Genomic DNA, 72,089 nt, shown 5'->3' with positions numbered 1-72,089 from the left:
CAAGGGGCGAAGTGCAAAAGCTTGAGCAAGAGCTCTGGAATCTGAAGATGACCGGGTCTGATCTAGTCGCCTACACAGCTAGGTTCAACGACCTCGCTGCATTGTGCCCTACCATGGTCAACCCAGAATCAAAGAAAGTTGAAAGGTACATTTGGGGGTTGTCACCCCAGATTCAAGGGCATGTCCTAGCTTCCAACCCTATTACCTACAACAGCACTAAACGCCTGGCTCAGTGACTCATCGACCACGGGGTAAAACAGGGTACTATTGCAGCTACCGCCAATCCATCTAAGGAGGCACATGGCCAGAATAGGCCTTGGAACAAGAGAAGGGGACAAACCCTACAGGAGAACCCCAAGAAACAACAAGTAGTAGCGATCCACGCTATTACTGTACCTACCAACACTGTCCCCATAAGCTCATACAATGGGAAACTTCCGAAATGCAACCAATGCAACTTCCACCACCACGGTCTCTACCGTGACCTCCAATGCACTAGGTGCAATAAGAAGGGGCATACAGCACGCTACTGCAAGGAACCGACACAATAATCCGCCCCCGCTGCTAATACCAGAGTAAGTCGCGCTTGTTTTGAGTGCGGAGACACGGGGCACTACCGCAGGGACTGCCCGAAGGCAAACAATAGGAATACCGGCAGAAGGGGTCGAGTATTCGCAATGGGACAAGACGAAGCCATTGTGGACCCCACTGTTATTACGGGTACATTTCTTCTCGATAAATCGTATGCATGCATTTTTTTTATAGTGGAGCGGAGAGAAGTTTTGTGAGTCATGATTTTAAAGGCCTGCTAAAGCCATTACCACAATCATTAAGTGAACCGTTTATAGTAGAAATGGCCAATGGTAAAACCGAAGGCACTAAGGAGATATACTTAAACTGTACGCTAACTCTAAACGATAATCCCTTTCCAATCAACCTCATGCCAGTCTCGATTAAGAGTTTCGATGTCATCATTGGCATGGATTGGCTGAGTTCTCATCATGCTGACATTTTATGTTACGATAAGGTCGTTCGCCTTAATCTGCCAACCGGCGAAACTTTCTTTGTCTTGGGCGACAAACCTAGTACCACTCTTCGTATCATCTCAAACATCCAAGCTCAGAAGTGCCTACGCAAGGAGTATCACGCGTTTCTGGCACATGTCGTGGATGTGAAACGTGAAGTCCAGGACGTCAAGAATGTGCCTGACGTATGCGATTTTCCCGACGTTTTTCCCGAGGACCTTCCAGGAATACCACCCGCGAGACAAGTCGAGTTCAGAATCGATCTGGTTCCCAGAGCTACCCCAGTAGCCAAAGCGCCCTATCGGTTAGCCCCGGCGGAGATGCAAGAGCTATCCAGCCAACTGAATGAGCTACTCGGAAAAGGATTCATCAGGCCGAGCTTCTCGCCTTGGGGAGCACCCGTATTATTCGTGAAAAAGAAGGATGGATCATTCCGGATGTGCATCGACTATCGAGGACTCAACAAACTTACCATCAAGAACCGTTATCCCTTACCCCGAATCGACGACTTATTCGACCAACTCCAAGGAGCCAACTACTTCTCCAAGATCGATCTGAGGTCAGGATATCACCAGCTGCGAGTCCTAGAGAGTGATGTTCCCAAGACGGCCTTCCGAACGAGATACGGACATTATGAGTTCATAGTGATGCCGTTCGGACTAACCAATTCCCCAGCCGTATTCATGGACCTAATGAATCGGGTATGTCGTCCATTCTTGGATAAATTTGTGATAGTATTCATAGACGACATACTCATTTATTCAAAGAATAAAGAAGAGCATAGTCAACATCTGAGACAAGTCTTAGAGACGTTACGAACTGAGAGACTCTATGCAAAGTTCTCGAAATGCGAGTTTTGGATTAGAAGGGTGGACTTCCTCGGTCACGTGGTCAGCAAGGAAGGAATCCACGTGGACCCATCAAAAATCAAGGCTATCAAAAATTGGTCTGCACCAACTACACCAACAGAGATTCGCCAATTTCTAGGTCTTACTGGTTATTATCGAAGGTTCATTCAGAACTTCTCCAGCATCGCAAAGCCTCTTACCGCCTTAACTCAGAAAGGGGTGACCTACAACTGGGGAGAAAAACAAGATGCTGCATTTCAAACTTTGAAACATGCCCTTTGCAGTGCGCCCATTCTTTCTCTTCCAGAGGGGACCGAAGATTTTGTGGTGTATTGCGATGCTTCGAAGCAAGGGATGGGCTGTGTACTAATGCAGAGAGGAAAGGTTATTGCATATGCCTCGCGACAACTGAAAACGCATGAAGTCAACTACACCACTCATGACCTAGAACTTGGAGCAGTGGTCTTCGCTCTGAAAATCTGGAGGCACTACCTATACGGGACCAACTGCACCATCTTTACAGACCACAAGAGCCTTCAACACATCTTCGACCAGAAGGAGTTAAACATGAGACAGCGACGTTGGGTTGAATTGCTCAATGACTACGAATGTGAGATTCTCTGTCATCCCAGAAAGGCAAACGTCGTGGCTGATGCCCTTAGTCGTAAGGAGTACTCTGGTCGAAGAGTGAAGTCATTAACCATGTCGATCCATTCGCACCTATGAGCACAAGTCAAGGCGGCTCAAATAGAGGCCTTGAAACCCGAAAACGTGACAGGTGAGACCCTTAGGGGGATGGACAAGAACCTAGAAATCAAGAGTGACGGAGTACGCTACCTCATGAACCGAATCTGGACACCCAAGTTTGGTGGGTTCAGAGAGGTAGTTATGAGCGAAGCACACAAGACTCCATACTCCGTGCACCCAGGGTCAGATAAGATGTATCTAGATCTCAAGCAACTCTACTGGTGGCCAAACATGAAAGCAGAGATTGCTACCTATGTGAGCAAGTGTTTGACTTGCGCCAAGATAAAAATAGAACACCAAAAACCCTCAGGTCTACTCCATCAACCTGAAATACCTGAGTGGAAATGGGAACAGATTTCCATGGACTTCATAACGAAACTGCCCAAAACTCAGGGTGGCCAAGATACTATTTGGGTGATCGTCGACAGACTAACCAAGTCCGCTCATTTCTTACCGATCAAGGAAACTAATAAGATGGAAAAACTATCGAGAACCTACATCCGGGAGATCGTACGACTTCATGGAGTGCCGATGTCTATCATCTCAGATAGAGACAGCAAATTCACTTCCAGATTCTGGCAATCATTACAAAAATCCATGGGAACAAGGTTGGATATGAGTACAACATACCACCCACAAACTGATGGACAGAGTGAGAGAACGATCCAAACCTTGGAAGACATGTTGCAAGCATGTGTAATCGACTTTGGTAAAGCGTGGGATGCTCACTTACCTTTAGTCGAGTTCTCTTATAACAATAGCTATCATACTAGCATCAAGACTGCTCCATTTGAAGCCCTTTACGTCCGTAAGTGCAGGTCACCTCTGTGCTGGACGGAAGTAGGCGACACGCAGTTGGCAAAAGGTCTAGTCCCTGATAGCACCCTCACTGGCCCGGAGATCATCAGAGAAATGACTGAAAAGATCGTTCAAATACGAGAACGACTGAAATCCTCAAGGGATAGGAAAAAGAGTTATGCCGACAAAAGACGAAAACCCTTGGAATTTCAGATTGGAGACCGTGTACTGCTAAAGGTCTCGCCCTGGAAGGGCATGATACGCTTTGGAAAGCGTGGGAAACTAAATCCTCGGTACATTGGACCCTTCAAAATCATTTCAAGAATTGGTCCAGTGGCTTACAAACTCCAACTTCCAATTGAGCTTAACAAAGTACATCCAGTATTCCACGTATCGAACCTGAAAAAGTGTTTGTCCGACGAAACACTAGTAATTCCACTCGATGAAATCGAACTTAACGAAAATCTTAACTTTGTGGAAGAACCCGTCGAGATCATGGATAGGGAAATTAAACGAACTAAACAGAGTCGGATACCAATAGTAAAGGTTCGCTGGAACGCTAAACGAGGACCTGAATTCACATGGGAACGAGAAGATCAGATGCAACAGAATTATCCGCATCTTTTCCTCAGCCCCTAAAACTTTTCTTTTGTATTTAATTTCGGGACGAAATTCCCTCTAACGGGGGGATGATGTGACAACCCGATATTTCAACTCTATGTAATGACCTCAAAAAGTCAATTATTGTAACCACTTTTGTGATAATGAAATTAACTTCGAAAATAAAATGTAAAAAAATTTCTATTTAATTACCTACTGTGATAGATGTCTTTAAACCGTGATCGTACGTAAAAAGAACGCCCAAATCCGACTTCGTATATTGAAGTTATGATTTTTCCAAGTTCGGCTTAGTAGCAGGCAGCTAAAAACTCGAATCGGAGATCGAGTGACTTTTGGCCGGAATGACCTAAACGAGAATCGAAGGTCTCGACAATCGTAATTCAGCGGTAAAAAGTTTGGCAAAAACCGACATCAGATAAAGAAGTTATGAATTTCTAAAGAAATTCCTTAATCACGACATTTTAAAAATAAATTAAAAAAATCGAAATTTGCCAATGGAGTCTAAACGAAAGTTGTAGAGTGTACTGTCACCTACGCGTGGATATAAAGACCATCAAAAACGGAATTCGTATGAAGAAGATATGAATTTTAGAAGTTTATTAATTAAATTAAGTATAAATTTAATTATAATTGTTTGGTATTATCCGAAGGGAGTCAGCAGATAGGGCCGAAGTACGCCCTGCGTACCCTCGTACGCCCCGCGTACTCAAGGCCTAGGCCTCGGATCGTCCACGTCCCGACCTATGCGAAGCTACCCCTTGTCCCATCCGAAATCCGAGGTAGTCGATGAATCGGTCATGGATGACGTACGCGTACGCCCCGCGTACCCTCGTACGCCCCGCGGCGGTTCCAGCCCTTATAAAAGGGATGCGAGGGTTCCGAAGAAAGGGCTCCATTTCTATCCTCTCTTGTGCGTTCTTGCCTCGTTTTCTGTGCCCGTTCTAACCCGAAGCCCCGGTCATTTTGCTCAAGTCCCGAAGGTCGTTTTTACTCCCGAGATTCCCGAGAATCCCGAGGAAATCCGTTTCCCGAGAAGAAATTCTGCCCGGTTTCCATCTCGCTTTCTTCAAACCTTCAGGTGTGTTCATACCCCTACAAAAACACTTTAAATGCTTTTTAAATGCTTTTTTAAACACTTTTAGGGGGGGGGGGAATACAAGTAAACACACGACTAAAATCGTGTGAAACATCGATCTTTTGCTATACTTTTCATACTATTGTTTTAACTATCTTATGAAGTCATCATCATGCAAAACACCTCACAACACAGCTTTACCCTCTTGGGATACAATATGTTTTGATAAATAGAAATAATGTTTTATTTATACGTTTACATACAAATACATCATATCAAGGGTAACATTCTTTAATAAATCATTTTATGCATTCAAAGAACTTATGATTTATGCTTTGTCAAACATTGTGAAAAAGGATAAACTTTGCATACAAAACTACTACTTTAATACAGACTTAGTTGAGAATCCGTGAGACGTGTATATCTTCAAATAATACCTTTTTGCTAAAAGGTACCGCTACAAGTCCTGTCTATAACCAGAGTCTCCCGTTCGGAGAACGTGTCAAATGTGTATAGATCTATACGGGAAGTCATGATCCCGCACCCTAACTGTTAGCTACAGTCCGTCCTTTGGGGTGACAGTTTGTCATAACGCTACGACGCCTGAAGAACGTCACTACAGGCATATTATGTTTAGTATGGTTATAAAACTCATCGGATATACAATTATTATAGTACTTCTGATTGATGAATGAGTAGCTATTAAAACTATTCTTCATCTAACAAACTGAAATCTTCTAATAGGTTTTATTATATAAATCTATGCTTCAACCTTCTAAAGCATGTCATTTGCTTTCGGTTTTTAGTCTGGGACATTAGGCTAACTATTACTTTAGGAAAATATGGGATTTTCCTGTACACAAAACAAACAACTAATAGGAAAATAAGGGATTTTCTTGATTCAACTATCTACGTTATTCAATGCAAATATTCTCATGCATTTCACACTTTTATAAGAAAATAAGGGATTTTCTTGGAAAACATACACTCAATTTGGAATGGCATACAAATTTTCTAAACCACTTATGAACTCACCAACTTAATTGTTGACAGTTTCTCTTTGAAATAACTTGTATTCTCAGGGAACCGCTAAGCAGGTTTGGAAATCAACTTTTGGGGATTAACGCGCTGGCGTTAATTACTTCTTTTGAAAGATGTTTATGTATTTATCTTTTGAACATGTAATGAATACAATTATGTAAACATTTTTAAAACCTTTATATATGTATGGTGGTTTGTACTTTCCTTTCTATGAACTGTTATGATACTGAATATGACGTCCTCCGCCCCCGAACGTTTCCGCCGTTCTGGTTTGGGGTGTGACAAAATTTTAGTCTTGAAAATTGGGACGTTACAAGTTGGTATCAGAGTCTTGGTTTGAGGGATTCAGACATACTCTCGGGTGTGTCTGAACTCAAACTAAGGGATTGATATAAAAGTTTTCAAAATACAGTTTTGTAAAAAGGGTTTTGAGAAAGGAAACAGTTTTAGAAAAGCAAAAAGAATTCAGAAAGAAAAGAATTTCGATAAGAGAAAAGGGTGTAGTGCATGCAATCAGCCGAGCTCAAATAAGTACCCCAAAATGCCCTTACACGTTTATGTTATGTTTATCAGCTAGTAGAACAGCATGCTAGATTAGGACTAAGGATCTAGGGAGGATGCCTTATGTGCCTATTATATGTGCTTTTATGTTGCATGCTAGTACAGATTATTGCTATACGGATATGATTGCTTGAGTATGTTATGGTTAGATTTTCCCTTGTCTGAATGCTGCTTGCTTTGTGCATTGTGGGATTCTAAGTGATGGGAGTTAGCCATTAGATGAATACATCACGTCACATGTGATTAGGGTTGAATAATCTTAGAGTGCTAGATTTGGCCCTATTGCGCAGCTCTTGTCTGAGTCCAACCGTTGTATGACGAGTCTTCTACTCGAAGGATTATCTGAGCCTCGTCACATGTGTTGGTATTCAGGTGATGGCTAATTAGCATCACAAGGAGTCCTTCAGCAGCTGAGGACTAGTTTGAGTTGAGTCAGAGGATCCCTAGGGTAAGCCTAGGATGAGATAGTGCTGGGAGCAGTAGTAGTAGAAAAAGGGACCTGGTGGAGTCGAAGCAGTTCTTGAGGAAAGTACGGATAGATGTGGAAGGTAGTATGGGCTCGTACTACTGAAAGCAGAGGATCCGTACTCGATTCAAGAAAGGCCGAAATGAGACCAGAAAACTTGTAGTATATGCGTATGATCCCTCAGTAGTGATGAGTATTCTGATAGTTATCGTGATATGTTTTCAGCATGGTGACATTGCGAGAGAGGCCAGTGGGCAGATCAGGCGCCGGAGAGGGATCAGGCTCGGGTTCAGGGGCCGAGCAGCACGAGGAGCGGATGAGGGAGTTGATATCAGCGGAGGTTACGCGCAGTATCCTAGATCAGACTCCTGTGATCTTCGGCACGGTCAAGGAAGGTATACTGGAGATTTTGGATGAGAGGCTGGGAGCCTTCCGTACAGAGATGATGGCTTTGATGGGAGCTCGTACTTTGACATTCCGAGAGTTTAGAGCTTGCGGAGCGCCAGATTATCATGGGGCTAGGGACCCCATTGCTAGCCGCAGGTGGTTGGCCGATGTCGCCAATGCATTTCGTACCAGTCGGTGTCCCGAGGGGGACAAGGTCAGACTCGCCTCCTGTCTCCTGAAGGACAGAGCGAGGGATTGGTGGGAAGAGATTGGTCATGCTTTGGGGGATGATGTCGCGTTGGACTTGATGACATGGAGTGATTTTTCAGCCAGGTTCAAGACTGAGTTCTCACCGACTATTGAGGTGCAGCAATTGACACAGGAGTTTCAGGATTTGATACAGACCACTGAGACTGTGGCGGAGATCACTGCCAAGTTCAGGGAGAGGGCTCTTCTTGTACCGCAGTATGTCACGGATGAGGAGATGAAGAAGGCCCTATACCACGAGATGCTGAGGAGTGACATTAGGGAGTTTGTGAGCAGGTCCGGCTGCAAGACGCTGGAGGACATGATCTCACGAGCCAGGGAGGGGGAGATCAATTTGGAGCAGATCCAAAAGAGGAAGTCGGATGAGGTTCAGACAGCCACAGGATCGGGCAAAAGACCCAAGGGGTCAGATTCAAGATCGAAGGATTATCAGGACCACAGTCGATGCGGGAAGTGTGGCAGGACGCACGGGGGTGCGTGCAGGAGTGGGAGTGGTGGTGAGTCTGGCTGCTTCAAGTGCGGTCGGACTGTTCATTTTAGCCAAGATTGTACTGCGATCACCACTCAGGGATCCGACCTGATATGTTTTCACTGCAGTCAGCGGGGCCACAAGAAGGCCCAGTGCCCCAGTTTGTTTTCGGCAGGACAGGTGATAACACCTGCCCCTGCAACTTTGAGGATCACAGACGGCCATTAGGGCTGAGTAGAGTCGCCTGCGGTAGGAGGCAGGGCTTTTCAGATGACTACCATGGAGACACGAGCAGCACCGGACGTTGTAGGTGCATATCTTTTATTTCCTTGTTGACTTTTATTCATGATTATATTGTTATGGTTCTACATCGTTATTGGTACGAGTATTTTAGAATAAGGTGGCCTGCTTGTGAGTAAGATATATGCCATCTGCATACCGAGGAGTTGAGAATGATAGTTAAAGGATGTTCCTTCCTAGATCAGGTTGCTTAGGGTGCAGTAACTATAGCATGCTTATATGGGACTCAGTAATGTTCCGCTAGATTCGAAAAGGTGTTATTGAGTGATGGATCGGTTAGATCCCTAGCTATGGCAAGCTTGGTTCTTCAGCAGATTATTTGCGGTATTGTGGAGAAGATTGGGAATTCTTCTCAAGCATTGAGCAGTGAGGTATAAGCATGATCAAAGTGGGGGAGAACCCTCTGAGTATGCAAGGGTAAGAGCGCGCAGATCCAGAGTGAGTGCACGACCTCTGAGAAGGAAAAGAAGTAGCACAACGATTGATGTATTGAGGGTTCAGTGTTGGGAGTTTGAGAAACTTCCCAGCAGATAGTTCATGTAATCAGGATGGTTAGTAGCTGGTTCGGAATTTGGGTTGGAGGATTGCCTGTAGGACTCGGGTAAGTCGAAATGAGGAATTTGAGAATGATTAGCATGGGATGCTTACGCGTTATTAGTTAGTGCCAGAGACAGCATGAAGATGCATGGTAGAGCGGCGGGAGAGCCACAGCTTTCTCCAACAGTAGTCGGAGGTGGAAAGTGTCGTAAGACTACGGGGTAGCTGTAGCATTCGCTAGCAGTCAGTGAGTATGGAAGGTGTCGTAAGACTACGGGTAAGCCGTAGCATTCCCTAGCAGCTTAGTTAGCGGAGTTGGGGCGAGGCCCTTACCTCCTAGTGATCTAGGTAGGAATCAGGAATGGGTAGAGGATGAGAATAGTATAGTTGGGTGAGACCCGTGGGCGAGGCCCGTATGTGAGTAGCAGTATAGGTGAGACCTGAGAGCATGGTTGCTCAATAGTACAGTTGGGTGAGACCCGTGGGCGAGGCCCGTGAGTTTTAGTAGCACGGGTGGGACCTGGTAAGGACCTTAAGGTCGAGTTAGGGGGATCGAGGATCCCAGGACTTGTAGCACCAGAGTAGCAGAGTAGAGGAGGGTAGTATTAGGTATCCTAAGTTTCTGCGGAAGTTTCGGGGAGCGATTAGGAGTTGTGTCGGGGCTAACGACCTGAGGGAGCCGGTAATCTAGATGTTGATAGGATAGTAGGGACCAGGGTGGTCTCGGTTCATCCGAAAGGCGAATAAGGGATAGTAGGATTTTCAGCCAGTGGCAGTAATGGTAGGCAGACTATGGTGGAATTCAGTTAGTTGATCGAGGGGTGCTCAGCACCAAGTTATAGTAGTGAGAAGTGTCCAGTGGATACTGGCGGTAATGACCCGTGCTGGAAGTAGCAGGGGTAATGGAGTTGGTGAAGGATAGGACCTTCACAGTGGCAGAGGAAGTAGTTAGTTGTGGAACGTTGCCTTGGGGAGGCCAGAAAATGCACAAGGAAAGAAGTGGGGTGAACCCCTAGAATGTCCAGCATAAGTACTCGGGGAGTACCAGAAGGATTGTCAGTTGAGTAAGTTGTGTTTCCAGGATGGTCAGGGTTAGGGTAAACTTGAGAATATTATTTGCAAGGAATAATGATAGCCAGAATAACCGGGCAGAAAGCCGGCAGAGGTAGTCAGCTGGTGTTAGGTTTCTCAGACAGAGTGTTGGAGATAGATCATAGGTCAGTCGGCCATAGCGAACTTCGAGGATGAAGTTTAGTTTAAGTGGGGAAGAGTTGTAACACTCAAAATCAGAAAGGCCAAGAAAGGAAAGAAAACCCTAAGTCAAAGGGTCAACTCGTCGAGTCTAGGGAGGAACTCGATGAGTCGGAGCGGGAATCGGGGGATCGATTAAGTAACCGACTCGGCGAGTCGGCAAAGGCGACTCGGCGAGTCCGGTCTGAAGAGAGAAACCCTAAATCTGGGACTTTGTGCACTATTTAAGCATCTCATTCTCTCCCATAGGATTCCTTATAGCCTCTCTTATCCAGAATACAAAACCCTAAGCCTCCATTGTTGCACATTCAAGCTTCTTGCCATTTTTGGGTGGTTTGAAGGAAGAAGGAAGGAAGGAATCATTGGGGGTTCAAGGATTGGATTTAGATCCAGAGTTTGGGTCACCTTTCAGAGTTATTGAAGGTATTAAGTCATTATTTCACCCTTCTTCATCTATATCTACCTTGGTTATGAGTTTTGGGGCTTTTATGCCATGTTTAAGAACCATTTCGAGTTAGAAGCCCAGATCTGAAGTTGCTACTTCAGATATTGGCCTAGAAAATCATAAAGCATCAGTCTATGGGTTGGTTGTTAAGTCTCTTTGCCTTAAACCCTAGTTCGTAGTGTTTTGAGCCTTGATCTCCTTAGTTATACGTAAAGTTTGCAACTTTACGTGGGGAATGAACTTTGGAAGTATGGATCTATGATTTGGAGCCCCTACATGGCTCGAAAAGCCACTGAATGGATTAAGAACTGGAGCGACTCGACGAGTCACATGGGTGGACTCGGCGAGTTGGAAGAACAACTCGACAAGTCTGTTGAAGATTGCTTGGGACTCGGTGAGTCTGTTTTTGGACTCGGCGAGTCAAGTCGTGAAACCCCAAACGCTTCAAGTTAAGACTCGGAACAGTGATTTGAGTAGGGACTCAGTGAGTTGGACAGGTCAGGACTCGGAAATCGGTAGACTCAGCGAGTCAAGGGCTGACTCGGCGAGTCGAGTCGCGAATGAAAGGATCTGAGCTAATGAACTCGGCGAGTCAGTAGGCAGACTCGGCGAGTAGGGTTGACCTGGAAGGTTGACTTTGACCAGAGTTGACATAGTTGAATTTTGGAGATCAAGTAAGCTAAGTGATATATGTTTTAATATTGGTAGCTTGAGGAGCTAGTGGAGCAGCGGTTCAGGGAATTTTCGGTCATCATCCAGAGGGGTTACCAACAAGTTCAGCAGTACGAGGTGAGTTTCCCTTTCTGTCAATGGGTCTACGGCCACAATGCCGGCCCATGTAGTTATGAGTAGGAAGACCCGGGGGTTAGCCCTAGGCGCAGTATGCTAGAATAATATCCAGGACCAAGGTCCAATGATAGCGGGCGGGTGCCTAAGGAATGGTTTATATAATAGTTTATACTTGTTGTCTGTGTGATACATGTATGTGCCTGGTAGGGAGGTGAGTGTGGGCGAGGTCCCGTATCTCACCAATAGTAGAGTGTGGACGGTGTTCCATATCTCATTAGCAGGAGAACAGGGGCGAGGCCCAAGATAGGGAAAGAGTGAGTGTCGGTTGGGCCCGTATCTCACTATCAGTAGGAGCGTAGACGGGGTTCCATGACTCATCAGTAGCAGGACAAGGGCAAGCCCCAAGATAAGCGAGGCCTCAAAACAGGATTTATTAGTATATGTTAGATTATGTGTTGTGATATGCTTATGTGTTAGTATATGTTAGCGGGCGAGGCCTAGTGACAGGCGAGGCCCAAGTGAAACAAATATGTATCCGAGCGAGGCTCGAAGCCAGGTGGGGCTTGGAGCAGGCGGGGCCTGTTGTAGCGGGCGAGGCCCGAGGTAGAGGGAGTGGCCCAGTGCTTGCGGTTTGTGATTATGTGTTTGGTATGTGGTAGGTTGGGGAACTCACTATGCTTCATGCTTACGGTTTTCAGTTTTGGTTTCAGGTACTTCCGGTAGCGGAGGGAAGAGCTCGGGGTGATCGCATGACACACACCATAGACTAGACAGCCTGGGAATGTTTTACTCTGATAATGAAAATATGTTTAGGAATTAATACTCTAATTATGTTATGGATTGATAAATGTGTTTTAAGTAATGTTTTATAAAAGAAATTTAGTCTTGAAAATTGGGATGTTAAATTTTCCTTCCCTTTTGAGTACTTCAAACCAAAGTTTAGAGTGCCCTTTATGTACCTCAGAATGCCCTTCACTGCTTGTAAGTGCTTCATAGTTGGCTTCTCCATGAACCGACTTACAATTCCCACTGCAAAAGATATGTATGGCCTGGTATGTGTTAGGTACCTCAGTCCACCCACTATACTTCGGTATTCTGTGGGATTTATCAATTCATATTCATCTTCTTTCCGGAGCTTAATCTTGTGTTCCATAGGGGTCTTTGTGGAATTACATTCTTGCATACCATTTTTGATAAGTAAGATTTTTGCATATGACTCCTGTTTCAAGGTTATCCCATCTTCCTTTTGATTCACTTCAATCCCTAAGTAGTGAGTCAAAAATCCCAGGTCACTCATTTCAAACTTAGTGTTCATCTCCTTCTTAAACATCTGAAAACTTTTAGGGCAACTCCTTGTGACAATTAAGTCATCTATATATACCCCTATAATCAGGACATGTTCATCATACCTCTTGGTATAGACAGAGTACTCATGGGCACATCTTGTGAAACCTATGTTCTTCAGATGTCGATCCAGACAAGCATTCCAAGCCCTAGGAGCTTGTTTGAGCCCGTAAAGGGCTTTGGATAGCTTGTATACCTTGTGAACTTGGCCTTTCTTCTAATACCCATCAGGTTGACTTACATAGACTTCCTCTTCTAGGTTTCCATTCAGGAATGCCGATTTGACATCCAGATGGTGAACCTTCCATGCGTTTGATCCTGCTAGGGTTAAGATGAGGCGTATTGTATCAATTCTAGCTACAGGGGCAAAAACCTCATTGTAATCGATCATGTGCCTTTGGACGTATCCCTTTGCTACAATCCTGGCTTTATGCTTGACAATTCTTCCACTTGGATCCTTTTTCAATTTGAAGACCCACTTCAATCCAATAGCCTTATGATTCTTTGGAAGATCGACCGGCCTCCATGTGTTATTTCTTTTAATCAATGCTAATTCTGCATCTATTGCATCTCGCCATTCCTTTTTCTTACTAGCCTCCAGGTACGATGTGGGTTCTTCATTGTTTCGAATCAGCATCAATTCTTCAGGAGGTATATGTATTTCTTGGGTGCATTCGTACAGGTCTGTAAGTAACCTGAATCGCTTGGGAGCACCACCGCCCGTCGAGCTAGAATCGGTGCTCAGAGTCATTGATTGAGTCGTCAATTCAATCGTAATGGGAGTATTCTGTGCGACTGGGGTATTTGATGGTATCGGACTACCCAGTGGGCTTATTTGTGATTGACCCGAAAACATTGGACTGCACAATGTCAGCCCAATTAGACGATGATGACCCAATTTGCTGATTTGGAGTATCCGGGACCCATTCTCCTTCACCATCCCACTCGCCTTCATCCTCATAGAAGCCATCATCAAGGTCGAAGCCTTCAACTGTAAAGGATACTCCTGGTGTCGCATTGATCTTTTGACTTTTCTCCCATAGCCAATTTCGATTTTCTTCGAATATGAAATCTCGACTTACGTAAACTTTCCTTGAAACTGGGTCCGAAAGGCTGTATGCTTTCGAGCCTTTTTCAATTCCAAGATGCACCAGGGGAATACTTCTATCTTCTAGTTTCTTGATGTGCCCTTTGACAACTTTCATGTGGGCTATACAACCGAACACCCTGAGATGTGCTATATGTGGCTTTCTCCCAGACAATTCTTCATAGGGAGTCATATCCTTCAAGGCTTTCGTGTGAGTTCTGTTCAAGACATAAACAGAGTATGATACAGCTTCTCCCCATAATGCATTGGGCACAGTCATTGTCTTTAAGTTGCACCTCACCATCTCTAATACAGTTCGATTACGTCTCTCTACTACTCCGTTTTGCTGTGGAGAGTAAGGACACATGTACTGTCTATTCAGCCCAGTTTCGTCACAGTACTTTGTGAATTCTTTTGATACGAACTCTCCTCCACGATCAGTTCTAAACACTTTCACTTTCTCCCCTGCTTCAGTCTCTACCTTGCTTCTAAAGTTCTTAAACACTCATAGAGCTTCATCTTTAGACTTCAACAAGTACACCCACAATCACTCTGCTAAAATCATCAACCATCAACATGAAATATCTATTACCAGAGGGTGTTGGAGGAGTAACTGGCCCACATAAATCACCATAGATTAACTCAAGCTTCTTGTTTGCCCTGAATTTTGTTTGAGCTGGAAATGGGTCTCTTGCTTGTTTTCCCACCAAACAGCCTTCACACGGTTGTGAGGGAATCTTTATTTATGGCACACCTTCAATCATCTTCTTATCAATCATCAGCTGCATTGATTTGAAGTTTACATACCCCATTCGCTTGTGCTAGAGCCAGGTAGGATCATTACACTCTGCAGCAAAGCACACTACAGTAGCTTCTTCTAGCTCTATTTTGTAAAGTCTGTTTGTTGGTCTTCTCACCTTCATTAGCAGCTTTCCCTTTGAATCTTTGACCCATAAAAATGGATCTTTGATCCTTATTTCATCTCCACCCTCGGCTAGTTTGCCCAAGCTGGTTATATTACTACATAGATCATGGATGTAGTAAACTTCATTCATCTTTCGTTGACCACCATCTTTGCATCTGAATACAACTGAGCCTTTGCCTTCAATTCTTACTTTAGACTCGTTCCCAAATTTCACAAAACCATGAATTGATTCATTCAAGTTTTTGAACTTGGTTTTGTCTCCAGTCATATGATTACTGGCACCTGTGTCCAGGTACCATGTGCAAGATAACTTCTTTGGGTTGCCATGGGTTCTCAATTGTGGGCTAAGGTTTTCTTCATTCAAGAATACTAAACTTTCATATTCGTATGTTGCAAGCAGCAGGGCAGGTTCATCTTCATGATGCTCATGGATCAGATTGCTTTCGTGGCTTCGTTCCTTTCGAGGATTCTTACATTCAGATGCATAATGCCCATACTCTTGGCAATTATAGCGTTGAATGTTACTCTTGTCATGACTACTCGACGCACCGAAATTGTTCTCCTTTTGGTGATGTGTTCCGGCTCTGCCACCACGGCCTCCTCCGTTTCTTCCTCTACCTCTGCCACGACCAACACGAGAACCACTAAATCCACCTCGACTTGCTCTTCGCTTTGAGTCACCTTCTGATTTCTTTTTGTTTCTATCAGACCATTTGTAACGCCTGTTGTCACACCCCCAAACCAGAACGGCGGGAACGTTCGGGGGCGGAGGACGTCATGTTCAGTATCATAACAGTTTATAGAAAGGAAAGTACACACCACCATATATAAAGGTTTTAAAAATGTTTACATCATTGTATTCATTACATGTCCAAAAGATAAATGCATAAACATCTTTCAAAAGAAGTAATAATGCCAGCGCGTTATTCACCAAAAGTTGATTTCCAAACCTGCTTAACGATTCCCTGAGAATACAAGTTATTTCAAAGAAAAAGTGTCAACAATTAAGTTGGTGAGTTCATAAGTGATTTAGAAACATTGAATTCCATTCCAAAATGAGTGTATATATTTTCCAAGAAAACCCCATATTTCCTTATAAAAGTGTGAAATGCATGAGAATGTTGGTATTGAAAAACGTAGATAGTTGAACCAAGAAAATCCCTTATTTTCCTAATAGTTGTTTGTTTAATGTCCAAGACTGACATTTTGAAGCAATCCACATGCTTTAGAAAAGTTTTAAACATAGATTTATATAATAAACCTATTAGAAGATTTCCGTTTGTTAGATAATGAATAACCGTAGTAACTACTTATTCATTATTCAAAAGTACTATAATAGTTGTATATCCGATGAGTTTTATAACCATACAGAACATAATATGCTTGTAGCGACGTTCTTCAGGCGTCGTAGCGTTATGACAAACTGTCACCCCAAAAGACGGACTGTAGCTAACAGTCAGGGCGCGGGATCATGACTTCCCGTATAGATCTATACACATTTGACACGTTCTCCGAACGGGAGACTCTGGTTATAGACAGGACTTGTAGCGATACCTTTTATCTAAAAGGCAGCGTTTGAAGATATACATGTCTCCTGGATTCTCAACTAAGTCTGTATTAAAGTGATAGTTTTGTATGCAAAGTTTATCCCTTTTCACAATGTTTGACCAACATAAATTATAAGTTTTTAGAATATATGAAACGGTTTTAACAACGAAAGATGCTTTGGTGTTACTAAAAACTTTGTATAAAACTATTGCATGTAAAGTATAACAAGAGTTTCCGCATAATAGAACTGAATCACAAGTGATTCATTTGATAGAAATGAGTAAATGAGATTTTACACGATAATAACGGTATGTTTACTTGTATTCCTCCCCTAAAACAGTATAAAAGCCTTTAAAATGTATTTAAAGAGTGTTCGAAGGGGGATATGAACTCACTTGATAGTTTGAAGATAGCGAGATGGAAAACCGGACAGAGTTTCGCCTCGGGAAACGGACTTTTCTCAGGATTCTCGGGAATCTCGGGAGTAAAATCGACCCTCGGGACTTGAGCAAAAATGACCAGGGCTTCGGGTTTGAACGGGCACGGAAATCGAGGCAAGATCGTGAGAGAAAGGAGAGAATTGAGCATTTTTTTCGGAAAGCCTCGCATTCTATTTATAGGGGGTCTAAGAAGCCTCGTACGCGGGGCGTACGCTCGTACGCAGCGCGTACGCGTACGTCATGCATTACCGAAGCCTCGACTGCCTCGGCTTCGGATGGGACGGCGGGTCGGATGGGATGGCGGGTCGGACGGGCGGGTCGGACGGGTCGGTAGCCTCGTATAGGGCGACGTGGACGATCCGAGGCCAATACCCTCGGGTACGCAGGGCGTATAGGGGCACGCGGCGCGTACCTCGGATGAGGACGCTGACTCCTCTTCGGATAATACTTGATTTTTGAATTAAATAAATATATAATTTATTTAATAAACTTCAAAAATTCATATCTTCTTCATACGAACTCCGTTTTCAATGGTCTTTATATCCACGCGTAGGTGAGATTACGCTCTACAACTTTCGTTTAGACTCCGTTGGCAAATTCCGAAATTATTTTTATTATTTATTTTATAACTCATCGTGTTTAAGGAATTTTCTTCAAAAATTCATAACTTCTTTATCTGACGTCGGTTTTTGCCAGACTTTTTACCGCTGAAATACCATTGTCGAGACCTTCGATTCTCGTTTAGGTCATTCCGGCCAAAAGTCGATCGATCTCCGATTCGAGTTTTTAGCTGTCTGCTGCTAAGCCGAACTTGGAAAAATCTAAATTTCAATATACGAAGCCGGATTTGAGCATTCTCGTTAAGTATGATCCCGGTTTAATGATATTACACATAATAGGAAATTAAATAGATACTTTTTGGGTTATTACAAAGAGTTGAAATATCGGGTTGTTACATCATCCCCCCGTTAGAGGGAATTTCGTCCCGAAATTTTAATACAAAATAGAAGTCTTAGGGACTGAGGAAGAGGTGCGGATACTTCTGTTGCATTTGGTCTTCCCGTTCCCATGTGAATTCGGGTCCTCTCTTAGCATTCCATCGAACTTTTACTATTGGAATGCGACTCTGCTTCGTTCGTTTAACTTCCCTATCCATGATCTCGACGGGTTCTTCCACAAAGTTAAGATTTTCGTTTAGCTCGATTTCATCGAGTGGAATCACAAGTGTTTCGTCGGACAGACACTTTTTCAGGTTCGATACGAGGAATACTGGATGTACTTTGCTAAGCTCGACTGGAAGTTGGAGTTTGTAGGCCACTGGACCAACTCTCGAAATGATTTCGAAGGGTCCAATGTACCTAGGATCTAGCTTTCCACGCTTCCCAAAGCGTATCATGCCCTTCCAGGGTGAGACCTTCAGTAGAACACAATCGCCAATCTGGAATTTCAAGGGTTTACGTCTCCTGTCGGCATAGCTCTTTTGCCTATCCCTTGAGGACTTCAGTCGTTCTCGTATTTGCATGATCTTTTCAGTCGTTTCTCTGATGATCTCCGGACCGATGAGGGTGCTATTAGGGATTAGACCTTTTGCCAATTGTGTGTGGCCCACTTTCGTCCAGTACAGGGGTGATCTGCACTTACGGCTGTAAAGGGCTTCGAATGGAGTGCTCTTGATACTAGTATGGTAACTATTGTTATAAGAGAACTCGACCAAAGGCAAGTGAACATCCCATGCTTTGCCAAAGTCGATTACACATGCTCGCAACATGTCTTCCAATGTTTGGATCATCCTCTCACTCTGTCCGTCAGTTTGTGGGTGGTATGCCGTACTCATATCCAACCTTGTTCCCATGGATTTTTGCAGTGATTGCCAGAATCTGGAAGTGAATCTACTGTCTCTATCTGAGATGATGGACATCGGTACGCCATGAATTCGTACGATCTCCCGGATGTAGGTTCTTGATAGTTTTTCCATCCTATTAGTTTCCTTGATCGGTAAGAAATGGGCTGACTTGGTTAATCTGTCGACGATTACCCAAATAGTATCTTGGCCACTCTGAGTTTTGGGCAGTTTGGTTATGAAGTCCATGGAAATCTGCTCCCATTTCCACTCAGGTATTTCAGGTTGCTGAAGTAGACCTGAGGGTTTCTGCTGTTCTATTTTTATCTTGGCGCAAGTTAAACACTTGCTCACATAAGTAGCAATCTCCGCTTTCATGTTTGGCCACCAGTAGAGTTGTTTGAGATCTAGATACATCTTGTCTGACCCTGGGTGTACGGAGTATGGGGTCCTGTGTGCCTCGCTCATAACTACCTCTTTGAATCCACCAAACTTGGGTGTCCAGATCCGGTTCATGAGGTAGCGTGCTCCGTCACTCTTGATTTCTAAGTTCTTGTCCATTCCCCTAAAGGCCTCGCCTGCCACGTTTTCGGGTTTCAAGGCCTCTAATTGAGCCTCCTTGACTTGTGCTGACAGGTGCGAATGGATCGACATGGCTAATGACTTCCCTCTTCGGCCAGAGTACTCCTTTTGACTAAGGGCATCGACTACGACGTTTGCCTTTCCCGGATGATAGCGAATCTCACATTCGTAGTCGTTGAGCAATTCGACCCAACGACGTTGTCTCATGTTTAACTCCTTCTGGTCGAAGATGTGTTGGAGGCTCTTGTGGTCTGTAAAGACAGTGCACTTGGTACCGTAAAGGTAGTGCCTCCAGATTTTAAGGGCGAAGACCACTGCTCCAAGTTCTAAGTCATGAGTGGTGTAATTGACCTCATGTGTTTTTCAGTTGTCGTGAGGCATATGCAATAACCTTTCCCCTCTGCATTAGCACACAGCCCAACCCTTGCTTCGAAGCGTCGCAATACACCACAAAGTCTTCGGTCCCTTCCGGAAGAGAAAGGATAGGTGCACTGCAAAGGGCTTGTTTCAAAGTCTGAAATGCAGCATCTTGCTTTTCTCCCCAGTTGTAGGTCACACCTTTCTGGGTTAAAGCGGTAAGTGGCTTTGCGATGCTAGAGAAATTCTGGATGAACCTTCGATAATAACCAGCAAGACCTAGAAACTGGCGTATTTCGGTTGGTGTGGTTGGTGCAAACCAGTTTTCGATAGCCTTGATCTTTGAGGGGTCCACGTGGATTCCTTCCTTGCTGACCACGTGACCGAGGAAGTCCACTTTTCTAATCCAAAACTCACATTTTGAGAATTTTGCATAAAGTTTCTCAGTTCGCAACGTCTCTAAGACTTGCCTCAGGTGTTGACTATGTTCCTCTTTATTCTTTGAATAAATGAGTATATCGTCTATGAATACTATCACAAATTTGTCTAAGAATGGACGACATACCGTATTCATTAGATCCATAAATACTGTCGGGGCATTGGTTAGTCCGAACGGCATCACTACGAACTCATAATGTCCGTATCTCGTTCGGAAGGCCGTCTTGGGAACATCACTCTCTAGGACACGCAGCTGGTGATATCCCGACCTTAGATCGATCTTGGAGAAGTAGTTGGCTCCTTGGAGTTGATCGAATAAGTCGTCGATTCGGGGCAGGGGGTATCGGTTCTTGATGGTAAGTTTGTTGAGTTCTCGGTAGTCGATGCACATCCTGAACGATCCATCTTTCTTTTTCACGAACAACACGGGTGCTCCCCATGGCGAGAAGCTCGGCCTGATGAATCCTTTTCCAAGTAGTTTATTCAGTTGGCTGGATAGCTCCTGCATCTCTGCCGGGGCTAATCGATAGGGTGCTTTGGCTACTGGGGTAGCTCCGGGGATTAGATCGATTCTGAATTCGACTTGTCTTGCGGGTGGTATTTCTGGAAGGTCCTCGGGAAACACGTCGGGAAAATCGCATACGTCGGGTACATCCTTGATGTCTTGGACTTCTCGTTTCACATCTACAACATGTGCTAAAATTGCGTGACACTCCTTGCGTAGGTACTTCTGAGCTTGGATACTTGATATAATACTAAGAGTGGTACTAGGTTTGTCGCCTAAGACAAGGAAGGTTTCGCCGGTTGGCAGGTTAAGGCGAACGGCCTTTTCGTAACATAAAATGTCCGCACGATGTGAACTCAGCCAATCCATGCCAATGATGACATCGAAACTCTTAATCGAGACTGGCATGAGGTTGATTTGAAAGGGATTATCGTTTAGAGTTAGGGTGCAGTTTAAATATATCTCCTTAGTGCCTTCGGTTTTCCCATTGGTCATTTCTACTATGAACGGTTCACTTAATGATTGTGGTATTGGTTTTAGCATGCTTTTAAAGTCGTGACTCACAAAACTCCTTTCCGCTCCACTATCAAACAAAATGCATGCATACGAGTTATCGAGAAGAAACGTACCCGTAGCAACAGTGGGGTCCGCAATGGCTTCATCTTGTCCCATTGCGAAAACTCGGCCTCTTCCGCCGGTATTCCTGTTGTTTGTCTTCGGGCAGTCCTTGCGGTAGTGCCCTGTGTCTCCGCACTCAAAGCAAGCGCGGCTTACTCCGGTATTAGCAGTGGGGGCGGATTGTTGGGTTGGCTCCTTGCAATAGCGGGCTGTATGACCCTTCTTATTGCACCTGGTGCATTGAAGGTCACGGCAGAGACCGTGGTGGTGGAAGTTGAACTGGTTACATTTCGGTAGTTTTCCATTGTATGAACTTGTGGGGGCAGAGTTGGTAGGTACAGTAATAGCGTGGGTCGCTATCACTTGTTGTTTCTTGGGGTTCTCCTGGAGGGTTTGTCCCCTCCTCTTGTTCCAAGGCTTACTCTGGCCCTGAGCCTCCCTAGGTGGATTTGCGGCTGCTGTGATGGTACTCTGTTTCACTCCGTGGTCGATGAGTCGTTGCGCCAGGCGTTTAGCGCTGTTGTAGGTGATAGGGTTGGAAGCTAAGACATGCCCTTGAATCTGGGGTGACAACCCCCAAATGTACCTTTCGACCTTCTTCGATTCTGGGTTGACCATGGTAGGGCACAAAGCAGCGAGATCGTTGAACCTAGCTGTGTAGGTGACTAGATCAGACCCAACCATTTTTAAATTCCAGAGCTCCTGCTCAAGCTTTTGCACTTCGCCCCTTGGGCAGTATTCTTCCAGTAGTAGAACCTTCAGTTCTTCCCAACTCATGGCGTTAGCGATAGTGAGCGTCACTGAATTCACATGGCTTTTCCACCAAGTGAGGGCTCGATCTATGAAGGTGCAAGCAGCGAACTTAACCTTGCTTGTTTCTTGGCACGAGCAGATCTCGAAGACCGTTTTGGTCTTTTCAAACCATTGCATTAGTGCAATGACTCCTCCACTGCCATTAAAGGTCTTTGGTTTTGAGTTGGAGAACTCCTTGTAAGTACACTCCCTTACATGGCCCTGGCCGGTGCCACGATTTGGATGATTCGTGCTGCTTCCTGTACCTCCATTTGCATTGGAGTTTATTTGAGACAGGGCTGTTGCTACTGCTGCTGTGATAGCAGCCTGGACCATTGCCGGATCATAAGTTAGTGGTGGAGGTGGTGGTGGGGTTGCGTTGGTACGTGCTGATCTATGAGGAGGCATTGCGTTGCCAAAAGAAACATGAGATATTATAAGTTTTGGTGGTTGCGAGTTGAATGGTATTGAGTTAACTATCTTAAATAGATTAAGAATTTGGTTTGGCCAACACAGGGTTTTGAGCTTAATTCATTAACAATGTTTGAATGGATGTACTTATGAATTGCATGGACTACACATAATTAAAACGAGAAAGAGATATGCCCTATATATATATTAAACATATAGTTGTGTTACATCAGGGTTTAGACAAAACTTTTTGACCTTTCTAAAGGTCTCCGATTACAGAAAGTTTTAAGAAAAAAAAATAATATTCTTATCTGAAGTCCTAATTTATAACAAAATTTGAAATCCTGGCAAGCACTATTTGCGACGTAGGTTGCGCTTGGAGCTTGACTCTGTGTCTGATTGCTTCGATTCCATTAGACGCCGATCAAAAGCGGCTTGTTGCTCCCTTAACTCGGCTAGGGCTGCAATCATCTGTGCCTGAAATGCCTCAGACTGGAGTTGAGCATTGTCTTGTATCTTGTCCAGCCTACGGATGTCAGAAGTGTGAACCTGCACTTCCACGTTGACATCCCGAAGTCGGCTTGCTTGAACCCCGGACTGATAGGACTGATTGGCTAACTTACCCACCATTACCGGGAGTGCTCGATCAGCCGAACCTCCACCGCGAACATCATAGAAGTCCCGACACATGTCGTAGGGAGGGCGTATGCCTTGTTGTTGGCTCCAATGATGGAGGTGACTTCCCCAGACGGGAGTGGGTCCTTGGAAGTTCCTCACATGGATAGGAGGTTGAATGGGTGGCGGATCGATCTCTTCCGGCTCTGAGTCAGTACCGGATTCATCACCCAATTCTATGGGTTCCTCGTCCTCTTCGGGATCATCTTCGATCCATCCTCTGTTGCCTTGGTTGGGAAAGTAGGGGTCATTGGGGTGGTGAAATCCAGCCATTTGACTGTACGAGAAATAGGATTATAAGAATTGAATAAAGTCGAAACATGCAAAACATGTAAGTTAAACTAGTTTAGATGGCAAATACTCCTATAGTATTTAAATTCTTGTGTTTGATTCTAGTAACGATTTGGTAAGTTTTAAAATTTGTTGTCCACTGCAGACACTCCTCGGCACACGTTAGTCGGCTCTCGGACAAATATAGTTTATCAGGCTATATCCTTCCCAGTTCCGATTATGTGTCCCAAGGCGTACCTGTACTGCACAACTTATTTATAATACTTCTAAAATGGTACGATGTGAAACTGTTATTAGTACGAAATGAATGCATGCTTACTTTTCAAAAACTAAATAAATTTAATTTCAAAAGTATGACTCTTCTCAGAGTGTTTTTGCCCAGATGAGTTTATAGTTGTATACCAGAAATGGTTTTGATATACTTAATTCACTATAAATGGTGCTCTGATACCAATCTGTCACACCCCCAAACCAGAACGGCGGAAATGTTCGGGGGCGGAGGACGTCATGTTCAGTATCATAACAGTTTATAGAAAGGAAAGTACACACCACCATATATAAAGGTTTTAAAAATGTTTACATCATTGTATTCATTACATGTCCAAAAGATAAATGCATAAACATCTTTCAAAAGAAGTAATAATGCCAGTGCGTTATTCACCAAAAGTTGATTTCCAAACCTGCTTAACGATTCCCTGAGAATACAAGTTATTTCAAAGAAAAAGTGTCAACAATTAAGTTGGTGAGTTCATAAGTGATTTAGAAACATTGAATTCCATTCCAAAATGAGTGTATATATTTTCCAAGAAAACCCCATATTTCCTTATAAAAGTGTGAAATGCATGAGAATGTTGGTATTGAAAAACGTAGATAGTTGAACCAAGAAAATCCCTTATTTTCCTAATAGTTGTTTGTTTAATGTCCAAGACTGACATTTTGAAGCAATCCACATGCTTTAGAAAAGTTTTAAACATAGATTTATATAATAAACCTATTAGAAGATTTCCGTTTGTTAGATAATGAATAACCGTAGTAACTACTTATTCATTATTCAAAAGTACTATAATAGTTGTATATCCGATGAGTTTTATAACCATACAGAACATAATATGCTTGTAGCGACGTTCTTCAGGCGTCGTAGCGTTATGACAAACTGTCACCCCAAAAGACGGACTGTAGCTAACAGTCAGGGCGCGGGATCATGACTTCCCGTATAGATCTATACACATTTGACACGTTCTCCGAACGGGAGACTCTGGTTATAGACAGGACTTGTAGCGATACCTTTTATCTAAAAGGCAGCGTTTGAAGATATACATGTCTCCTGGATTCTCAACTAAGTCTGTATTAAAGTGATAGTTTTGTATGCAAAGTTTATCCCTTTTCACAATGTTTGACCAACATAAATTATAAGTTTTTAGAATATATGAAACGGTTTTAACAACGAAAGATGCTTTGGTGTTACTAAAAACTTTGTATAAAACTATTGCATGTAAAGTATAACAAGAGTTTCCGCATAATAGAACTGAATCACAAGTGATTCATTTGATAGAAATGAGTAAATGAGATTTTACACGATAATAACGGTATGTTTACTTGTATTCCTCCCCTAAAACAATATAAAAGCCTTTAAAATGTATTTAAAGAGTGTTCGAAGGGGGATATGAACTCACTTGATAGTTTGAAGATAGCAAGATGGAAAACCGGACAGAGTTTCGCCTCGGGAAACGGACTTTTCTCAGGATTCTCGGGAATCTCGGGAGTAAAATCGACCCTCGGGACTTGAGCAAAAATGACCAGGGCTTCAGGTTTGAACGGGCACGGAAATCGAGGCAAGATCGTGAGAGAAAGGAGAGAATTGAGCATTTTTTTCGGAAAGCCTCGCATTCTATTTATAGGGGGTCTAAGAAGCCTCGTACGCGGGGCGTACGCTCGTACGCAGCGCGTACGCGTACGTCATGCATTACCGAAGCCTCGACTGCCTCGGCTTCGGATGGGACGGCGGGTCGGATGGGATGGCGGGTCGGACGGGCGGGTCGGACGGGTCGGTAGCCTCGTATAGGGCGACGTGGACGATCCGAGGCCAATACCCTCGGGTACGCAGGGCGTATAGGGGCACGCGGCGCGTACCTCGGATGAGGACGCTGACTCCTCTTCGGATAATACTTGATTTTTGAATTAAATAAATATATAATTTATTTAATAAACTTCAAAAATTCATATCTTCTTCATACGAACTCCGTTTTCCATGGTCTTTATATCCACGCGTAGGTGAGATTACGCTCTACAACTTTCGTTTAGACTCCGTTGGCAAATTCCGAAATTATTTTTATTATTTATTTTATAACTCATCGTGTTTAAGGAATTTTCTTCAAAAATTCATAACTTCTTTATCTGACGTCGGTTTTTGCCAGACTTTTTACCGCTGAAATACCATTGTCGAGACCTTCGATTCTCGTTTAGGTCATTCCGGCCAAAAGTCGATCGATCTCCGATTCGAGTTTTTAGCTGGCTGCTGCTAAGCCGAACTTGGAAAAATCTAAATTTCAATATACGAAGCCAGATTTGAGCATTCTCGTTAAGTATGATCCCGGTTTAATGATATTACACATAATAGGAAATTAAATAGATACTTTTTGGGTTATTACAAAGAGTTGAAATATCGGGTTGTTACACCCGTAGATTAGGGCTAGTCAATTTAGAGACGATAAACATCAAAAATGACTTTTTGATGGAATATTATTTAGAAGGATTAATCTTAACCAAGTTGTAGTATATGTCACAAGGTTTCCGTGCATATAAAGAACGCCGAAATCCGAGTTATAACGAAGAAGTTATGACCTGTCGAAGTTTCGCGACAGAACCGACACGACCTAGCGCGACCCAGCGCGACGTAAATAGTGAATTTAAGGTAGATATATATCTATCCTTAGTGATCTAAACGAGAGTCGAATATTTCTTCGATAGTAATCCAACGATAAAAATACAGACGAAAACGGAGTTCAGATGAAGGAGTTATGAGTTTATAACGGAGTTTTCCTGTCCCGGCCTACTAAAGATAATATATACGTAATATACTTATAATATATTAAAAATAAAGTCAAAATTAGCCAATGGAGTCTAAACAAGAGTTGTAGAGCATAATCTCACCTTCGCGTCGATATAAAGAACGTCGAAAACGGAGTTCGTATGCGAAAGTTATGAATTTCTGAAGTTCGGGGCGCGAAACCCCAAAACTATCAGAGAGCACGACGTGGCAAACAGGGCCACGATGTGGCAAGTCTCCTGACACCTCCAAGAAGCCCCAGATGCAACTTGGGATGACGCATGCAGTGACGACCAAGCCCACGACGTGGAAAAAGGTTGCCACGACGTGGCAAGGGCCAAATTTGCCCTATAAATATATTTGAAGGGCCAGACGTTTAGGGTTGCTATTTTCTCTCTTTTCTCTCCCGTTTTACCTCGATTTGCATGCTAGAAGTACCCTGAAGCCCCGGTATCATTCCCGAGTCCCGAAGCAAGATCTGAAGCCCCGAGAATCCCGAAGAGCGTGATTCCCGAGCAGAAGCTCTGCCCGCGAGAAGTTCGATTTTTGTGAAGATCTTCCAGATCTGCGGAGAGATACTACTTCTACAAGCCGTAGTGCTGTCCGATCATCTTCTGATCAAGTGAGTGTATAGCCACTTTCGTCTTACACATAGATATGAAGTATTTTATAAAATACATGCTATGTGTATATATATATATATATATATATATATATATATATATATATATATAGTTGTTTATATGTGTGAGTGTGTAGTTACTTTCTTCTAACACATAAATATTAAGTATTTTCTATAAAATACGTGCTATGTGTATAATATAAAGTTGTTTATACGTGTGGGTGTATAGTCCCTTTCATAAACACGGGTATAATACAAGTATTGTTTGAATGTATTAAGTATATGTGTCACACCCCAAAACCAAGAACGGCGGAAACGTTCTGGGGCGGAGGACGTCATGTACAGTATCACAACACAGTAAATGTAAATAAGCAAACAACATCATCCATTGCATTAAATATATAATTTTAATACAAGCGTGTTCCATACAGTTTTAGACACCAAAAGTATAATGTAAATCAAAATAATATGATGAGTCTTGAATGCGCTCCATCTTCTCAAAAGCTGGCATCGGTACCTGTCTACTGATGACCTGAGAATACAAGTTATTTTGAAAGAGTTTATTAGCATTAAGCTGGTGAGTTCATAAGTATTTTAGTGTCGATGTTTGTTATCAAAACGTTTGAACGTGTCTCAAGTATAAGTTTGTAAAATGTATGTAAGTGTTTGTAAAAGTTTGAATCTCTCAGAAAAACCTATATTTTCTATTAAAGTAGCCTTCTACCCAGGCTTAACTGTTTTGTATGCTCGTTTGTTGTAAAAGTGTGTAATTTCCCAAGTGTAACTATCATTTAACAATTATAGTTTGTACATTAATGTTTAAGTGAAATAATCACTAAAAATATGTAATGGGTAAATCATTGTAGTACTGTAGTTTTGTATTATAGGAACTACTGCTGTACTAACTACCTTAAACCGGATTTATATTAAGGTATAATGTGATAAATTGCACCATACTATCGACTGGTAACAACGACATACGAATGGTCGTAATAACGGAATGACGTTTGGCACCCGCAGACCTGCAGGTCCGGCTGTAGCTAGCAGCAAGGTGTAGGATAGTCAATCCAGTATAGATCTATACGCAAACTCACGCTCTCCCTCCAAGAGAATTCTGGCTACAACTCGGGCCATGACATTTAAGACATGCTCCGATACAGTGGATCACATTTGTTAACGTATTCTTGTATATGTAGTGTAATGTCTCTCGTCTAGTATAGTTGTATATGTTCTCTTTCTAGTGTAGTTGTATATGTTCTCGTAGTAATGTAATGTATATGTTCTCATAGTAATGTAGAGTATAGACTTATGAATGAACTGACTCATTGATCTAGAAGTTGTAGTAGTATGATTCTGTGTTACCCCGATGGCAACATACTAATGATGTGTATAGTACGCATGAATTTGGAAGTACTTTTATGTCTATATATGTATATTTGATATATAACTAATATTGAAATGACCTTCGGACGGTTACCCGAAATCCCACCAGACCACATCCAAATCGAGAAAACGGAAATAGGGCGGATGGCCTTCCTAAGCCCTTTAAACATTACTTATATATCTATACATATATGGGAATGCAATTTATAAGAAGTATAATAAAGTTTAAATAAAAGTATTTGATAAGTAAAAGAGTTTGTAAAACATTTTGAAGTAAAACAGTTTGAACAGTGATAAAATCATTGGTTTTCTAGTTATTAATCACATGTGATTAATGTAATCACATGTGATTGAAGCAATAACTATAAGCATTTAACTTGTATCCCCCATAAAGTATTTAAAACATTTAAAAGCATTTAAAAGGTTAATTAAAGGGGCATGAACTCACTTGTGGTGAGTGGTTTGGATTGTAGTGTCGGATACCGTGCTAGGTGGCAAACGGAGACGTGTTCACACGCACGAGCCTAGTTATCATATAATGAGCATATATATAACTAATTAGCCAAATAATAACTTAATGAAATAAGTTGGGACACTTAGGAACATGTAAACACTTTGTATAAGTGTTATAGGTCCTAATGGTTGCATCTAAGTTGTTATGGGACAAGGCTAAAGGGGTTTAAAGCTTCCAAGGACCTTGTATAAGAGTTTACTACCCAATAAACCCCACTCAAGGAGTTTACGGTCGTAAACCCTTGAGTTTACGGCCGTGAACTCCAATCTTGGTGGTTTTGGGTGTTTTAAGGTGCTAAATGATTTCTAGAATAAGCCTAGCTTGGTGGTTTAATACGTTGGGTAGTTTAGGGCATAGATTATACTCCTTTGAGGAGTTTACGGCCAAAAGACCATATCCCTAAGAGTTTATGGCCGTAAACTCTCATGGGATGGATGTTTTAATTCTTTCAAGTCTCTTACACAAGTAGGATAATTTCTAGGCTTTTGATTTAGGCGGACCCTAGGCACACTTTGGTGCCCTTACTTGGAGTTTACGGCCCAAGAGCATTTCTTGGCCGTAAACTCCCTTTTAGGGGTGATTTTGATGTGTTAAAGTTCCCATTTTAGCTATAAGTAATTGAGGGTTAAAGTCTAAAGCCTTAGGGGGTGATTAGGGCACATTAAGCCCTTGAAAATGGTGTTTACGGTCCAAGAAACTCTTGGGCCGTAAACTCCTAAAACTATGTGTTCTTGATTGATTTCTAGTCTCAAATGATCCTACATATTATCCTAAACTAGTTGCCTAACAAGGAATTGGGACTAGATAGCCTTAAAGCTTCATTTTGGAGTTTACTCCCCAAGAACGTTCTTGGGCGGTAAACTCCCGGATCTCACATATTAGACATGTAATCTATGTTATTAAGCATAAAACAAACATTATAACACAACTAGAGAAGTGTACTCACGATTTGGGATGAAAACCCGAAGATCCGTGAGAGAGAATATGACTTTTCTCTAGTTGGAAATGTGAATAATGAATGAATTTAGTTCAGAAATCTATTTATAGTCCTGAAATATTTTTGGCAGAAAATATTTTTATTCTGGAATTGGACTCTAACATTATGAAGTTTTAAAATGCTCAAGTTTCACAAACCCATGAGCATCCACTCTCCTGATATCTCCTTAAATGTAAACCCTAATGTACACAAACTTATTCGGAAAAGTCTGAAATTCATTGAAACTGGACTAGCTTCTATTGAATAGTTAATGTTTGTACAAAATGGAAATTTTGGGTTGTCACAATATGTTTGGGAGAGTGTGTGGTTACTTTCTTCTAACACATAAATATGAAGTATTTGTTATAAAATACGTGCTATGTGTTTATATATTGTTGTTTATTTGAGATGAGTATGGAATGAATGTTTTATATAGTTTTTAAATGAGTTAAACTGTATATGTATTTTATATCTACAAATATGTTGGGTAGAACATGGGTAGATGAGATAGTTGGTATGTGATAAAATGATGAGGTATGAAAGATGATTAAGGATGATATTGGTAGATGCACCAATTAAGGAATGTCATAAAACTAGCAGATGCGCTTGAGAATAATATCGGTAGATGCACCAAGTAGTAAATGTCGTGATCTTGGCAGACGCGCCAAATAGAGATTGTCGTAACAATAGTAGGTGCGCTTATAGGATAATCTTGGCAGATGCGCTTATAAGATAATGTCGGCAGATGCGCCTAAAAGAGAATGTCATAAACCTGGCAGTCGCGCCTCATAGTGTATGACGTAATCCTGGCAGAGGCGCTTAAAGGATAATGTTGGCATATGCGCCTTATGTAGAAATGGAAGTTTGTGCTAATTCCTTAGGTCAATCCTTAGGAATGAATGAAGGAAGGATAGTTGATTAATAGGGTAAAACCTTAAGAAATAAAGAAGATAATGGTGATGAGTAATTGAGTTGATTGTTTAATGGTTGAATATAATAATTATATTATTGTGGGTCGAAAACCCTATATGCTCACCAGGCTCCCAAGCCTGACCCACTCAGTTTAATTGTATCACAGGTATCGATACGAAGCTGCTTTGCACTGAGAGATTAAAGGAGATGTAAATCTTTAGTGTAAATAATGTAAGTTCTGTTTATGCTTATGTGTCTGTATCGGAACATGACATCCCGTGATTTTGTTATATAATAAAAATACATTTCTTTAAAGAAATGCTTTGATAAATCTTTATCATATTTTGGGAACAAATTCCGCAACTGTTTTCTTTAAAAGATTACTCTGATTTTAAAAACAAGCATAAACAAATCGGTCTTTTCTGGCCCTGAAATTGGGGATGTCACACCATTCCTTGTGAGTCAACAAGAGTTTCCGATCATCATTATCACTTGAGCTCTTCATCCGTTCTTCATACGCCTTGAGTCTCCCGATCACCTCTTCAACGGACATTGATTCCAAGTCTCCAAATTGCTTGAGTGTCGAGGCAATCTGAAGAAATTTCAACGATACTGCCTTCAGTAATTTCTTCACAACTTGAGATTCTTCTACTTTATCTCCCAAGGTTCGTAATGTGCTAACTGTGTTGCTGACTTTGCTGGTGAAGTCATCAACACTCTCCGTTTCTTTCATGCTCATGGCTTCAAGTTCAACCTTGAGTGTTTGAATCCTTGCAACCTTCACTCTATCTGCCCCTACAAACATAACTTTGTGAGCTTCCCAAGCTTCTTTGGCAGTCTTCTTCTCAGCCAATGTCATAAGCAAATCGTCAGGTATCCCCTGATAAATGGCAGCCAAGGCCATATTATCCTTCTTTGCTTCAATAAGGGTGTTGGCTGTTCTGGGTTCTACTTCATCCCAAACACCCTGGGCCAACATAAACACCCTCATCTTAATTGCCCATGCACTGTAATTGCTTCTTGTCAACATCGGGTAGTGCAAGGTGATTTGCCTGTCTTTGTCTCCATTCCCATTGTTGCCACTGCCTGTCATATCTTCTTTTCTAGGTTGATACTTGGGCATGTACCAGGTGTGCTCTGAGACCAATTATTGGCTCTTCACAAGCCTGCAACCTCTGTTTAACAGTGGAACAGTAACAAGAAAAGAAAACAGGGAACAATACTTTAAAGTTGGAAGCTTTTTCTTCACTGAATTGAAAGAGAAGGTGATACACTCAATGTACATATTGCAAAGGTATTTAAACTAAAAAAATGCTAAAAAGGACTCCAACTACCCTTAGTTGCATGAGACCCGGACTCTACAGCCAACAAGGCTTTGATTTAATCAAAAAAACACTCAAACACGTGACATAACTAAATTAATGACAGTTTATGAATTACTCCAATAGGTTAGAATTTCGGGGGAAGTCGAAAAGATGGAAATAAGTGGAAAAACTACGTCAAGAAGGAGAGATAATCGATCACTTTGAATCGGAGTGCAACATGTGATTGGGTAGAGAGGCGGTGTAGCAACATGAAAAGGCCATGTACTAAGAAAATGCCACGCACCACCTCAAGGGTCATATTGGGTAAGTGGAAGAAATAAAGAGATTAAACATGTCAGTCCCATAAAATATTGTGGCCAAAATCTGAATATCACAAAGTATACTATTCATAAGGATGCTCTCTCTCTCTTTATATATATATATATATATATATATATATATATATATATATATATATATATATATATATATATATAACATTCAAAAGGACCCACAGACCAAAAATGTTAATATCACAAACAGTTGTGGCTAAAGTATGAATGGAAAAAAGTTTACTATTTATTTGGCTTTGCGGAATTAATATGTATATATAATTAAAATACCTACCCACGTATTCCTTTTCTTTCTTACCTGACCTAATCGCGACCAAGATATCCCTTATACCCCACCGCCACCACCAACACATCCTTCACCATCGTTTCTCTAATTGTTGGAACACAACCACTAAAATTGCTACCCTTTAACATCACAAACCACAACATCTTATTACCTTACTCGACAACCTACACCGACACTGAAAAACCTTCAACTACTTCAAAACATGAAAAACCGTCTCACCAACAGGACATGAAGGAGCCATTACCACCCGTTTATATCCCCCCGTGCTTTCTAGACAAATCAATGGACTAAAAGACCCTACAAGCAAGAAAATAACAACCTTTGGTCACTGGACGTTGCAACTGGGGGGGGGGGGGGGGGGGGGGGGGGGGGGGGGATTTAGAATCTAGTCGAACATGGGGAAGGAGAGGAGTAAGGAAACGATGACGATAGCAGTGATGAAAGTGTTTCTTTTTTTGACAAGATCTAGAGTTGCATGTTTAATTGTTCCAGCAAGATCTGGAGCGACATGCATAATATTTTCGACATGATCTCAGTACTCGAATCTCCGATCTAGGAAAAAGATTTTATTGTCGGAAGCCTACATACCGAACCACCACTGATCTCCTCCTCCACATAACCGCCACTGAACTCCGCCACACGTTGATTCTACCCCACCGCTTTTGATTTTGATCTTCATTTTCTATTTGAATCAATTTTTACGTTAGGATTTTTTATTCACATCGAGTGATAGAGAATGGTGGTGAATGGTTTCTTCAAGATCTGTGTTTCTTGATTTTAGGTTTTGATGACCACACATAGAAACTAAATCCAGAATAATAGAAGGATTAGCTTATGTTTAGACAAACCACATAAACCAATCCCATAGCTTGTTAAAATAAATGACCTAAATATACCCGAACCCACATAGTTGACTTACCACACAAGATAATACTGAATTATTCATTTTAATCTAAAGATAGTTTCTAACAACACAAATCATTGGGAAACAATAATAATTATACATATATACGTTATATATTACGTTATTTAAAAAAGATGTCATATATTATATTACTTAAAAACAATTTCATGTTTATGTCAGGAGCACCACCCCACCCCAGGCTCGTCCCAGAGGGTGGGCGATGGGGGCGACCGTCCAAGGCTCATCTTTTAAAGGGGCCCAAATTTTGTATGGAATTGCTATATTTATAGGATAATACAAGTAATTTTATTTCAATTATTGAGTTATTATAAAAAAAAACTTGATGACATTTATGAATTTTAAGGGCCCGTTTTTTTTCTCGCCCTGGGCCCAAAATATGTTTGGAACGGCGCTGCACCACCCATTTCTTACTCCTTATTCACAAGTGATGTGGTTTATTATTTCAATAAGAGAAAAACAAATTCAGATTGATTGACACAAACTTCCTTCCATTTTATTCTTTAATTAGAAGATACATAATTACTACTTAGTGCTGCTATAGGTATCCAAGTCCTTGACCAAGTCATAAAGGTAGTCCATCATGGAAGTTGGATACGGTACACTTATATCGGGCTTCTCAAACTCAAACATCCAAGTAGCCACCTCTTTATCGCCTTTTTTGTCAGACATTTAGTATGATTGTAAAGGTCTTGTATATCTCGTTCACTAGATCTCCTCCAATTATCTTAAACACAATTATGTGGTTTTCATCATTGGCTGCTTCATTTATCTGTTTTGAGGTTTTCTTCTTTCCCTCTTATTATCATGTAGGAATGCCAAGAAATATGTAAGTCAATATCACTACTAAAAGAAAAAAGGTCATGTGCGACAATGGCTTCAGTCGAAAATCCGAAACTAACCGTTTTACTAACAAAATATTTTGTTTGAAAAAGCCTCATGGGTAATTATTACCGATGGAAATTTCTACGAAGTTTCGACGATCAGAAAGAAAAGTACCGACGAATTACCGGTGGACTATGTTTACCAAATGATGGATCACTATAAGAGTATTAGGTATTTAGTTGGTATTTGTTGACGAATCTATTCCATCGATAAAAAATAAGGGTCCCTTCTGGTAGTGATATATGTTATAGTTTTGAACTAGACAACTAGTTATGATGTTCTATCCAATTTCCAATCCATTAAGACACTAGAGTCTAGAGAAATTCGTTAAACATGCATGTACGAATGAACAAAGAAGAACATAATTAGGGTTTTCCTATTACCTACCATGAGTGTAGTGCCAAGAGATGATAGATCCAACAACCCCCCTTTCACCATCATAAAAATCACATCCATGAACTTTATAAGAGGATATCACCGTTATGTCGTTCGGGTTTGAACCTAATGAGGTTGCAGATATCCCCATAATGACCTCAACATGACCAATTAACTTTCCACATAGATCCATCTCTCGAATTAATGTCACAACCCTACACAACTTCTTTACAAAAGAGTTGATGAGTTTGTGGAAAACATGCCCAACAATGTAACAACCCGAAAATTTAGATAAATTATATCATTTAATATTCAGAAATCACAACCATATTTGTTTTCCCAAATTCACATTACATAAAATTATGTCCATAAGATCAAAGTATCTAAATCAAGAAATGTGGAATACTGGAGAGTGCACCATCAAGCCAGGCCCTTTCCCTTAGACCCCGAAGTACCTGAAACACCCAACAAAATGTAAGAAAACGCTTAGTGAGTTCCTAAAAATACACAAACATATAACCACATAATGCCATGCAATATATATATATATATATATATATATATATATATATATATATATATATATATGTGTGTGTATATATATGTATATATCAAGTAATGGGTTGGCATTGATGCCTTCGACCCATTGCCATAATGAGAAGACTCACCTGAGTTTGCTGAACACAATAGCTGCTTAACTTACCAGCCCACAATCTCACACTGAACAATATAAAAATAACCCTAATTAGGATTATGACACAACCTAGACATGGGCCCAAAATCCTATGTCCAAGTCCCTCCATAATGGCCCAAAAGTCTTTCCTTCACTAATGGTCCTAGCATCAAAATCCAATTTTGTATTGGGCCATAAGGCCCAAAAGGCCCAACATGCCAATAATGGCCCAAATAATAAATTTAGGCCCGCAAATTCAGCAAGTCCAGGCCCAAACAATTAGGGCCTATAGGTCTCCGCCGGAAGCCCAAGGCTCTCTGAGAGCATACACTCAGAGTACCTCTTTAGTACGCTTAGCATACTGGGTCCATGGGTTGTTTGTGTAGCGCACAACATAGTACGCCCAATATACAAGTTGCCTTGCATCCAACTCCATTAAGTTCTTAATGCATGAAGTCTTTTCACTCAACCTTCAGATCTTAGTCGTTTTAAGGGTCCTAAGGCATAAAGTTGGCAACTTTATGCCTTTGCATGCCATATATGCTCCCAACAACCCATTCTATCTCATTAAGACACTACAAAAAAAAAAGTCATTTAGTGGCACACATTTTTAGTGGCATTTATCTTTTGTGCCACTAATTTTGCTTTTCAATGGCACTTTGCATATGCCATAAAAAAGAGAACTAGTTTTAATGGCATTTTATATTTTATGTCCTTTTATATAGAATTAAGTGGAACAAAACAAATATATATATATATATATATATATATATATATATATATATATATCCCATATTACGATGCTTCAATTTAACTTTACATGAACTATATATATTTATAGAGTGAGGCTTAGAATTAAGAATGGGATAAAAAAAATATATCTGCCAATTAAAACATAAAAAATGAGGCCTAGAATTAACGATGGGATAAAAATATAACGTGTCATTAAAACTTAAAAAAGCATCTTATCTTATTGTGAATGAAAAATATATTCACTTTTTAAATAATGCGTGTAACGTACTTTAGAATACAACTAATGTGCCATTAATTTAGACCTAACTTTCATTTTCATTTGTGGCTCGTTTCCCCCTTCTCTCGTGCATCTAGTAAAAATTTCAGTTTGGCTTCCCCTTTCCCTCCAGAATCAGGTGAAATTTTTAGTTTCCCTCCATTAAAAGTTGAAATCGACCGCCAGGGAAATTTCCCATCCCTCTACTGAAAATTCATGTTGCGAAATTATAGTTTTGAATGGTTATAGTCGTGATTTCGTCATCCTTCAAACAATTTTAACAAAACCAACCTTACTGGCGAACTTTAGGTTAAGTTTCACCTTCACTCGGGTTCACTAACACCTTTTAAAATTCGACCGATCTCTGCTTCCTACTAACGATTCGATTACAGGTATCACCATCAATCTCTGGTCCAAGCCTATTGGGTCAATTGGTTCCTTGTTGCTACTACGATTTTTCTCTGCTACATTTTTCCTCCATAGGAGTTACCTACTTCAGCAGGTATTCGTTCTATTTTCTTTGTTGGTTTTTTTAGTACTGTCATTTCCGTTCCCTAATTGTGAGACCTAATTACTCATACTTATGCTTGATAAAAAGTTTGAGAAGCATCTTATACTAATACCATTTCTTTTTTATAGTTAATCTTCTGTTGTTTCTCACTATAAGTTATGGACAGATCTTGGATGTATCTTGCACCAAGATCAAGTCAAACTTTTGTTAATGGTATGCTAAACTTCTTGAATTTTGCATTTGAGAGAACAAGTGTCAATGGGGGGATGATAGAGTGTCCATGTACAAACTGTATAAACATGGAATATCAGAATAGACAAATTGTTCTAGATCACCTCATATGTTTAGGGTTCTGTCCAAACTACTTGAAATGGGTATATCATGGGGAGGACACAACAGTTGCATCAACAAGCACAACCCATAACAAAGAAGAAAGCATATTTCACCATGAAATGCATGAAATGTTGAATGATATTTTGAGATGGAAGGTGGAAGGGGAGAGGAAATACATGAGAATGCCTTAAATAATAGTCAAGAGATGGGAAATGGGACAAATAAATTCGACGACCTTATGAAGGAGGCTGAAGAGAAAGTGTATCCAAATTGCAAATACAACAAATTATCATGTGTGGTGTATTTGTACCATTTAAAGTGTCTTGGTGGTTGGAGTAACAAATCTTTCTCTATGTTGTTAGAGTTTTTAAAGGATTTGTTACCTGAAAGAAATGTGTTACCTAAATCAACACATCAAGTAAAAAAAATAATGGCTAACTTGGGATTAGGATATGAAAAAATTCATTCATGTCCTAATGATTGCATGCTGTTTTGGGATGACAAGGAGAAAGATGAAGTTTGTTCTTTTTGTGGGTCTTCTAGGTAGGAAGTTCATGAAGCTAATCCAGAACAAGAAGTGAGTCCTCCCAAGAAAAAGGCATCAAAAATATTGCGGTGGTTTCCTCTAAAGCCTAGACTTCAGAGATTGTTTATGTCATCAAAGACAGCTAATTTTATGAAGTGGCATCATGTGGATCGTGTAAAAGATGGAAAGTTGCGACACCCAGCAGATGCATTAAATTGGAAAGATTTTGATGAAAAGTTTCCAGAATTTTCTCGTGATCCCCGTAATGTTCGCCTAGCTTTGTCGAGTGATGGTTTCAACCCGTTTAGGACAATGAATGTGGCACACAGTATTGGGCTAGTTTTTCTTATTCCATATAACTTGCCTCCATGGTTGGTTATAAAGCAAACAATTTTCATGCTTTCTTTAATCATTCCAGGTCCAAAATGTCCTGGAAACAAAATAGACGTGTATATGCAACCTCTGATTAAAGAGTTGAAGGAGTTATGGGAGGATGGAGTTAATACATTTGATGCATCAATGAAACAACACTTCCAGTAGAAGGCTGCTCTTATTTCTACCATATCAGATTTTCCAGGTTATGCCAATCTGTCTGGATGGAGCACTAAAGGAGAACTTGCATGTCCTACATGTGGTTTTGATACTGATTCCAAATGGCTAACCAATGGAAGAAAGTGGTGTTATATGTCTCATAGGAGGTGGCTTCCAGTTGACCATAGTTGGCGTTTAGACAATATAGAATTTCTTGTTGACAATGTTAATGGTGGTCCATGGAAAAAGAAAAGTATTTTTTTTATGTTGCAATATTGGGAACATTTGCTTTTACGTCACAATCTTGATCCGATGCACATTGAAAAAAATGTGCAAGACAACATAGTGGGGACAGTATTAGGACAAGAAAAAAAGTCCAAAGATAACTATAAAACAAGGCTTGACTTACAAGAATTAGGTATGAGAAAGGAATTGCATCCAAAGAAATGACCTAGAAGTAATGTTACTTTCATGCCAAAAGCCTGCTATCAGATGTCCCGGGCTGAAAACACTGAATTTTTAAAATGCCTCAAGTCAATCAAACCACCTGATGAGTTTTCATGCAATATCTCTCGATGTGTTCATTTAAATGAGCGCAAACTAATTGGGATGAAAAGTTATGATTGTCACGTGTTGATGAAAGAGTATTTGTCGATTGCATTACGTGGAACTTTACCGGACCATGTAAGCTCGGTCATAATTGAATTATACGATTTTTTTAGGATCATTTGCTACAAGGATTTATCTGATGATGATCTAAATTTTATTGAGGCTAAAGTTTCTCTCACTCTATGCAAATTAGAGAAAATATTTCCGCCTTCCTTCTTTACTGTAATGGTACACTTGGTAATCCATTTAACCAGAGAGGTGAGGCTTGGAGGTCCTGTTGCATTTCGTTGGATGTACCCTATTGAAAGGTACGTAACATTTCTATAAAGTTTATTTATTGTTTTCAACAATTTAAAACTTATAAATAATTAGTGACTTGTAACTATGGCACTACAGGTACCTTTGTAAACTTAAGTCATACGTTCATAATAGAGCTTGTCCGGAAGGATCAATTGCTGAAGGTTATATAGCTGAAGAAAGTATAACATTTTTCTCCAGATATATATCGAAAGTAGAAACCGTCTTCAGTAGACCAGTTAGGAATGATGATGAGGGTCAACAAAATGACATTGAAGAATCCAACAATCTTTGCCCCGGTCGTGCTATAGGGCATAAAGTGCATTCGGGACTATCTTTTCACAAAAGAAGGAGGAGATCTTCAAATTCAGTCATTGATGAGAAGTCTCTTTCTTGCAATGCATCTTTTGTTTATTGCATATTATTTTAATATTAATTATATGGCCAATATTGATGTTTGTATTGCATGTGTTTTGAATAGACAGTATGGGAAGGCGAAAGAGGCTATGTATCACTTCTACTGAAATCAACGAGCTCATTGAAGACCATGGGGCTACTGAAACTGAAGGTGTTCAATCAAATTGTGAAGAATGTCAGTCTATTAATCAACAATCTAACCAACAATCTTCTGAGTGTGAGATAGGTGCAAACGAACAAGGTATCTTAGTTACTCCAACACAAAATTACCATATGGTATAATAGATTAATGGTAATTATAAAAGAACAGAGGATTGAAATATAAAAAGAAAGAGGGTTATAATGTCATTATAAAAGAACATGTGTATGAAAATTAAAAAGAAACAGGGGTATAATGGTCATTACAAAAAACAGCGGTTTAAAATTATAAAAGAAACAGAGGTATAATGGTCATATAAATACATATACAAATACATATACAAGTACAAATACAGGGGGTTTATTGGTAGGATATTTTGTTTTGTCTTTAAAAAGAAACAGACATAAGAAACAGAGTAAGAAACAGCGTAATTTTGCTTTTGGCTTTCAAATCAAAAGTTACAATATATGTCGTTTTACTGAGATGTTAATGATCAACTACAGGTCCTTTTGCTGAATTGATTTTACAGATTTGGTCCTATGAAATTTACAAAATAGGTCCCTATGTTGACAAAATATGATAGAATGTCACTATTTCGATTTTTGTTGATTATTCCCCGGTTGCTATTGAGTTACATTTTTTTGGTTGCTATTGTTTAGGTGCTCCCAAAAAGGTCAGAGGTTATACCCAAAAATCAGAAACATGGAAAATGAATAGTACACAAAGAATAGCTGTTACATTTAATAATTTCGGAAAGCAAGTGGGGGATGAAGGTAATGAACTTGTTCAGTACCTTGGAACGCTTGTGAGGATGGCCGATCATGTTTCAATAGAATATTCTGACTGGAGAAAGGTTCCCATACAAAAGAAAGAGGATATGTATTCACTGGTTAAGGTATATATCACTTATAATACTTGATAAAGGATTTTCTTTTTGTATTCATATATGCTAATATATTAATTCTTTTATGTGTAGTCCAAGTTTATATTTCATCCATTTGAGACTAGTGAGATTAAAAAAATGGGTCTTTCATAGCATGGGAAAAATGGAGAACATGGAAAGGTTCATTAAAGACACGTGCGTATGATCCTAGCCTTTCTATTGATGAAATTGTGACACAACAAACTAAAAAAGACAATAGAGTGAATCCAACTCAATTTAAAGAATTAGTTACTTGTTGGTTCACTTCTGAATTTCAGGTAGATCTGTAAGTTTCATTTTATGTATATTTGAAGAATGTGTAATAATTTACTATTTACCTTAGAGTACATGTGCTGTAAAAAGAACGAGTCGTGAAAAGATGCACGAGCCTCATGTTACGGGAACGAAATCATTTGCCAGACTTGCTCATGAAATGGTATTATTCTTGTTTTTTAGTTTTATTTATTTATTTATTTATTTGTCTTTTTTGGTTTTCATTTCCTTTAATATCTATATATTAAACATATCTTTTTTCCTTTTATAGGCAATAAATAATAATGGTGAATACCCATCACGAGGAGAAATGTATGTAACAACCCGCACTCATAAAGATGGAAGTATTGTTGATGATAAAGCTGATGAAGTTGTAGTAATGCACTTTTATGTATTTTAAATGTTCCTATCATATGTATGTTTATGTTTTATCATATGTATGTTTATTTTTTAAATATTACATGTGTTATGATATATTTAGGCTTCATTGAAAGCTATTGCAAGTGACTCCATAAGCACACCTAGAGATTCAAGTGATATTACAAATGATGACTACTTAAAGGTTAAAGGCCCAGAGAAAAGGGGGTATGTTCGATTAGTTGGAAGGATGTCGGCTGCAAAAAAGAATGGTGACTCTTCATCAGATTCACAAACTGTTCATCAACTAAAGAGTGTTGTCAACGTTATGGCAAACATCATCCAAGAACATATCCCTAATGCAAACTTGTCTGTAGTTCTTAGAAATATGAACATAGAGGTAATTACATGCACTAATACTTAGTTTATATTTTATGTATTAATCATATTAATTTGCTTTCATTAATATGTTTTAGGTCCCTGGTATTTCTTCAGTCCCTGACAATTCTATATCAGTTAACTAGATATCACCAGTAAGAAGTCAGGATAACAATGGTATATACTTTACTGTTTCAACTTTTCACATATGTATTGGACAATACTTTTACTTGCATTTTGAATCATGTTTTCATTGTATGCATATTGAAAGGTGTTTGTTTTTTTTAACAGGTAACCACTAGTGTCATTGGTAAGAAAGAGTTTACACGAGGATCACATTACTTCCATGAAGACTTTGAGAGAGATTTAAGAGCGTAATGATTTTTTGTGTTTTATGTTAGATTTTTAGACTTAAATTGACACTTAGTAGGAATTTGTTTCCAAACATTTGGAACGTTTTTGGAAGACGATTTAACTTTTAATTGAAATGATGGTATTATGATTTTACAATTTATTGTTTTGTTTATCTTTTATAATTAATGATTTTAACTAATCAAAGCTAATATGTTAACTCTCCATAATGACATTTAAATTGGGAATATGGTTTTTGTAGCAAAAATTATGTGCCACTAAATGTGGTATAGATTTTAAATAACAATAGTTTTTACCGGCACAAAACTTGTGCCACAAAATCTTTTTTGTATATTGTGGCAAAAAAAAGTGCCACTAAAACCTTAAAGGTTTGTAGTGACAAACCAAAAAGTGCCACTAAAAGGCTTTAGTGGTATCACTTTTAGTGGCACTTTTTTTGTGTACCGCTGATTCTTAGTAGGGTCTTTAGTGGCATTTTTTAAGTTTTCTGTGACACTTTTTGTATGCCATTAAATGTTTTTTTTTGTAGTGAGACCTTTCCAAGGGTCTTAACTCATGCATGGAGCCATAGAAGTCATCAAGTTTGCATTTTTATGCTATAATAAATCCAAAGGACCTCAAATCTATCCTTCCTAACCTCTGGAGTTGCCTAAACTCCCAAGAGATGATTTATGGACTCAAAAGTGGACTTCTAGAAAACCCTAACTCAATAAACAACAAGGATAAGCAAGGAAAAAGCTTTTTACCTTCCAAAGCTCCCCAATATACTCTAGATGTAGGATCCTTAAGCTCTTCCCACGTTCAAGGCTTGAACATCACCTCCTTCTTCTTGCAAATCCACTAGAATGGCCACCAAGAATACTTTAAGGCACAAAACTCACACTCTCTTGCAAAATAGGGTTTTAGGATGAAAAGAGGCTATGGAGGTTGATTAGGGTTTGATCCAAATGAAATAAGGGTGTTTAAATAGTGTCCAAGCCAAAAATTAGGGTTTGGTCATTGGCCTCGTACGCCCCGCGTACATGCTCGTATGCCCCGCGTAAAGCCTCGACCACCCGTTGCATGCACACGCGTACGCTAAGCGTACTCATATGTACGCCCAACGTACAAAGGGTCCTTATTTGCCAAAAATGAAATACTTTGAGGGTAAAAACGGGATAACTGGATTTGAGTGTTACAAACAACGTTGGCTTTAAATACAAATTTTTGGTTGCTTTACACAACATTAATAGTTTGATAAACTTACTTAATATTTTTAAGACAACACTTAAACGTGTAACACAATAATGTAACCATTTTTTCTTGTTTTTAAGGTTGCAATTTGCATAATAATTTATTATCTATAACCTTAAATATATAATGTCACCACAATACAAACATATTATACATTCTTGCTACAAAGGAAAATGCTCTAGACCTTTACGGGTTTTTAATGGTTAAATTGCAAGAAAAAAATAAGGAGTGATTTTTTTGTCAATAAAACCAAAATATAGAGATTTGTTTACAGATTTCTTTTACCACAACTATAAAAGATATATATTTTTCTTTTATCACATGCATTTGAAATTTCAGTTTCTTTCTAATAATTATTAAACCATTGTCAATTTAAAATCACACATTAATAATTTGTATAAAAATCTAATTTTTTAATTTAAATATAACGTTAAAGGGTTAAATTAAATCGAAATGACCATTAAACTTATAGTATACTATAAAAGATATATTTTTTCTTTCACCATATATATATATATATATATATATATATATATATATATATATATATATATATATATTTGAAACTTATATTATTTTTCAATTTCTTTTTAAGTATATATCAATTTCATCAAACATGTGTACCAATATTTTTTAGTTGATATTAGAGGTTACATTTGTAATTTACATTACTTACAGGGTTTGAATTGTAAATATTATGTTTGTTAGTTAGTTAGGAGTTGAAGGTTGTTAGAAGTTTTCTTCTCTTTGTATATGTAGATTCATTTTGTTAATCAATTTGGAGAATTCAGTCTCAATCTTTCAATTTGTAATATGGTATCAGAGGCTTCCAATTTTCTTCACTGATTGTTCATCTTCTTCTAAATTGATTGTCGTTCTCAATTGTTCTTCTTTTCAAAGTGATTTACTAATTTGTTCTTGTGAATCATTATTCTTTTCGTTTCTATCAAAATCACAAATTATTCTTGTGATTTCATCTGAAAAATTTATGGTTCATCAAGTTCATCTGGAACTTCAATATCTCCAATTCATGATCGCATGTCACCTTATTACATGCATCATTCGGATAATCATGGTTGTATTCTCGTTTCTCAACCCTTAGTTGGTGAGAATTACTCATCATGGAGCAGATCTATGTTAATTGCTCTTTCAGTCAAGAATAAGGTAGGTTTCATTGACGGAACTCTACCTGAACCACCGATGAATGAAATTGTTAATCGTGATTCATGGATGAGGAATAATAAACTTGTAATATCTTGGATTTTGAATTCTGTTTCTAAAGAGATATCTACCAGTATCATGTTTGCTAATTCAGCTAAAGAAATCTGGAACGATCTCAAAGATCGATATGAACAGAGCAATGGCCCTCGCATCTTTCAGATTCGTCGAGAAATCATAAATCTCAATCAAAATCAAGATGTTGTTGGAGTATATTTTACAAAACTAAAATCTATAAAAAAAGAACTCGAAAATTTCAGACCATGGTGTTCTTGTGGAGGTGTTAAAGAAATCGAAAAATACTTTCAATCTGAGCAAATCATGAATTTTTCTCATGGGATTAAAGGAATCCTTCACTCACACAAGAGGTCAGATCTTGTTAATGGATCCTTTACCAACTATTAATCGTGTATTCTCACTAGTTGTTCAAGAAGAAAAACAAAAGATGCTTTCAGACAACCAGAATTCTTTGGCATTTCTTGCCAAATCTACCCCTGCCAATCCAAACAAACCATACAACAGTTCCAATGCTACTTCAAATCAAACTAAGAAATATTCAAATAACAGAGAAAGGCCATATTGTTCTCATTGTAAGTTCCAAGGACATACTATTGATAAATGTTACAAATTACATGAATATCCACCTGGTTATAAAACCAAGTCAAAGTCCAATCATGTTAATGCTGCTGTAATGAATGATGATCTGAATTCTTCAGTAAGTGATGAACTTAGCAACATGTTATCGGGGTTTTTCTCCAGCACAATGTCAACAAGTGATGTATGCCCTATCAAATCACATGATTTCTGTTAATCCAAATGAGAATACTTTAACTGGTAAGTGTTATTCTCTCACTGATAAAAATGGATTACATTCTCAAATGTGGATATTAGATTCAGGAGCTTCTCAACATGTATGTCACAATATTGATTTGTTTATGAACAAAAGAAAGGTTCTTAATCATACAGTTACTCTTCCAAATAAAGTCACTCTACCTGTTCATATGATTGGGGAAATTAAAATTGACTACCTATTCACTTTAAGGAATGTTTTATATGTTCCTGAGTTTGATTTGAATCTGGTATTAGTTAGTGCTCTTACAAGATCTCAACATCTAATTGTTCAATTTACTTGTCACAATGCTTACATCCAGGATGTTCATCACAAGAAGATGGTTGGCAAAGCTGAGAATATTCAAGATTTATATGTCATCAACACAAATGAAAAGCAAACTTGTAATTTTGTTTTAGATTCAAGAATTAATTATGTTTCATTAGATTTGTGGCATAAGAGATTAGGACATCCATCAAATAATTGTCTTGTTCCTATTAAGACTTTATTGGATGTTTCTATTACTCATAGTGATTGTAAAGAACATTGTCCAGTTTGCCCTTTGGCTAAGCAAAAGCAGCTTCCATTTCAATCCTTTAAAAATATGTCTGATGAATCATTTTCTCTTATTCATTGTGATATATGGGGCCCTTATCAAGATTCAACCGATAATGGACATAGATATTTTGCTATAATTGTTGATGATCACTGTAGATATACATGGATATATTTACAGAAACATAAATTTGATATCAAGGGCATTATTCCAAAGTTCTATACTTTCATTCAAACTCAGTTCAACAAAGCTATAAAATGCTTCAGATCAGATAATGCCAAAGAGTTGGACTTCAAATATTTTTTTGAGGAAAAAGGTATAACACACCAAAAATCTTGTGTTCAAAGACCACAACAAAATTCAGTTGTGGAAAGGAAACATCAACATCTGTTGAATGTGGCTAGATCATTGATGTTTCAATCACAAGTTCCTATTTGTTACTGGGGTGATTTTGTCTTAACTGCAACATATTTGATTAATCGAATTCCTTCAAAAATTCTCCATTTCAAAACACCATATGAGTTGTTGTATGGTAAGGCTCCAAGTTATAAACACATAAGAGTTTTTGGATGTTTGGCATATGCATCTACTCTTCCATCTCAAAGAACAAAATTTACTCCCAGAGCAAAAGCTTCTTTATTTTTGGGATATCCTCCTAATATGAAGGCATACAAATTTCTTGATCTTGAAAGCAATCAGATTTTTTGCTCTAGAGATGTTGTTTTCCATGAATCCATATATCCGTTTCAAGACAAAACATTTTTAATAACACCCCAAGATCCTTTTTCCAATATTGTGTTACCTATTCCTTTTAATGAATCGATTACTTATTCAATTCCTACTTCAATTGATGATTCCATTCTTATTTCTGTTTCTGATCAAGTTCTAGTTCGTGATCCTATTCCTCATCAATCAGAAACATTAAGGAGATCTACTAGAAATCATCAACCTCCTTCATACTTAAGAAATTATCATTGTAACACAGTTTCTCATTCTCATGTGCCATACTCTCTTGATACTGTTCTGTCATATGACAAAGTATCTCATAATCATAGAATTTTTGATATGGCTGTTTCTTCAACCTTTGAGCCCAAAACATATAAAGAAGCATCTAAACACAGAGAATGGTGTGATGCTATGAAAACAGAATTGGATGCAATGGCTTCTAATAATACTTGGACGATTATGCCCCTACCACAAAACAAGAACACAGTTGGTTGTAGATGGGTGTATAAAGTCAAACATGGTAGAAATGGGGCTATTAAAAGGTATAAGGCCAGGCTAGTAGCCAAAGGATTCAATCAAAAGGAGGGAATTGATTATTTTGAAACTTTCTCCCCAGTTGCAAAATTAGTCACAGTCAAACTTTTATTGGCCATTGTTGCAATAAGGAAATGGAATATGGTGCAATTAGATGTTAACAATGCTTTTCTCAACGGAGATTTACATGAAGAAGTGTTTATGGATATTCCACCTGGGCTTGATATTTAGGGGGAACCTCATAGTTCTAATTCTAAGCTTGTGTGTAAACTCAATAAGTCCATTTATTGTCTTAAGCAAGCTTCAAGGCAGTGGTTTGAAAAATTCTCTACTTTTATGTTGAACATTGGTTTTATTCAATCCAAAACAAATTACTCATTATTTCATAAAGGCAAGGGTGATGATTATGTTTGTCTACTTGTATATGTAGATGACAAAATTATTACAGGTGTGTCTCAACAAGGAATTGCTTCTCTCAAGTCTCAATTAAGTAAACAATTCAAATTGAAAGACTTAGGAAAACTGGGATATTTTTTGGGTCAGGAAATTGCACATTCTAAGGAGGGTATTATTGTTTCTCAAAGGAATTATACTTTATAACTTATAGAGGATGTTGGTTTGTTAGCTGCAAATTAAACCCAAAAGTACCCCTATGGAACCAAGATCATTACTTTCTGCAAAACATGGTGATGTTTTTCATGATCCTTCATAGTATAGAAGATTGATTGGCAGATTAATCTATTTAAACATCACAAGACCAGACATCTCTTTTGCAGTTCAGCAATGATCTCAATTCATGTCTAATCCACGAGTTCATCATTACAATGTTGCTTGTCATTTACTCAGATATCTGAAGAACTCACCAGGCCAAGGTTTATTTTTTCAGCAAACTCCACATTACAGCTCAAAGGGTTTTGTGATTCAGACCGGGCAAAATGTCCAGATTCTCGTCGTTCAGTTAGTGGCTTTTGTATTTTTCTTGGTGATTCATTAGTTTCTCGGAAATCTAAAAAGCAATCAACTGTTTCAAAATCATCAGCAGAGGCAGAATACAGGGCTATGGCTATGACTACTGTTGAAATGGTGTGGATGCAACAACTTTTAAAAGCTTTTGATGTTCATACAAAGGATCAAACTTTACTATTTGGAGACAATGAAGCTGCTCTTCAGATTGCACATAATCCCACTTTTCATGAAAGGACCAAACATATCGAAGTGGATTGTCATTTTGCCCAAGAAAAAGTAGAAGATAAAACCATAAAATCGTTACCAATACAATATGCTTTATAATTAGCAGACACATTCACTAAACCATTGCCAAGTACCAAGTTACAACCTTTTTTAAGCGAGATGGGTCTGAAGAATATATATTCTCCATCTCCATCTTGAGGGGGAATAGTAGAGGTTACATTTGTAATTTACATTAGTTACAGGGTTTGAATTGTAAATATTATGTTTGTTAGTTAGTTAGGAGCTTAAGGTTGTTAGAAATTATCTTCTCTTTGTATATGTACCTGTACAGATTCATTTTGTTAATCAATTTGGAGAATTCAATCTCAATCTTTCAATTCGTAATAGTTGATGAACCGATTGATATATTGTTTGGATTAATTAAGCTCATCCATATATTCCAAGTGGTGGTATGCTACAAGAGGATTCTACCTTTGGAATATAGACAGTGTCTTTTCATAACATCAATTAAATTTAGTCTTACAAAATAATTTTAAATCGAAAAGATACAAAACATGTAGAATTTACGTTTGTCGAGTAGCAAAACAAGATGAAATTGAGAAGTGACATCGTAAATATAGATGAGATGGAATTGAGAAGTGACATCATAAATATAGACGAGGAAGATAATATTTCCGATGAGACAACGGTTAGTTGCATAAACATGTGTTTCACGTGTTATTAATTAACAGAGACTGAGTCTAATTAAATAATGATATATATTAATTTGTTTGAGTTATGTCTCATGTGTGTTGCATAATGTTTAGTCTTTGAAACTTTGCTAGGCGGGGTCATTTTATAATAAATATTTGCCGGTTCCATGTTTAGTCTTCTTTTGTAGTCGGCATTTTTTTATTGCAACTTACTGGTTTCTTATGAGCTTAAGGCTATTTTAGTATGTTAATTTATTATTGCTGTATGCTCTATATTATTTGTGTAGATTGATCATATATAGACAAATTAATGAATAATTTGTTTTAACTGGAAATACAAAGACAGTCTCTCACAACACAAATTATTGGGAAAACGAGAATACTGATACATAAATAATACACAATACTTCAAAGAGATTCTTGTATATAATTATACACCGCCGGGCATGTTTCTCTCCTTATTCACAATCTACGTAAACATACGTAGTAATTTATTCTTTCATTCAAATTAAGAAACACACATACATGCATTTAGAGACAAAAGAAAACCTCCCTCCATTAATTTCCTTCTTTTATTAATTAATGTCGAAGTAGAAGTAGAAGTTGCAGAACTACTTAATTAGTGCTGCCATGGACATCCAAATCCTTGACCAGATCACAAAGGTAGTCCATCATAGAAGTTGGATATGGTACACTCACATCAGGCTTCTCAAACTCAAAGGTCCAAGTAGCCACCTGTCCATCACCCTTTTGTTCAACATGCAATATGATTGTAAAGCTCCTCCACTAAATCTCCTCCGATTACCTTAAACACAGCCATGTGGTTTTCCTCATTCACTGCTTCAATTATCTGTTTACAAATTTTTCTTTTTCCCTCTTAGTATTGTTCATGCAAAGATCAATGCAAAATAAATTATCGTTAGTCAGTATCTCATACATAGTTTTGAACTAATGATTCATGATGCATGTACTATCAATCTCAATGGAATAACCAGAACTAGGATTTGGTGTATGAAATACCATGAGTGTAGTGCCAAGAGATGATAGATCCAACGGCTCCCCTTTCACCATCATGCAGTTCACAGTCATGAACCTTATTAGGGGCTATTGCAACTATCTCATGGGGGTTGTGCCTGAAGAGATCGTGGAATACATCTCCCTTCTTACTGATCTCTACATAACCAATTAACTTTCCAGATAGAGCCATCGATCTCTTATGTATTTAATGCGACAACCCTTCAATTCAACCACCTATATAGAAGAGATAGTTGAGGAGTTTTTATGTAAAATATGGCCGATCACACATGGCCTTATATACAAAATTTTGGCCACCGGGTCCTGGCCCACATGTAGAATTTTAGTATTTTTTGCAACTTCTAATTATTTTGCATTTAATACGGAAAAGAAACATCTCATTAAATACTCACGTCCCTGTTGATTGATAATCAATTGCGTAAATGATAGTAAATCAAATTATTCAACGTGAAGTAATTAATGTTGATCATGATTGAAGCAGTTGCACCACGTGGTGCAACCCTTGTGATTTTGGTTGCCAAAAAAATGTGAAGCTAATTGAACTGATGTTTTCCATATCAGGATCAACGTCCAATAATGTAATCATTATGATTGTTCTCCATGTCGATCACGATCAAATGTATTTTTGACTTGCAAGACCAAATTATAGTTGATGTTCTACGTTCCATCTTCTCGTCTTCTTTCATTCTGTGTCTGTGCTGCTCTCTATTTCTATACGATTTTTCAAAGCAACTATGTACATAGTATATCAATGAATGAATTTCTCTCTTTCTCAATATGAGAATTAAATATCCTCCTACTTTTTTGGGTTCTTTTACAAGTTGTTTCCAAAAATGAGAATTAAATGTCAAAAGTTCGTTGGCACCATGTTTCTCATAAATCGGCATCTCTGGTCCAACCTTCTCGAATCGGCATGCTCCAGCTGTGTCCAAAATTTCAGGCAATTCATTATTCGTCTCAATCTTCAAGACTAATCCACAATCATCATTATCTACGTATTTAATACATTGTCCAGCAGGGTCAAAACTTTCAACCAATTTATTATCGGCCCACTCTTTGAAAGTAACCCACGATCAGCATTATTTATACACGACAGTCACACCACACCACAATCAATGTCACTATTAATTAAATATGCGACCATATTCAGCCCATTGTGTAAAGACGAACCAATTAGCTAGTCAATTAACAATGTCCACATAATGTAGAGGATTTAAAACGGAACCCGATCATGTATGAAACATGTCATTTTAGAACCGAACCGGTGGTTTTGAATCAGATTGGTGACTCAAGCGTTGGAACCAGTTTAGGTGAAACCGGATTGTGAAATGAATCACCAGCGTAGACATTGGAAATTAATTTTTTTGAATTTTTTTTCACTAAACAGTCATGTAGCCGTTGGTGAGCCTTTTATTGTCAAAATGACCCATTTGGCCCTGATTTGTTTATAGAAATTCATCAAGTATATATATATTTTCAGGTGATGAATAGATTGATATATTTGTTTGGCTTTAAGTTTATGTGGTGGTATGTTTTTCTAACGACAAATCTAATGTACTGGTAAATTACTTTCAATTTCACCTTATGTTCTAGACGAGATTTGAACCCTCGACCTCAAGAGGGATTACAACACCTGATGTCATTGCCACTGGGAAGCACTTCGGTGTGGTGGTACGTTTCATGAAGATTCTGTGTTTCATGAGGATTCTACCTTTTGAACATCTATGAAATCAACAAAAAAAATTTCTCTTTTTTCATTTAATTTCGTTGAAAAATTAATTAATAAACAAAAATAAATAAATAACTCAAAAATAAACAAAAACTTCTTCCTTTTCTAAAATATAATTAATAAATAAATAACTTAAAAATAAACAAAAATAAACGGATAAATATAAAATAGACTTTTTTTATATCTAAAATGGGATTATGTGTTAATACTTTAATTTAATACTTTTAACTTGAAATATCATCATATCGAACCCTTTTGATAACTTCATTCAAAACATAAAATTGCGGCGGGGTGGTAAAAAATTTAACTTTTAAAAACCGACCTCATTATCAAAGAGAGCCTCTTAAACCTTTATGGTTAACATTATAGTTGGTGAGCCTAGTCGTTGTAAGAGTAACATTATATTTAAACATGCGATGACACAATGTTGTATAGAGCTTTTATATATATATATATATATATATATATATATATATATATATATATATATATATATATATATATATATATATATATATATATATATATATATACATACTATCTTATTAAAAAAATATCATTATTTCTATAAATAGATTCAATATAATAATAATAATATTTTTTTAAAACGTTCAAATCTATAAGCTTAAAGTGCAAACAATTATAAATAACATTAAATTAAATTTGATGTTATATAAAATACTTAACAATAATTACAATTACTTAATGCATAAGTATCTTCTCTCTTACTTTTGACTCGACCCTTTTAATCATCCATGACCGAGTCTATGTTAAATCCTGAGATATGTGCAAATATATCTCGATTCTCTTTTCTCTATGTTCCATGATATCAACCGCCAAGTACACAACCACAAATGGGAAGCTTCACTGGCACCTTCGATAATCAAAAAATGATAAACTTTCACCACCATCGCATCAAATTCGTCGTCAGTAAGAACGCTAGCCCTAACCATTGTTCACAGCCACCACCACTCAGCCGAAACGCCATTATCGGTTGTTTGTTTGATTTCCTGGTTTGTATGCTTCCTTTTTATTCAAGTTTTCCTTTGATTTTATGAAATAACAGGATTTCGTTGTGTATAAATGAAATTTGAGGTTCTATGTACATGGGTTGTGCAGATATAACGATGCTCACATCTCCACTCTGTCACTGCTTACCACCACATCACCACCGCTCCTCCCTTCTGTCATCTACATATTTCTCTCATTTGTTCATCTGAATTCAGTATGCCCTATTTCTCCCTCTGTTTCTTTCTATCTATTGCATAATCAAGAAAGGATGCAAGCAGAGATACATACATGCACCTTCTTTATGTTGTCTATACGCACACATGTACACCAATCACTCTCTATCTTTCTGATTTTGGTTTTTCATTTTCTTTGACTTTATATCTTTCTGATTTTGTTATTGACTTTAATTGTAGGTATGATTGGGATTTTATGAAATTTATGGTTTATATAGGCTCGATTTTGTTTTATCTTGGGAAAATGACTTAAAAGACCAATGAAGTTTCAAAATTGTTCACATTACCCCAATTTTATTTTAGTTGTTCAAGAAACAACAATAAATTAACGTTTTGTATTAAAAAGTCAAATAAAGTTACCAATAAAATTAACGTTTTATAAGAGTGACCGGGTCTTGCAGGTGAACGATTGAGGGGAAAATGATTTGGAAAATTATTATTGAGTTGGCATATGTATGTGGTGTGTTGGCATATCTATGTGGCATTAGACGAAAATTACATGTTATAAGTCGATGGATTTAGGTCATAATGGATATGGCTCCTTGATCAATCTACTTCTTCAACATCGCTTCTTCATCTCGATCCTCCAACTCCTGCTCAACATCAAAATTTTCCAAATCAAAGAGCACAATTAATAAGGCAAATCCTCGTGATTGTGGGTTTCCTTCTTGAATCTGGATATCAATAACAGAGGAAAATCCTGGTAAAAATTTGAGAGTTTATCCTAACTCTTTGGTAAGTGTATCTAAAAGCTTGTTCTTGTTTGTGTCCCTTCTTGTTTTCCTTCTACAATATTGTTTGTTTATGTTATAATTGCAGATGAAGGATCCAAAGGATAAATGTGATTTCTGGGAATGGGTTGATGAAGATGAAGAAATTATAACCAAGAACAAGAATAAGAAAGATGAAAAACATGATTTCAATACTGAAGTGAAGATTGCAATATTGGAACATGATTTCAATGAGTACAAGGTGAAGATTGATAAGGAATGTAAGAGTTTTAGAATGGAATTGTATAAAATGAAATGTTTCATGTTGATGTTTGTTGTTTTGTTTGTAGTGAAGTACATGATGTAGTGTTAATGTGTATGATTATGTCAGGAGAAATGTACTTTGAACTCATGTAATGTTGGTATGAAGTGGGAATGAAAAGAAGGTGTTTATGTATCTTGTCTTTCAACACAAGGGTATTTTTATTGAAAATACACATAATAGCATTGCACTTTTATCAAATGATAATTGCAGGGGCAAAATGGTGCGTAAAACTGTTTAAAACTATACATGTAATTTGTGTTTCAAATGCTCTTCCAACACAAGGGTACTTTATTGAAAATACACATAATTTCATTGCACTTTTATTGAATGATAACCGTAGGGGCAAAATTGTCCATAAAACTGTTTGAAACTATGTTACATTGTTTTAACAGTCTTGAGTGTCCAAAATTCAATGGTCTCTAAAATACACATAATAGTATTATACTTTTATTGAATGATAATAGCATGGGCAAAATGGTCCATTAATATCTATGGATTAATCCATTTAGCATGGGAAAAATGGTCCATTAATCATACACATTAACAAACCCAAACAAAACTGTTTTACCAAGTGCTATACAGAAATGCAGAAAAATGTTTATAACTACATGGGCAAAATGGTCCCTATGTTAGACAAACCCACACAACAAGCCCCACAAAACAATTTTACCAATTTTAAAACAGTTTTAATAGCATGAGCAAAATGGTAAACTTTTAGAATATGCATAAAAAGTAATAAACCATTTAAACTACATATTAAGCATAATTAAACCACATAATCAAGCATGTGCACATAACACTAAATGTTGGTAAATGTGCAGAGCACCAAAAGGAAAGCCTAAGAACCAAAAGACAAGCCTAAGATCCAAAAGATGTGACATTTCATAGTGTTTGACATAATCATAATAGAAAACACCTATCCTTGTTTAAAATGACTGGATTTTCATGACTTTCCCCACTTCTATCTTTTGTTACCATCTTCTTCCTTAACTTCAGTTTTGTGATCCTCTCGGAAGGTAAATGCCTCTTGTTGGCAACAAAATGCTCATAAAAAATAGGTTGATGTTGATCAAAAATAGCTTCATCTTGAACAAATGCTTCATGGTGGTCAACTTGAACAACTGCTTCATGGTGGTCAACTTGAACAATTGCTTATGTAACATCCCAAAATTCAAGGCCAAAAATTTCATTTTTAAATAAGTTATTACATAAAACCCTGAGTATAAAAACATTCATTATAATATCTCGTGACAAACCAAAGTTTCGGTAATCAAAACATATTATCATAAAACCATATCAGAGTGTAATCCCAAAGATCTCATGTGCGGAAAATATAGTGTGATGTGCTGCGATCGTGCCGACTCCTTTCCTTGAAAACAAAGTACCTGAAACCAAAACTGAAAACTGTAAGCACGAAGCTTAGTGAGTTCTCAAGATAGCACATACCATACAAACCAACTAATCCATACATGCCATACATAGCCAAGAGCCATACATAACCAACATATCCATAATCAAGTAAGGTGCTATGTGCCAAACATAGTCTTGCTAAGGTACTAATGAATGCCATGGCTTACCCGCAGTCTTACGCCACTCCTGGTCTCCAATGACCTACCGTCTTCCGGACCCAATCATAATGTGGCCCACTCACATCCGGGCGGTTGCCCCGTCCTAAACTTAACTATCTGAAAAGCCCTGCCAATGAATCACACACCTGACACATTCGCACTAGTGAATATGGATCGACAAATGCTACGGGCCACCCCGTAGTCTTACTATACTCGCTCTGCCAACTAGTGAATGCTACGGGCCACCCATATAGTCTTACAACACTTCTGCGCTGCCAGCCGACTAAATCTACGGGTCACCCCACAGTCTTGCTAAACTAGTGCTACGGGCCACACCGCAGCCTAACTATACTCACATACGATTGCTACGGGCCACACCGCAGTATTACTAAACTAATGCTACGGGTCACACCGCAGTCTTACTAAACTAATGCTATGGGCCACACCGCAGTCTAACTATCCTCACATACGATTGCTACGGGCTACACCACAGTCTTACTAAACTAATGATACGGGTCACACCACAGTCGCACCACACTTCGACGCTATCTGCTAACCATTGCTACGGACCGCCCTGCAATCTTACCACACTCCTCTTACTATCTGACCACTGGTGAATGCTACGGTCATCCGGTAGTCTGACAACACCTTTCCACACCGACTGGCTGCTAGTGGATGCTACGACTAACCCATAGTCGAGCATACAAGCACAATCTAGTATCCCCAAGCTGTACTCATGTCCTATCTGAAACTCCCAACCGATTCTTTTGTAATCTACTATCGAGCAGACAGAGAATGCGATCTCACAATTGGCAAGTTTTCCGACCATCCAGTTCACACTTTCCTCAATTCATATGGCCACCTGGGCCGTCTTTCTTCCTGACAGGAGAGCAAAACTTACCCCAGTTCCAAAACCGCTGCTGCTCCTATAACATGATTATTTCTCCCCCACTTAGCTTCGACTAAGTCTTTACTGCACACGAAAACCCGAGGATTTCCATTCCTTCCTCCCTTTCACAAAAGGCATGATAACTACCATCGCCTTGATGTCGCTAGCGATCCATCACTAGCCCACTCCAAAATACCGTACGATTACCGAATACTAGATGAACACCTCCTGCATCCCTGATACTGATAATCCCCTGAGCTCTAACTAATTCCCTTAAGGTCCGAATAACTAATGCCCAGAGCAACCCCATCAGTGATAGACAACTTCCCTTGATGCTTCCAAAAGCTATCCCAAGTACCAAGACCAGAACCACCAAACCCTGATGATGGTGGAGGGCTACTCCATGGACCCTGCCCACCGACCTCCATGCAACGCTCCTGAACCGTTTTGGTCACAACCGAGACAATACTGGACACTTCGATCCCGAAGTGAGAGATGACCTTACACTAGCTACTAATAGTTCCCGGTATGCAATTAGAATATAGCAATTCTGAAAGTACAATCCGAATACAAGCAGAGAGACAACTCATACATACTATCACCTGAGTCCGGGGTAAGAACAAGCCTAATAATACACATAGAATCGAAAAATAGCCATAGATACATACCTGCAACACTCCCTGTTGTAATCCAGATCTCCCTCCTCTGTCACTGCAAGGCCCTACCCTCTCACCCATCCGCAATCCTCAAAGTTCTCGGGCAAACGCACTCCCCGCTTCTCCCCTCATCGTCGGGCAGTTGGCCTTCTTGTGGCCCACCTGATTGCAGTGAAAACATAATGGGATCGCCCCCCGTGGACAGTCCCTGCTGACTTGACCATCACTGCCACACTAGTAGCATCCTGAACCCCTGGAATGACAAACTCCCTCGTGTGGTTTCCCACACGTGCTGCACTGACTTCGGACCTGCCGACCTACTAATCGTTGATCTGAGGTCTTGGGTCTCTTCCCGGGTACCTCCAAAGTATACATCTGATCCGACCTCCTCTTCGCAATGTGCTCCAAATCAATCTCCCTTTCCCGAGCCCTGGCAATCATAGAGTCCAGGGTCTGGCATGCCGAGAAGCTAACATGCTCCCGAATATCAGCTCTCAACATGTCATGATAGCGGGTCCTCTGCCTCTCATCATCCCCTGCATACTGAGGCACCAATAAGGCCCTCTCCCGAAACTTGGTGGTAATCTCCGCCACCGAATCTGTCATCTGCAGCTGCTGAATCTCCACCACCGGTGTAAACTCCGCCCTAAACCTGGTCACAATGTCGGCCTAGGTCATAGCCTCAATGGCTGAGGCTCGCAAGGAATCACCAACTGACTCCCACCAGTCTCTGGCTCTCCCGCCGCAAAGCGGCCCTTCGACCCCTCCGGGAAGAAGCTCGTCAACTGCACAGACTCAATGTCTGCGATCCATCTCCTGGCAGCAATGGAGTCCTTCACCTCTTGAAAATCCAGCGCACCACCCCCTCTAAAGTCCTTGAAGGACAGTGTGTGCATACTCGCCTGGCCAGACACCAAATCACTCCTGAAAGCTCGTAGACGATCCTCCATCACCTTAATGATCCCCTCCTTGATCGACCCGAAAATGACCGGGGTCGCCTCAAGGATTCCTCTTGCAATCCCAGACGCGATGAACTCGCGTAACCCATCATCAACTTGCTCGAATCCCACGCCTGAGCCTGATCCTGACCCAGATCCTGAGCCTCCTGCTCCATGTCGCGTGGTCACCATACCGGAGATAAACACATAAATGTCCGGATCAAAACATACCCCGAGAGGTCTCACACATTATCCAAGATTCCTGGTTCCATCTCGACCCTCCTTGACTCAAGTACGAATCCTCTACTTCCAGTAGTACGAGCCCATACTAAGTTCCACATCTATCCGTACTTTCCTCAAGGGTTGCTTCAACATCACCAAGTCCCTTTCACTATTACTAACACTGTACCCAACACTACTCTCATCCTAGGCTTGCCCTAGGGTAACCTCTAACCTACACCCAGTCCTCAGCTACTAAAGGCATCTTTATAATTCCAATTAGCCACTACCTGGATACCATCACATGTGACGATGCTCAGATAATCCTTCGGGTAAAGGACTCGTCCGTACAATGGTTAGACTCATACGAGAGCTGCGAAATAGGGCCAAATCCAACACTTTGAGATTATTCAACCCTGATCACATGTGACTTGGCCTATTCACCTAATGGCTAACTCTCATCACTCAGAGTCCCACAAAGCATAAAGAAAGTAGCATTCAGACAAAAGGGGAATCTAACCAGAACATAATCAAGCAATTCTATCCTCACAACAAGAATCTGTACTAGCATGTGATGCTAAGCTCATATAATCAGGCATAACCTAAACAGGCTATCATATTACTGTCTACTCAATACTAGCATGCAATCCTCATAAGCTGAAGTACATAAAGCAGGCGCATAAGGCATCATTCCTAGATCCTTAGTCCTATTCTAGCATGCTGCTCTACTGAAACTGATAAACATAATATAAACTTGTATGGGTAGTTTGGGGTAAACTTACTTGAGCTCGGCTGATTGCACGCATCAAATATTTTGTTCTTCTCAAAGTTCTTTTCTCTCTCCAGATTCTTTTCAAACTTATTTTTATAAAATGGTTTTCCTTTTGAAAACTTTCATACCAAGCCCTTAGTTTGAGTTCAGACACACCTAAGGGTATGTCCGAATCCCTCAAACCAAGGCTCTGATACCAACTTGTAACATCCGAAAATTCAAGGCTAAAAATTTCATTTTTAAATAAGTTATTACATAAAAGCATCAGAATAAAAACATTCATTATAATATCTCGTGACAAACCAAAGTGTCAGTAATCAAAACATATTATCATAAAACCATATCAGAGTGTAATCCCAAAGATCTCATGTGCGGAAAACATAGTGTGATGCGCTGCGATCGAGCCGGCTCCTTTCCTTTAAAACAAAGTACCTGAAACCAAAACTGAAAACCATAAGCACGAAGCTTAGTGAGTTCCCCAGATTCCACATACCATACAAACCAACTGATCCATACATTCCATACATAGCCAAGAGCCATACATAACCAACATATCCTTAATCAAGTAAGGTGCTATGTGCCAAACATAGTCTTGCTAAGGTGCTATGTGCCAAACATAGTCTTGTGGTTATGCCACGGGCCGCACATGGTCTTCCTGGTCAAGCCTGAGGCCACTCCCTGGGTCTTACAGACAAGTGCCAAGGGCCACCCCCTGGTCTTTCATGCAAGTATCACAAAGACAACTATAATACTACTCTACTAGGCTACTCCGCATATAGTGTGCCAGGAGCCACCTCCTGGTCTTTCATACACAATGACATACAGTGCGCCAGGAGCCACCTCCTGGTCTTTCATACATATTGCCTAGGGCTAACCCCCGGGTCTTCCTATCATACATAATAACATACTGTGTGCCAGGAGCCGCCTCCTAGTCTTTCATGCATTATGTCTAGGGCTAACCCCCGGGTCTTCCTATCATACATAACATAATGTGTGCCAAGAGCCGCCTCCTGGTCTTTCATGCATTATGCCTAGGGCTAACCCCCGGGTCTTCCTGTCATACGTAATAACTAAATGGGCCGGCAATGTGGCGTAGACCCATACAAACAGTGAGGAGACTCACCTCGCACTGTTGAACTTTGCTGATAAATCTCTGGCTGCTGTCTGACAACTCTCTGAACCGCTGCTCCACTAGCTCCTCGAGCTACTAATATCAATATAACACTTAGTTCCAAACTGAACTCTAGAAGTCAAACTAAGTCAACTCTGGTTAAAGTCAAAGTCCTGGTCAAATTCAACCTTCCAGTTGACTCAACTCGCCGAGTCCACCCATAGACTCGCCAAGTCCTTAAACTTAGAAGCTCTCAAAATATGACCCAACTCGCCGAGTCACCCCAGGTCATGCCTGGTCATAGCCTGAATGGCTAAAGCTTCCAAGGAATCACCAACTGACTCCCACCAGTCTCTGGCTCTGTCTCTCAAACATCCCGCCGCAAAGCAGACCTTCGACCCCTCCGGGCAGAAGCTCGTCAACTGCGCAGACTCAATGTCTGCGATCCATCTCCTGGCAGCAATGGGGTCGTTGACCCCGTGAAAATCTGGCGCACCAACCCCTTTGAAGTCCTTGATGGATAGTGTGCGCGTACTCGCTTAGCCAGACGCCTAATCACTCCTGAAAGCTCAGAGGCGATCCTCCATCAGCTTAATGATCCCCTCCTTGATCAACCCAAAAATGATCGGGGTCGCCTCAAGGATGCCTCTCGTAATCCCAGACGCGATGAACTCGCGTAACCCATCGTCAACTTGCTCGGATCCCGCGCCCGAGCCTGATCCTGACCCAGATCCTGAGGCTCCTGCTCCATGTCGCGTGGTCACCATACTGGAGATAAACACATAAATCTCCGGATCAAAACATACCCCGAGAGGTCTCACACACTATCCAAGATTCCTGGTTCCATCTCGACCCTCCTTGACTCGAGTACGGATCCTCTGCTTCCAGTAGTACGGGCCCATACTACCTTCCACATCTATCCGTAGTTTCCTCAAGGGTTGCTTCAACTTCACCAAGTCCCTTTCACTACTACTAACACTGCACCCAACACTACTCATCCTAGGCTTGCACTAGGGTAACCTCGAACCCGCACCCAGTCCTCAACTACTAAAGGCATCTTTATAATTCCAATTAGCCACTACCTGGATACCATCACATGTGACGAGGCTCAGATAATCCTTCGGGTAAAAGACTCGTCCCTACAACGGTTAGACTCATATGAGAGCTGTGAAATAGGGCCAAATCCAACACTTTGAGATTATTCAACCCTGATCACATGTGACTTGGCGTATTCACCTAATAGCTAACTCTCATCACTTAGAGTCCCACAAAGCGCAAAGCAAGTAGCATTCATACAAAAGGGAAATCTAACCAGAACATAATCAAGCAATTCTATCCTCACAACAAGAATTTGTACTAGCATGCGATGCTAAGCTCATATAATCAGGCATAACCTAAACAGGCTATCCTATTACTGTCTACTCAATACTAGCATGCAATCCTCATAAGCTGAAGTACATAAAGCATGCACATAAGGCATCATTCCTAGATCCTTATTCCTATTCTAGCATGCTGCTCTACTGAAGCTGATAAACATAATATAAAATTATATGGGTAGTTTGGGGTAAACTTACTTGAGCTCGGCTGATTGCACGCATCAAATATTTTGTTCTTCTCAAAGTTCTTTTCTCTTTCCAGATTCTTTTCAAACTTATTTTTATAAAATGGTTTTCCTTTTGAAAACTTTCATACCAAGCCCTTAGTTTGAGTTCAGAAACACCTAAGGGTATGTCCGAATCCCTCAAACCAAGGCTCCGATACCAACTTGTAACATCCAAAAATTCAAGGCCAAAAATTTCATTTTTAAATAAGTTATTACATAAAAGCATCAGAATAAAAACATTCATTATAATATCTCGTGACAAACCAAAGTGTAGGTAATCAAAACATATTATCATAAAACCATATCAGAGTGTAATCCCAAAGATCTCATGTGCGGAAAACATAGTATGATGCGCTGCGATCGAGCCGACTCCTTTCCTTGAAAACAAAGTACCTGAAACCAAAACTGAAAACCATAAGCATGAAGCTTAGTGAGTTCCCCAGATTCCACATACCATACAAACCAACTGATCCATACATTCCATACATAGCCAAGAGCCATACATAACCAACATATCCTTAATCAAGTAAGGTGCTATGTGCCAAACATAGTCTTGCTAAGGTGCTATGTGCCAAACATAGTCTTGTGGTTATGCCACGGGCCGCACATGGTCTTCCTGGTCAAGCCTGAGGCCACTCCCTGGGTCTTACAGACAAGTGCCAAGGGCCACCCCCTGGTCTTTCATGCAAGTATCACAAAGACAACTATAATACTACTCTACTAGGCTACTCCGCATATAGTGTGCCAGGAGCCACCTCCTGGTCTTTCATACACAATGACATACAGTGCGCCAGGAGCCACCTCCTGGTCTTTCATACATATTGCCTAGGGCTAACCCCCGGGTCTTCCTATCATACATAATAACATACTGTGTGCCAGGAGCCGCCTCCTAGTCTTTCATGCATTATGCCTAGGGCTAACCCCCGGGTCTTCCTATCATACATAACATACTGTGTGCCAAGAGCCACCTTCTGGTCTTTCATGCATTATGCCTAGGGCTAACCCCCGGGTCTTCCTGTCATACGTAATAACTAAATGGGCCGGCATTGTGGTGTAGACGCATACAAACAGTGAGGAGACTCACCCCGCACTGTTGAACTTTGCTGATAAATCTCTGGCTGCTGTCTGACAACTCTCTGAACCGCTGCTCCACTAGCTCCTCGAGCTACTAATATCAATATAACACTTAGTTCCAAACTAAACTCTAGAAGTCAAACTAAGTCAACTCTGGTTAAAGTCAAAGTCCTGGTCAAATTCAACCTTCCAGTTGACTCAACTCGCCGAGTCAACCCGTAGACTCGCCGAGTCCTTAAACTTAGAAGCTCTCAAAATACGACCCAACTCGCCAAGTCACCCCAGGACTCGTCGAGTTCAACGATCTCTGAGTCCCATCCTGTCCAACTCACTGAGTCACCACTCAACTCACTGATCTGTGTCTTAACCAGAAGAGGTTGGGGGGGTTTTGCGACCTGACTCGTCGAGTCCAAGAACAGACTCGTCGAGTCCTAGGCAATCTTCAACAGACTCGCTGAGTTGTTCTTCCAACTCGCCGAGTCCATGTACATATTCATACAACTCGTTGAGTTCACCCGTGTGACTCGCTGAGTCTCTCTAGTTCTCAATCCATATAGTGGCTTTTTGAGCCATGCAGGGGCTCCAATCCATAGATCCACTCTTCTACAGTCTAACCCCAACATAAAGTTGCAAACTTTACGTGAAACCAAGGAGATATAGGCCCAAAACACTCTAGGGCTAGGGTTAAGACAAAGGGGCTTCACCAATGACTCATTGACTGCTGCTTTAAGACATTCTGGACTATCACAACCCTAGATTTGAAGTAGCAACCTCAGATCTAAGCCCCAAACCCGAAATAGACCTCAATCTTGCCAAAATAGCCCCAAATCTCATTCAAGAATAGATCTAGATGCAAAAAGGGTGAAGGTAACAGCTTATTACTTCCAAGATGACCTCCTACTGAAGAATAATCCAAATCTTTGTAAACCCCCTTGATCCAAGCTTCTTGATCTTCAAGATCTCTTCACAAAAACCACTTATCTAAGCTCCAAATTGCTTCCAAGGACTCTCACTCACGATTTATGGTTTCTGGATCTCAAAAGGGTAGCAAAGAGGCTGGGGAAGGGATGTAATGTTCTTTAAATAGGGCACAACCCCCGAGGTTAGGGTTTTTCTCGTCCATACCAGACTCGCCGAGTCGGTCACTTACTCTATGCCTCGGATCCCGCTCCGACTCGTCGAGTTTCTCCCTGGACTCGACGAGTTGACTCTTGACTTAGAGCCTTTCCTTTCTTTTATTGGTCTTTCTGATTCTGGGTGTTACAGCTTCATGGTGGTCAACTTCAACTTCATTTTGAACAACAGCTTCATCTGGAACAACAACTTCATCTTCAACAATAGCTTCATGGTGGTCAGCTTCAACTTCATTTTGAACTACAACTTCATCTTGAACATCAACTTCACAGTGGTTAACTTCAACATCATCTTCTTAGTGGTCTACAACATCAGTTTCTTGGTGGTTTTCAACATCAGTTTCTTGGTGGTCAACTTGAACATCAGCTTCTTGGTGGTCTTCAACATCATCTTTTTGGTGGTCATCAACATCAGCCTCGTGGTGGTCAATTTCATCATCAACTTCAGCATCAATATCACCATGAACATCCCCTTCTTGACCAGTAGTTGGTTCCTCATTGTGCATATTATCTGCTGCATTTTTAAAACAAATAAATTTATTATTATACAAATATAGATGAATGAATAATCAAAATAAAAATCAACCTTCTTTGAGAAATGGACATCGCCTCTTGTTGTGTCCTTCTTGATGACAATTACCACATCTTGAGATTGACGTCCCACTCTTGTTAATTGTATGCCTTCCTTCATTCTCTGTAGGACAGTTCCTTCTGTTTACTTTGGGCCTTCCTGGCATTCCCCTACGCCTAGGTGGTAATATGGGATCACATGGAACATCAGGCCACATGTTAGCTCCATTAATTAGTTTAACTAGAAACCTATAGCAACTTCTAAACATGCTTATTTTAAACCACATAGCTACATAGTCCTCTGCATTTCCATTCAGGTACAATATTGTAGCAATGCTATGAATATAGGAGATACCACTAAGTTCTGCAATCACATGTTTTGTGTTCAAGGTGAACTGCATAAACTTCATGGGCTAATTTCACTTCATATTCTTGTTCACCACTTGGAACAACATCCCAATACCAGTTATGAAATCATATTAAGAAGGTAAGTTATTTCTATTTCATATTAAATCACTTGAAATTGAAGAACATGCCTTTGTTGTTCTTTCATCTTCTCAATCCTCTTTCTGATAGAGGGCAGATTTCCAAGTCCCACTTTTTCCCCTTAAGCTTTTGATTGTACATTCTCTCCATCATGTACAACCTAATTTTTTAGCATTGTTATTATGGGTTTCTTCCAGGCCTCTACGATTGTTGCATTGAAAGATTCAGATATACCATTTTCCACGACATCACAAAAAATTCAGGTTCAAAGAATGCCCTACACCATGTATTCGGGTCTCTTTCTATCAGGTGGTCATAAGCTTCTGTGGACATTGTATGAATTTCCCTCATGTAAGAGCGAAAAGTGGAGTCAGTTGTAGCCTTTGCAACTCTCCAAAATAACCTCTTAAACTCGACACCCGTGAACCCCTTCTTCTTAAAGTTGGCGAAGATGTGTTGGGCATAATTCCTATGCTCACATGATAGTGCCCTTTCCTTAACAGCCTCCATCAAACCCTACAAGGTGATAACAAATTTAAGTTGTAAAGCACATAAAAACACAAATTACTAAGTAAAAGTAAACTAAAACACACCTTGTGCTGGTCCAAAATAATTGTAACGCCCCTACCATCTCCCATCTTAATGTCCTCAAGTAGAAGATCTATGAACCACATCCAAGTTTCCTTGTTTTCTACTGGCATAACAGCCCATGCTGGAGGGTACATTTGGTTGTTTGCATCCCTACCAACGGCTGATAACAACTCACCTCTACAAATACCCTTCAAAAAAAGCCATCAACATTGATCACCCTTCTACATCCTTCAACCTAGCCATCCTTGACAGACTTTAGGCAAACATACATCCTTTTGAAGTAGTGTTTCCACATCAGGCAAAAGATTTGTCTCAGTTAAAACAGTTGAACCAGGATTAACCCTCAATAACTCAGCACCATAATTCCATAGTTTCTCATAACGGCTTACCAAACTGCTTGAAATCTCATCTAGTGCAAAGTACTTGGCATTTCTACACTTCCAAGACTTACCTTGAGACCATAGTCTTTCCTAACCATTTCTAGCATTTTCCTACAACTAAACCGAGGCCTTTCAAAAATTTCAGGTATTAACATTTTGCCAATCCACTTATATGTAACAAGGCACCCCAATTTTTGTTTTCTAGCACAATTATGTTTATCAATTAGTTACTTGATCTGGAATAAATTTTCCTTGTTCATGGGAGTAGCTCATAGTTTAAAAGGGCAAGATCCTTCCCTTTTTTCATTTTTATTGCACCTTACAAATAATTTGGTTGACTCGTTTTTTTCATACCGCAATGCATAACCCTTAGACACATCATAATTTGTTAACATATGTTTCAGTTTGTCTCGATAAGAGAATCTCATACCTAACTCAAGCTTCATAGTGTCCCATTTTTTGTTAGGGTTGTGAATAGGATGTCTTTTTACCTTATCAACAACTTCGTCCTCTATGCCTCTTTCTGGAATAAGAATCTTCTGGGACATAAAATGATCAACAAGTTTAGGCCACTCAATGTCCTTGTCATCAGCTTCATGTTCCACCGATAGATCATCCGACAATACTGATTCCACATCATCTTCATATGTATCAGTACCACTGTCCCCTTCTTCAGCTTTCTCTTCTTCAATCCAATCTAGTATGGGCTCGTGATAGTCATCAATGTAGATGTTGATTTGATTATCATCATCATCAAACCCAACATCAAGGAACCTAATGTAATCATCTTCATCATTGAGCTCCCTTAACCCATCTACTATAACATCCCAAATTTCGATGCCAAAAAATTCATTTTTAAATTTTGTGAATTAAAAAATAACTTGCCAAAACATTGCTAAAATCATATCAATATATAAAACTGTAGTGTCATGTCTCAAAAACCATATCATCTGAATGTAATAAAATATCAGAGTACAATCCCAGAAGACTCTAAGCGGAAATCATATGTGTGTGTGATGCGCTGCTACCCTGCCAGCTCCTTCCCCTTGGACGAAGAGGTACCTGAAACAAAAACTGAAACTGTAAGCATAAAGCTTAGTGAGTTCCCCCATCACACCACATACCATACAATCATATAGCCTACATACTGCCGGGAAATTCTGGGGTGCCCGTCCTACCCGTGTCAAGCCATTCTGGGGTGTTGACCTACCCATGTCAAGCCATTATGGGGTGCTGATCTACCCGTGTAAGCCGTTCTGGGGTGCTGACTTACCCATCGGTCCTAACAACCAAACCTCGGGGACTATTCCACCCCCTACTGCTACTATCACATATATCATAACCTAAACATACTATCAGACATATATGGGGTGTCCGAACTACCCTTCGGTCCTAACAACCGAACTTGGGGACTATTCCCCACCTACTACCACTATCACATATAACATATCATGCCAGCATACGAACATAACATACTGTCAGACATATCTGGGGTGTCCGACCTACCCTTCGGTCCTAACAACCGAACTTGGGGCTATCAAAAAGACAATCATCTAACATACAACTCCTACTAGTGGGCCGACATTGTGGCCGTAGACCCAACGCTACCGGAAGGTAACTCACCTTGATGTCGTGTAGTGTTTGATCTGTCCTCGGCGTGAAGGTCAGCTCTCCTCGACCCCTCAATCCCTACATGACAATCTTCAATTCATCAAACAAAACATGCAACCCTAACCAGGGTCAATACCATAACCAGTCAAAGTCAACATCCAGTTGACATGACTCGCCGAGTTTGTCTACCAACTCGTCGATTCCATGCTCCACTTAACCCGATCCAACCCCGATTCCACTCGTCGAGTCTAGCAAGAACTCGTCGAGTTCTCCTTCATTTAACCATTGGGACGATCTCCATCCAACTCGTCAAGTTCTTCCTTGAACTCGGCGAGTTCATCTCCCTAATAAGAACATGTCCAGTCTATGACTCGCCAAGTTGTATGAATAACTCGTCGAGTCAGTCTTCAAAGGTTGGGAGATTGCCTTGGACTCGTCGAGTCTGTTCATATACTCGTCGAGTCCCATGATTCTCAGGTCCTTTTTCACGTCTAAACATCTACGGGCCTTCCCTCCCTAACAACTGGTCCATTCGTAGAATGGATTTGACGGTCATTACACCTCGACTCGTCGAGTCCCAAAAATAACTCGACGTGTTCCTCCTTGACCATTACTATACAGTCGATTTAAATGGGTCTTAACACATCAAAACTATAGATCTGCCCTCCTAATTTCCCTTTTATACGTAAAGTTCCAAACTTGATGCACATGCATTGGGTTTTTGGCGCAAAAATCCATAAAAGGTGCTCCAAAATGTGCATGGGGCTCTCATGGCCATAGAGTTGGCACCTTTATGCCATCAGACCCCTCCAATGACTCAGATCTAGAAGTAGAACCCCATGAATCACTTCACAAATCTGAAAATGTCTTAGAAAGCCCTAAATGCACCCAAAATCTTGTTGGATTAGTGTCTAAGTGTAACATCCCAAAATTTAAGCCCAAAAATTTCATTTTTGATTAATTAAATTCATAAAACATTCATTGGAAAGTATTGTATAAACATGACATTTCAAAACCAAGTATCATATTCGAAACCCACAACCATGAACAAATGTCATATCAGAGTACAATCCCAGAAAACACCATGCGGAAAAATCATATGTGTGTGTGATGCCATGCTACGCCGTCGGCTCCTTCCCCTTAGACGAAGAGGTACCTGAAACCAAAAACTGAAACCATAAGCACAAAGCTTAGTGAGTTCCCCCATCATACCACATACCATACAATACCATCGGTATCTTTCAACCGGTAACCATCATCGGTATCTTTCAACCGGTAAACATCATCGGTATCTTCCAACCGGTAATCGTCATCGGTATCTTTCAACCGGTAATCGTCATCGGTATCTTTCAACCGGTAACTGGGGACTATTCCACCCCTACTACTAGCATACAATAGCAAGATATAAGCACACATTCAAACATATCCGGGTACTGACCTACCCCTTGGTCCTAAAGACCACTATTAGGGAAACTATCCCTAACATGCGACATATCATACAGATATAACTCATAACCAAACGCAAACCAGACCAAGATAAATTATCACAAAGACAATTATCTTCTAAGTACTCCTCAATGGTGGGCCGACATTGTGGCCTTAGACCCACCCCTACTGGAAGGTAACTCATCTCGTATCTGCTGAACTGTGCGGGAATTCTCTGACTGCTGCCGCGGCTGCTCCGGAAGTCCTCCGGCTAAAATTCCCACAAAACACTTAGTCAGAAACTGACATCTATCCTTAGGGTAAAATTACCATTTTACCCCTTAACCAAGTCAAAGTCAATGTCAAAGTCAACTTCCAGTTGACCTGACTCGCCGAGTTGACTCGTCAACTCGCCGAGTCCCTATCCTTCCATCAGACCTCACACACGTCTCTACTCGTTGAGTTAGGCGATGGCTCAACGAGTTTTCCTTCTAAATGAACACCGACTGAATCCACATCTGACTCACCGAGTTGTATGAACAACTCGTCGAGTTCATCATCAACTGATACTCACGTCCTGACCTGACTCGCCGAGTTGTATGAACAACTCGTCGAGTTACTCTTCATCCTATGAACACGTTCTGTCCCCGACTCGCCGAGTTGATGAAAAACTCGCCGAGTTCCATGAAGATTGTCTTGGACTCGTCGAGTCCATTCATGCACTCGCCGAGTACCAAGAATTCCCAGAACCCTTTGCTTAGTCCAGAACGTTGGGTCACTCCCCGGGACTCCTAAAAATCCTTCCACACTCAACTGGTTCTTACGACCTTCACTGATTTGGGACCAAAACCCTTGGACTCGTTGAGTCCAGGAATGGACTCGCCGAGTCTATCACATTCATTACTAAGAACTTCGATTTCTGATGTACAACACTTAACAAAATGATAGATCCAGGCCCTTAAACTCGATCTAGCACGTAAAGTTACAAACTTTACATGCATGCATGGGACATTAGAGCTTAAAAGGCTCTAGAATGGTTCTTTTGTTGCATGGGGCCTTCCTTGGTGCAAAAAGCAACCTAGATCTGATTTGTGGCTCATAAAATGACATGATACAAAAGCCCAAACCCCCAACCTTTGCAAACATGGTTGGCCACCAAAAATGGCTTATAAAAGCCCTAAATCACCCCAAAGAGGGATCTAACTAAAGAATGAGCAAGGTTCAGACTTTATACCTTCCAAAAACTGCAAATGATGAACCAAACTCGAATCCTTCAGTCCCCTCTTGATCCTTCTATGCTCTTCCTTCTTCCTTGAGATCAAAACTCACAAGAATCACTCAAAAGGTCTCAGATCTACACAAAAACGGCTAGGGTTTGCTATGAGGAGTGTTTGGGAGCATAAAAGGGGAAAGGAGGTTGCATAAGGTCATTTAAATAGGGTGCAAACCCCTGGATTAGGGTTTTTGCCCAAACAGCGGCTACTCGCCGAGTCCGCAACTTAATCCTCACGCCTCATCCCGCTTCTAATCAGCGAGTCAGTCCTTCGAATCGCCGAGTCCAAGGCCAAAAATGTCAAAAATACACGAAGACTTAATAGCAGAATACATACCAAGGACCAGGTGCTACACTAAGCTCGTAACTATATTTGGTATGTACTTGACCCGATTGTGCATGGTCCTTTTGGGTTGCCTTCACCAAAGCAACTTGACAAGGTAATTTAAGGAGAGAGAGAGAGAGAGAGAGAGAGAGAGAGAACATTATGGTTTATTAATATATTATAAGAATAATATATTAAAGGAGAAATCATATTTATTTAATTAGTATTAGTCATAAATTAATTAGGAATTAATTTGCTGACTAAAAGAGATTAATTAAAAAAAAGGGTATAAACTGTCAAATGTATGATAATTGAGTTTTGGGCTGGGAAACCTAATGGACTAAGGGGGGAACGAAATTATGATGGGGATCCATCATATTTTCGTCCAAGGCCCTATTCTAGAAGGTTCCTTGGGCTGCTTGGTGATTAAGTTGTCCATTAGGGTTTAGACTGAAACCCTAGCAGCCTGTAGTATAAATAAGACCTCCGGGCTATGAAAATAATCTACACTTGATTCCAAGGGACCCCTAGGGCCGATTTTAGCATCTCTCACCCTTTCTCATATTACCTTCTTGCTTGTGGGGTTTGTGAACCATTAGAGGAGTTACAATTGTGACTCTAACCTCAAGATCAAGAAGTCTACAAGGATTTCAAACTACTTGAAAGAGGTAAATACTTAGATCTGTTCTTATGATGTTATTTTCAAATCATATATGATAGATCTAGGGTTGCAAGTCTTGGATTCAAAGCATGTACAATAGACAAACCTAGATCCAAGCATTAGGGTTTGTATGATCACATATGATTGTTCTTATGCTTAAAACCCATCAATGGTATCAGAGCCTTGATTGGTTTCAATTGTATGTGATGCTTTAACTGTTTGCTTGCTAAAAATCGTTTTTTTGTGCCAACTACTTGATGAACTCAACGATTTCCATGAGGAACTCGACGAGTTAGATGAACTCGACAAGTTCCAAAGTGGACTTGACGAGTTTAAACGTCAGACAGAAAGATTTTCGGGATTTTGTTGCTGTTTTG

General features: G+C 39.9%; 1 protein-coding gene and 1 pseudogene across 2 annotated transcripts; one reads left to right on the top strand and one right to left on the bottom strand.

The window, feature by feature from the left end:
• The first annotated feature begins 37,732 nt into the window (after positions 1-37,732).
• Positions 37,733-39,091, top strand: LOC145050902 (uncharacterized). Its single transcript, XM_078999090.1, has 4 exons — positions 37,733-38,002; positions 38,132-38,438; positions 38,529-38,608; positions 38,651-39,091. The coding sequence occupies exons 1-4, from the start codon at positions 37,733-37,735 to the stop codon at positions 39,089-39,091; spliced, it is 1,098 nt and encodes a 365-aa protein (XP_078855216.1).
• A 10,655-nt stretch (positions 39,092-49,746) lies between these two features.
• LOC145055090 (MLP-like protein 31) lies at positions 49,747-50,653 on the bottom strand (annotated as a pseudogene). The gene is made up of 2 exons (XR_013685075.1): positions 50,405-50,653; positions 49,747-50,260 (listed from the first exon to the last, which is right to left on the bottom strand). The product of XR_013685075.1 is annotated as an MLP-like protein 31 (transcript).
• Between the last annotated feature and the right edge of the window lie 21,436 nt (positions 50,654-72,089).

Source organism: Lactuca serriola, chromosome 5, assembly GCF_051521515.1.
Source record: "Lactuca serriola cultivar US96UC23 chromosome 5, Lser_US96UC23_V15, whole genome shotgun sequence".
Classification (NCBI taxonomy): domain Eukaryota; kingdom Viridiplantae; phylum Streptophyta; class Magnoliopsida; order Asterales; family Asteraceae; genus Lactuca; species Lactuca serriola.
The sequence above is the reverse complement of the archived record's forward strand: the minus strand, read 5'-3'. Positions and strand labels throughout refer to the sequence as shown.

What these genes read in the sequence shown, in the direction of transcription:
- LOC145050902 (XM_078999090.1), top strand. Translation starts at nt 37,733, where the DNA reads ATGGAAGGTGGAAGGGGAGAGGAAATACATGAGAATGCCTTAAATAAT. An exon ending in GACAATGAATGTGGCACACA is followed by an intron (nt 38,439 to 38,528) that starts GTATTGGGCTAG and finishes TAATCATTCCAG; the next exon opens with GTCCAAAATGTCCTGGAAAC. An exon ending in AGGAGTTATGGGAGGATGGA is followed by an intron (nt 38,609 to 38,650) that starts GTTAATACATTT and finishes CACTTCCAGTAG; the next exon opens with AAGGCTGCTCTTATTTCTAC.